The sequence below is a fragment of the Erinaceus europaeus genome, chromosome 8 (genome assembly GCF_950295315.1).
Source record: "Erinaceus europaeus chromosome 8, mEriEur2.1, whole genome shotgun sequence".
NCBI lineage: Eukaryota > Metazoa > Chordata > Mammalia > Eulipotyphla > Erinaceidae > Erinaceus > Erinaceus europaeus.
Genome location: NC_080169.1, coordinates 9,750,657 through 9,822,745, shown reverse-complemented (window position 1 = coordinate 9,822,745; position 72,089 = coordinate 9,750,657). Strand labels below are relative to the sequence as shown.

The following is a 72,089-nucleotide window of genomic DNA, read 5'->3' as shown; positions in this document are numbered from 1 at the left end:
ATCAAATTCTTAGAAGAAAACACAAGAGTAAGTCTTTGTGGTCATGGGTTAGATTTCAGTTCCTGAGGTATGATATCAGTGGCACAGATGTAAAAATAGAATCAATTTGACTTAATAACAACTAGAATATTTAGTTATGCAAGGAGAATTTCCAGCCCAAGGAAGCAAAATTCCCAGAATTAATTCTCAGCACCATCACAAGCTGGAGTTTAGCAGTGCTCTGTTTAAAAAAAAAAAAAATTAGGGAGTTGGCGGTAGCACAATGGGTTAAACACAGGTGGTGCAAAGTGCAAGGACCTGTGTAAGGATCCCAGTTTGAGTTCCCCACTCCCCCTGGCTCCCCATCTGTAGGGGAGTCGCTTCACAAGCGGTGAAGCAGGTCTGCAGGTGTCTCTCTTTCTCTCCCCCCTCTTTGTCTTCCCCTCCTCTCTCCATTTCTCTCTGTCCTATCCAACAACAACATCAATAACAACAATAGTAATAACTACAGCAATAAAACAACAAGGGCAACAAAAGGGGATAAATAAATAAAATAAATATTAAAAAAATAGAAAATGTAATACTTCAAGGGCACAAACAAAAGGATCCAAAAGCTTTGTGAAAGTAACACCATGGCTGAAGGAACTGAACTATCAGCATGTGTATCAGATGCCATTTTGAGATAAAAGACTCAGAAAAAAAAAGATTCTGATAGGGAAATGTAGAGAAAAAGACAAACGTCTCTCAGGTGACCAGCTGGGAAAGTGAGGAAGCTGTTTCTTTAGCAGAACTAGATATTTTGATGGCAAATGTCCAGAGAGGGATGGAGAAGACTCTCTGTATAGTTCAGCTTTAGTTTGAATACAAGACATTGCTGGGCTAGTGTGGGGGTGCTTCCTCTCAGGTGCATGCTCTCTGGGTTAGAGGAAATGCGATTGGAGGCAGCCGGGGCTAATACTCATTTAGTGATGCAAGAGAGATGACCCAGGAACTGAGCTGGTGGTGGCGAGGTGGTTCAAATACTTTATTCATCCCAGTTCTGAAGCTCTTCAAGGCCAGAAAAGGGAAGTGACAAGTCAAAAACGGAAGTGGCTTGACAATACCATACATGGTTAGGAAAGGGGTGGAGAAAGGTAAAAGGGGGCAGGGAAGGGAGGAACTTCCTTAGCAACTGTTGCGAGGGGCTTAATTGGTCGGATTAATAATACTCTGCAGGCAGGGAGGGTCTTGAGGGTAGAAAGAATCTATCAAATGAGCAGAATAGGGAGGAAACTTTAAGTCATTTGTTAGACAAAGCAGAATATTAATATGTAGATAATAAGAGAGCGGGCTGTTGTATCAAGGAATGCAGGGTGAAGCAGGGGAGCTGGTTTTAAGGAATGCTGAGCCCATGGAGGCAGAAACATGCAGGGTCTCTGGAGACAGGGAGTAAGCTGACATGCAGGGTCTCTGGAGACAGGGAGTAGGCAGAAAACTGAGGTCCGTTCTTCTCCCAAGCTCAACCTCAGAAAGAGAGTCTGACAGGGAGATTCGTTTCCTCAGTTCCACATTTTTCAATGGGAAAAACCTCACCATGCTCAACCTGGTTCTCATAGTATTCCCAGCAAGACATAGCTGAATATAACACTAGCAGTCAATCAAAGAAAACAGTGTACTGTATGTATCATAAGGTGAGGGCTAGGCAGTGACACACCAGGTTAAGTGCTCACATTACAATGCACAGGTTCAAGCCACTGCTCCCCACCTGCAGGAGAAAAGCTTCACGAATGATGAAGCAGGGTTGCAGGTGTCTATATTTCTTTTTCTTTCTCTATCTCCCCTCTCCTCTCAACTTCTCTCTGTCTCTGTCTGGTAATAAATAAATAAATAAATAAATAAATAAATATTAAAAAATCTACATGGGTTATAAGGCTTTCATTTTCCCCTAATACATTTATTTCAGGAAGTATTAGTCTTAGGTTAGTATTTAATTGATATGTTCTTTTTTTTTTTTTTTTTGCCTCCAGGGTTATTGCTGGGGCTAGCTGCCTCCACTATGAATCCACTGCTTCTGGAGGCTATTTTTTCCCTTTTTATTGCCCTTGTTTCTGTTATTATTATTGTTGTTATTGTTGCTGTTGGATAGGACAGAGAGAAATGGAGAGAGGAGGGGAAGACAGAGAGAGGGAGAGAAAGATATACAGCTGCAAACCTGCTTCACTGCTTGTGAAGTGACCCCCTTGCAGTTGGGGAGCCGGGGGATCAAACCAAGATCCCTACTCTGGTCCGTGTGCTTTGTGCCATGCGCGCTTAACCTGCTGCACTACTGCCCGCCCCCCTAATTGATATGTTCTTAAATATTATTTGTCTGCCACCAAAGGATTGTCACAGAGCTCAAAAACTGAGAGCTTATTTCCTTGACAGCCTGAGTGCCAGGATTATCTGAACAGTCATAAGGTCAGTCCAGGGAAAGGGATAGAAAAAGGAATAGAGGGAGTCGGGTGGTAGTGCAGCGGGTTAAGCGCAGGTGGCGCAAAGAGCAAGGACCAGCATTAAGGATCCTGGTTCAAGCCCCCGGCTCCCCACCTGCAGGGGAGTCGTTTCACAGGGAGTGAAGCAAGTCTTCAAGTGTCTTTCTCTCCCCCTCTCTGTCTTTCCCTCCTCTCTCAATTTCTCTCTGTCCTATCCAACAATGACAATAATAATAACTACAACAATAAAACAACAAGGGCAGCAAAAGGGAATAAATTAATAAATATTAAAAAAATAAAAGGGAATAGAGAAAGGAGAAGACCAGAAAGGAATATTTGATAATTAAAAGTCTTTACCAGACAATTGTGAAAGTTCGAAGTCATCCAGGACTTCCTGTGGACTTTAATCAGTGCATAATGATACATATGAGCTTTGCATTTGCTTTGTAAGATTTCTGGACTGGAATGAACCAGGTGATGTACAAGAAAGGAGGATGAGTCTGAGCATGTCCAAGTCACGGTCACTTGATGGTTGACTTCTTTCATGAGTGGGATTGGGCCCCAGCTCTTCACATCATTTTTTGTCACTATGAATTAAACATGGGGACCAGGAGCAGGGTATGTAGGAAGGACACAGAAGCCTGTGGAGATAAGGAGAGATACCGTTAGTTGTCTATGGAGATGGAGAGGAGGATCTACCAAATGAGTAGAGTGATTACTCTTACCACAGCGGCCATCTTGTCAAGCTTGAGAAGCCAACAGTTCTGAGCAGACTGTGTGTGCCTGTCTAATCCTTTGATCTATGCAAACCCGCCTGGCCTTTTTAAAAAAATTTTATTTATTTATTTATCTTTTGCCTCTAGGGTTATCACTGGGGCTCGGTGCCTGTACTATGCATCCATTGTTCCTGGAGGCCATTTTTCCCATTTTATTGCCCTTGTTATTATTGTCATTGCTTTTGTTGCTGCTGTTGTTGGATAGGACAGAGAGAAGTCGAGAGAGGAGGGGAAGACAGAGAGGGAGAGAGAAAGATAGACACCTAAAGACCTGCTTCACCGCCTGTGAAGCAATCCCCCTGCAGATGGAGAACCAGGGGGCTTGAACTGGGATCCTTACGCTACTCCTTGTGTTTCCTGCCAAGTGCACTTAATCTATACTACACCTCGCCCCTCACCCCACCTGGTCTTTATTTTACACAATATTCTCAGTGTCATCAAGGGATAAGTGTTGTACCTTTACTCTGAGCTAACCTATCAGGACACAGTTGGGGTGTTTAGTTCACAGCAGTTAACAACTGAGATTGTTGCCTGAGTCTCACAGCCCTGAAACTGTAATAACAATTTGAATAATTGCAGACTCCTGAAGAGCCCTTGTTAACTGCTAGACATCACTTGATGCCTTTTGAATGTATTTTTTCCTTCCTGAATCCTTCACCGATCTTAGGTAGGTGAAATGGATATTCCCGTTTCTAAAGTGGAAGAAACAGAGGTACGAAAGATTAAAAAACAAAATAGAAAACAAACAACAAGGTCACACAACACAGTTTATAAACTTACCTCGGTGTCTGAACACATGCACTGTAGTTCCAGACAGGATGGTCCAACCAAACTTATGATGTGGGTATATGCAGGTATTTAAAATTTTTTAATTATCTTTATTTATTTATTGGATAGAGTCAGCCAAAAATCGAGAGGGAAGGGGGTGATAGAGAGGAAGAGAGACAGAGTGTCACCTGCAACACTGCTTCACTACTCACAAAGATTTCCCCCTGCAGGTGGGGACTGGAGGCTTGAACTGGGGTCCTTGTGCACTGTCACAGGTGTGATCAACCAGGAGCATCATCACCCAGCCCTTGGAGTTTGCAGGTATTCTCCAACCCACTCAGCAGAACGGAATGTATTCCTGAAAACAGTGAACATTGCACCCCCCACCCCTGCCCCCCACCCCGCCCCATGAAGCTACTGTGCATTGCATGTTAGAGACCCAGAAGAGAGAGAATCGGTGAAACTCAAGGCAAGAATCTAGAAAATGTAGATTTTGACTTTTGCATTTCCAGAAAGCCATGTGAAATTCTGGATGCCATCTTAAATTCTTTGTGTCTCAAATTCCTCAGAGATAATGCCGTTTCTGCTACGTCATCTGACTCTGGATAACATCCGATGCAGCTAGCTTAGGAAACTTGGCGAATTGTGAAAGCATGGGAGATGAAAGTGGTTTTCTTGGCCTCATGGAAACCTCTTATCACAGCCCAATAAATGACCAGCCTGGAATAAAACCATAGTATCATCATGACTTATAAAAGGCAACATATTATTTTTTTTTTCCCTTTGTCACTGGGAAAGTAAAAACAGGAAACATTTCAGCCCCACATTGAAACCCGGAGCAATGGACTTAGGTCAGAGGACATACTTACCCTGACCCATTATGACAACTTATGATTTCTTTGGGAAAAGCCATAAAACCCTATCGTAGTCAGAGATACTGACGGCACTAAAGGTCACAGGTGAACGTCTATCATCTTCGGGTTCATTTCCCTATGTTCTTACAAGTCTTACTCCAGACGCAGACAGGAGTAAGACTGTCTGCAGACAGGCTGTAGAGAGGAACGTTTCTTCTTCAGAAAAGGAACATGAGTGACTCTGAAATCAAAGATGCAATTTTAAATTTAATTCACATCAGTATGACTAAATCTTCTATTAGTGACTGTTCAAAGGCTGGAGAGGAAGACATTGGTCAAATTGGGAAGCTCCCCGGAGACACATCAGTCTCAAGTCACAGCCACACCAGACAGCATCTAACTGGCTCGATGACTCTTTAGCAGACACACGGAAGACATAAGTCACAGAGAGTACATTTGAATGAGAAATAGGAGAAAACATATGTCCAGAAAAAGAAACATCCTGAGAAACATTCATTTAAAGATATGTCATTCAAAAGGTTGGATAGGATGTGTCATATTTTATCAGTAAGGCTACTATGTGTCTTAGACCCATTAATGGAATTGTTCAGAAATTCTCTTTACTTATTAAAAAAATTTTTTGTATGATCTTTATTGGATAGGGACAGCCAGAAATTGAGAGGGAAAGGGGAGATAGAGAGGGTGAGAGACAGAGAGACCCCTGCAGCCCTGCTTCACCACTTGCAAAGCTTTCCCTCTGTAGTCCGGGACTGGGGACTGGAACCCAGGTCCTTGAGCACTGTAACATGTGTGCTCAGCCAGGTGCAGCACTGCCCGCCCCCCAAATATTTCATTTATTTTAATTTTGAGAGAGATGCAGAGAGGTACACACACACACACACACACACACACACACACACACAGAGAGAGAGAGAGAGAGAGAGAGAGAAACACCAGAGCTCTGCTCAGCTGTGGCTAATGGTGGTAGGGGAGATTGAACCTGGGACTTTGGAGCCTCAGGCATGAGAGTCTCTCTCTCTCTCTTTTATTTTTCTTATTAATTTATTTTTTTCTTTTGTTGTCCTTGTTTTTTTATTGTAGTTGTAGTTATCATTGTCGTAATTATTATTGTTGTTGTTATTGATGTCATCAGTGTTAGGACAGAGAGAAATGGAGAGAGAAGGGGAAGACAGAGAGGGGGAGAGGAAGACACCTGCAGACCTGCTTCACTGTCTGTGAAGAGACTCCCCTGTAGATGGGGAGCTGGGGGCTCGAACCTACACCCTTACGCCAGTCCTTACCCTTTGTGCCACCTGCACTTAACCACCTGCGCTTAACCTGCTGCGCTACCGCCCGACTCCCTATTTGTTTCTTTTAAAGATTTATTCATTTAATTTATGAGAGAAGGGAGAGAGGGGGAGAGAGATCAAGAATAAGATTATCATTCTATCTTAAATGAGACCAGAAATCGGACTTGGGACCTCATGTTTGAGAGTCCAATACCTTATCCACTACACCGCATTGCGGGTCACATAAGTGTGTAAACTTTAGTACTACTCATTTATGTAAAATTATTTCAATATTGTTCTTATCCTATTCCTTATTTCATTCTTTTCAATCTATCTTTATCATTTTATTGAGGAAATATTTAGTTACAGCATTGGGGCTGGCACAGGGGTACAATACCATATTTCCCTAAGAAAGATGTTAACATACCTTACCACCCACCAAATCACCCTCTTTCTCCACTATAGAATTCTTCCCACATCTCTCCTCCCTCTGGGCCCCGGGATTTATAATAGTTGACAGTTCATTGAGGTTTCACTCAGAATTATCCCTTATCTAGTTTCTTCATTATTTTATGGGTACCTTTCTAGACATATGCGACAGACGTGTTTAAGTAATCTTTTCTGTGTCTGAACTGGATTTTCATTCTTTTTTTTTATTTTTAATTTCTGTCTGTTTATGTTATGTGCTTTATTTATTTATTTATTTTACCGTGGGGAGCCAGGGGCTTGAACCCAGATCCCTGCACGGGTCCTTACACTTACTACTCTGCACCACCACCTGGCCCTCCATAATTTCTCGTTAAGCAGGGGGGAGCTGGCGTAATGCCCAGCAGAATAGGGAGTTGCGCAGTAGTGCAGCGGGTTAAGTGCAAGTGGCGCAAAGCGCAAGGATGAGCGTAGGGATCTGGATTACAGCCCCCGGCTCCCCACCTGCAGGGGAGTCGCTTCACAAGTGGTAAAGCAGGTCTGCAGGTGTCTGTCTTTCTCTCCCACCCTCTGTCTTCTCCTCCTCTCTCCATTTCTCTCTGTCCTATCCAACAGTGACATCAATAACTACACCAATAAAACAAGGGCAACAAAAGGGAATAAATAAATAAATAAATACTAGATAATATCCTATTGTATTTATATACTGTGTTCCCCCCCTTCCTTTCTTCTTTCCTTCCTTCCCTGCCACCAGGGTTATTGCTTGGGTGCTACAAATCCATCACTTCCAGTGGCCGTTTTTTTTTTTTCCCTCCCTTTTTGTTATTTATTTTTCTTTCCATTTTATTTGACAGGAAAAAAGAGTTACCTGCAGACTTGCTGCGCCGCTCATGAAGTGCCATCCCTGAGGGGGGTGGGGCGGCCGGGACTTGAACCTGGTCCTTGCACATAGTAGTAGCATGTGCACTTAACTGTTTGTGCCCCTGCCTGGATCTGTCTCACGTTTTCTTTGCTCCTTCATTTGCTACTGAACATTTGAATTGTGAGAAATGTTGTTGTGAGCTTGTTGAGCAGATAGATATGTCTTTGTGATCTTGCTTTGAGTTCTTTTGGATATTGACACAGAAGTAGAATTGTTGTTTTATATGGTAATTTTACTTTTAACTTTTTGAGTAATTTCCATACTGCCTTCCATAGTGGTGGTGCCTTTTTACATTCCACCAGTAGTGTGCTATGAATTCCAATTTATCCACATCCATTACAATACCTGTTAATATCTTTTTTTTTTAAAATAGTCTGTTATCATAATGGTTATGGAGTGACATTTCACTGTCATTTTGACTTTATTTTTCTCTAATGATTATTAATGGTAAACATCTTTTCATACACTTCTTGGCTATTTGAATATTTTATTTTTCATCAGTATGTGTCCTAATTTTAATTCACTTGCATGCAAAGGGCAATAATATTATCTTCTAAAAAAGATATGACATCATTATCTTCAGATGGTGGTGTTTTTACAGGAAGATGAAACAAATGTCTCCATTAAACACCTAGAGCAATAAGCAAAACATTGGAACCTGTCAGCAAATATTGTGCTGCATTTGAGACTAAGCAACTCCTTAGCAGGCCATAGGAGAACGATACCCTCAACAGCTCTCACACAGTTTTCTTTTCCCAATATATGTATCCATCATATCTAAAGTCCCTTTATGACTTCAAGTCTTGGCATATCCTATTTCCTTTACCAGAGATGCCTGAACATTTTTTGAGACCCATTTCAAAATCAACCATTCTGTTGGCTCTTTCTTAGTTTTGTCAGAATCAGCACTTCATTCAGTTCACTCCTGTGAATTCTAGAAATTACATGTCTTATAAAGTTGTAAGTAATTGTCTGCTTAAGCTCTATTTCCTCAGGGACATGTTCAAAACTACTTGATGGCATGAAATTATTGTCTTTGTTTATCCAGAATTTAGGCCCTTGCCTGTCAGAAGTTGTTACAAGATGTGTTTGGGATGAATTTTCAATGACAGAAAGAATTCATTATGGTTTAAAATTAATCTCTCTTTTCTTCTAAAATTTTATTCTGGACTACAATCCCCTGACAGCTTGGAACTGCTTTTGATTTGGTATTATTCGCCTTCTTTCTTTCTTATTTCCTTCCTTCCTTCCTTTCATTCTTACTTTCTTCTTCATCTTTTTTTAATTTTAATTTGTTTTTTTTTTTGCCTCCAGGGTTATTGCTGGGGCTCAGTGCCTGCACCATGAATCCACTGCTCCTGGAGGCTATTTCCCCTCCTTTTGTTGTCCTTGCTGTTGTAGCCTTGTTGTGGTTATTATTGTTATTGTCATTCATTGTTGGATGGAACAGAAAGAAATGGAGAGAGGAGGGGAAGACAGGAGGAAAGAAAGACAGACACCTGCAGACCTGTTTCATCTGTGAAGTGACTCCCCTGCAGGTGGGGATCTGGGGGCTCAAACCGGGATCCTTATGCCTGTCCTTGCACTTTGCGCCACGTGCGCTTAACCAGTTGTGCTACCGCCGATGCCCCCCCCCTTCATCTTTTTTCCCCTTAAATTCTTCCAAGAGTTTTCAAAGAGGATCCCACTCAGCAAACCCAAGTCTATCCTTCAATTTCATAGACCCTGACTCTCTTGCAAATGGACTGGGTTAAGCAATTCCTCAGTCACACACTTACTTCCCTTGTTGCATTTTGAAGCCAATGTGGGAAAGACAATCTGTCTGGTTTTGATTGGTTTACATTTAACTCGTCAAAAAATGTGTTTTGTAACACTTAGTCCATGTCCAAGAGGTCTTGCAAGATTTCCAAAGCATTTCCCACACCCTCTTCTTTGCACACTCAAAAAACAGTGAGTGTGAGAGAGAGAACAAGCATTTTGCCAAAAGCAAATTATCCCAATTATTGAAATGATTTTTTTGTTGTTGTTGCATAGAAATCTTCAACCCACAGGAGTTCATTTTAAGTCTGATCTTTGCCAATATACTTTTTTTTTTTTTTAGTCTAGGGATATTTAATTTTCCTTGGGTTCAAGTGACCAAACAGATTCCAACACCTCTTTCTTATCCCTCCAGGCTTCAGGTCTTGAGTCAGAGTGGATTAGAGATAGGGCACTGAGCTGGAAAGTGAAGGCAGGAAATGCTTTAGGATTTGCATACTGCAAATGGCTCCCAAGGCTGGCTAAGCTACAAACCTCCACTTACCACAGGGATGGAAAATTTCTTTTTTAAGAAAAGTTGAGGGTTGGTTGGACTTCTTCAGTTTTATCTTGTCACTAAATTGAATTAACCTGGAGGAAAAGATAAAATTACAGAATAAAGAACTCCCTCCTTACTAGCCATTGGAGTAATATCTCGTAAGGTTTTTGATATGATTCTTTTGGTCAGTCAACAATAACTTTCAGAATGGTTTTGTAGGTGGAAAAAGTTAAGGCAAGATTGTGTCAAAGGAGAATGGAACTGTAAATGTCTATAGCTTGTCATAATCCAAAAAGTGATTTAGGAAATGTCTCAAATGTATTATGTATTTTTACTGCTATTTTTAGGATACTGAATGATTTTTTTTTTTTTTTTTTTTTTTTGTCCAGGAGGGTCAAGTGGAAGGAATTACACAGTGTTTTCCACACTAGTCTGGCCTCACCGTCACTGCCAGTCTTCCCTGGAAAATTACAAGAATCTCTTAGAATATGATTCCTGTTTTCTCAGTCACCATACTTACTATTCTCAGAGAACTTTAGATAACTACAGACGTAGACATACAAGTCTGCTGCCAAAACCTTTAATAGATACCAACTTAAAATACTTCACCTTGGGGGCTGGGCGGTAGCTCAGTGGGTTGAGTGCACATGGTGCAAGTCCAAGGACCCGACTGGTGTAAGGATCCGGGTTCCAGCCCCTTTCTCCCTACCTGTAGGGGACTCGCTTCACAAGCTGTGAAGCAGGTCTGCAGGTGTCTGTATTTCTCTCCCCCTCTCTGTCTTCCCCTTCTCTCTCCATTTCTCTCTGTCCTATCCAACAACAATGACAGCAATAACAATGGTAAACAACAAGGGCAACAAAAGGGAAAAAATAGCCTCCAGGAGCAGCCCCAGCGATAAACCTGGAGACCAAAAAAAAACAACTTCACCTTGACCTTTAGACTTCATATCATTGGAAGCTACATCTCACATAGTTCCCTGCATGAAATTAATATAGGGTAAGGGGAATAGTTTAGAATCTCATTTCTTTTTTTTTATATTTATTTATTTGTTCCCTTTTGTTGCCCTTGTTTTTTTATTGTTGTAGTAATTATTATTGAGGTCATTGTTGTTGGATAGGACAGAGAGAAATGGAGAGAGGAGGGGAAGACAGAGAGGGGGAGAGAAAGATAGACACCTGCAGATCTGCTTCACTGCTTGTGAAGCGACTCCCCTGCAGGTGGGGAGCTGGGGCTCAAACTGGGATCTTTATGCAGGTCCTTGCGCTTTGCACCACGTGCGCTTAACCCGCTCTGCTACCGCCCGACTCCCTTATGGTCTCATTTCTACTTAAGATTTCTAACAAGAGACCAAGTAGATCAGAAGCAACCAATAGCACAGCTATATACAAGATACTGGGTACTGTACAGCAAACCATAACAAAAGGACTTTTCAAAGTTAACCCAATTAACAAGTAATGTGATGGTAACATTAACTATGGATTGTCTTTTTGAACCCTAAGACAGCAGGAACCTCACATCTCCAATATAGAGCCCCTACTTCCCCCAGTCCTGGAACCCTTGGATAGGGCCCACTTTCCCGTATGCATCTCCCAATCCAAACCAAATAATATTGCATCCGCCGATCACAACCTAATCAATGCAACGATGGCCACCTCACCATGCTTCACTTCAGACTGTGTCCAGAGACTTCACGTGTGGAATGACAACCCTTCAACTTCATTACTCGGGTGAGACCTTTCCTTTCATAGTATACTCTAATTCCATCTCAGGTGGTTCACTTTCTAACAAAGTCCCAAAACCTAGATATACACCAGTTTCTGTGAGAGAGAGCATATGTTCACACGTATCCATAAACTACTGCAAAATATATACCTGAAAGCAGAAGTACACTAGAGTTTGCAGTGAGTATCCCCCTAACACTTCCTCTCCACTATTCCAGGCTTTGGGTCCATGACTGCTTAACAATTTGTTTGGCTTCGTATGTTAACTCTCTTTTCAGTCACCAGGTTCCAGATGTCATCAGGATGCTGGCCAGGCTTCCCTGGACTGAAGACCCCACCAATGTGTCCTGGAGCTCCGCTTCCCCAGAGACCCACCCTACTAGGGAAAGAGAGAGGCAGACTGGGAGTATGGACCCACCAGTCAATGCCCATGTTCAGCGGGGAAGCAATTACAGAAGCCAGACCTTCTACCTTCTGCAACTCACAGTGACCCTGGGTCCATGCTCCTAGAGAGATAGAGAATGGGAAAGCTATTGGGAAGGGGGTGGGATATGGAGATTGGGTGGTGGGAATTGTGTGGAGTTGTACCCCTCCTACCTTATGGTTTTGTTAATTTATCCTTTCTTAAATAAAAAAATAATAAAAAAAAGATTTCTAACAAGTCTAGTAAGTATGATCCATAAAGGGTTATTAATATGTTTTAAATGTATTCTAAAAATAGACAAGTGTGTTTATGATATCAGAAATGAATAGTTTCTGAGAGTAAACCCTTAGTAGACACTTTTGACGATTGAGAAAGTTAAGAAAATGAGTGAAATGAAATGACAGAGAAAAGGGAATCACCCAGACAGCATAGGGTTAGAAAAATGAGATGTGAGAAGACATGGGAGAGAAGAGATTCAGCATTTGTCTCATAGCAGTCCTTAAAAGAAATGGTGTGGTCAGATTGAGGCATATTTAAAAATATTTTAATTGATAACATTTCCAGAACTGTAGTAATGCTTGGATATAAAACAGAAGAACCACAGCTAGAATAATGTAAATCCAGATAACTGGGAAAAAAAATTCACTCCCCACACATTTCAGTAAAACTATGAAATGACTAGAGAGGGGGGAAAAATCCTAACAACAATCAGAACAAAGAAGATAGGGAAGGGTCAAAAAATAGACTAACATATCTTATTGAAATAATGAAACAGACTGATGGAAAAATGCCTTCAAAATGCACAGGGATTATAACTGTCATCTGGATATACTGTACTAAGAAGTGAAGTTTAGGGAGTTGGGCGGTAGTGCATCGGGTTAAGCGCACGTGGTGCAAAGTGCAAGGGACAGGCATAAGGATCCCGGTTCCAGCCCCTGGCTCCCCACCTGCAGGGGAGTCGCTTCACAGGCGGTGAAGCAGGTCTGCAGGTGTCTATCTTTCTCTCCCCCTCTCTGTCTTCCCCTCCTCTCTCTATTTCTCTCTGTCCTATCAATGACATCAACAACAACAATAATAACTACAACAACAATAAAAAATAACAAGGGCAACAAAAAGGAAAATAAATAAGTAAATAAATAAATAAAAGAAATGAAGTTTATTCAAAAACAAGGAATGAAGGCAAGGGTAGATAGCATAACGTTTATGCAAAGAGTCTCTTATGCCTGAGGCTCCAAAGTCCCAGGTTCAGTCCCCCACACCACCATAAACTAGAGCTGAGCAGTGCTCTGGTTAAAAAAAAACAACAACAACAAAGAATGAGTTGAAATAGTATTTTAGAAGATGAATGATCAATACTCTTTTTAGTCACTGGCCCCGTGGAATAAACCTAAAATAGACCTAGCTTTTTCCAAAATGGAGACCTCAAATCTCATCTGCTTTATTCTTGCCTTTAGGTTCCTGACAATTGAGCAATTTGTTCTGCTTTATATCTTAAGGCTTTTTCAGCCACCAAGTTGCAGATGCTACCTTGACGTCAAAACCTACTGATTTCCAGCAGCTATGTGCTTCCAATAGGCTTCTGAAATATATCTGATATATTTTTATTTCAAGGTAGGACATACTCTAGCTAATATAGCACCCACACCCCACCTGAGACACTGCTTTCTGGATGTCATGGAGGATCTCTGATTTACATCTCTGGAAATGCATTAGCAAGATCCATTTCTGGCAAAGATATTTGTTCTTCATTTTCATCTCTGCATTCTAACTGCATAATCTGTTTGTAAGTTTTACAGATGATTGGTTTTAAAGATTTTTTTTTTTTGCCTCCAGGGTTATCGCTGGGGCTTGGTGCCAGCACCAGGAATCCACTCCTGGAGACTGTTTTCCCCATTCTGTTGCCCTTGTTGTGGTTGTTATTGTTGTTATATCTATTGTTGTTGTTGGATAGGACAGAGAGAAATGGAGAGAGGAGGGGAAGACAGAGAGGGGGAGAGAAAGAGAAACACCTGCAGACCTGCTCCACCGCCTGTGAAGTGACTCCCCTGCAGGTGGGGAGCCGGGGGCTTGAACCGGGGTCCTTACGGCGGTCCTTGAACTTTGCGCCACATGCCCTTAACCCGCGGTGCCACCCGCCCAGCCCCATAAGGATCATTTTTTAATCATTAACAGGAAGTTGAAATAGTATGACATAAAATCACCGAGACTATTTCAAGTTCCCACACATTGGCATTATGAACTTGTGCAAGTTATTTAATTTCTATGAGTGATAATGTTCTCTATTATCTATTATCTGGAGATAATAGTCATTTCTTCTGAGTCATAACAATTAAGGGGCTATTGAGTACACACTCTTTCCAATTACTTATCCTATCAGAAAACCCAGCACAACTTCCTGAAGAATTGTTCACTAGAACACACAAGTATGGGGAAGTCTTCTTGACCTCCTGACTTGGATGCAGCTACTCACCCCTGTCATCTCTTATTACTCTGCTCATCTCAAACACCTCTTTCAGAACCTGGAGATTTCAGGTCCTGGGAATTGTGTCCCAGATCACTTTGCTTAATATTTCTGTAGACTTTATATCAGAAAACATAACTGTTGAGTGTGCCTGGAGGAAAACCTTATCTGGGATAAACATGGCTAGACAGTTTTTGGTCATGGACTTTATTCATCGTATCTGAGTCCCCCCCCCCCCCCCCGATGTATCATATAAATGTGGTTTTCTCACTCTTTTGGCTTAGTTTCCCCAGAGTGCCCGTGACTCATATACACTACATATATGGCCTTCCCTTGGGAACTAATGCTTATTCACAACTGTCAACTTTGCCTAATCCAACAGTGTAAGAGTTTTATTATTTCTATTAGTGACTTAATAATGGTTCATAAGATTACAGAGGTATAATTGCATATCACACTCACCAACAAAGTTCTGTCCCCTCATATGTCCTTGATAATCACCATAGTTCTCACAAACTCTTAGAGATAGTTTTTTTTCTTTGCAAGTTTATGTATTTCCACATATGAACAAAGATATCCAGGTGGTCCAGGAGGTGGCACAGTGGATAAAGCATTGGACTCTCAAGTATGAGGTCCTGAGTTCAATCCCTGGCAGCACATGTACCAGAGTGATGTCTGGTTCTTACTCTCTTTCTCATTAATAAATAAATAAAATAAAATAAACAAAATAACCAGTAATTGTCTTTCACCTCCTTGCTTACTTCACTAAGCACAATCCATTTGCCTCTCAGAGGATACAGTAACACCGCTTTGAACTACTGAGCACCATTTCACTGTATCTATGTCCCACAACATCTCCAGAATGAAAGTCTGTGACTAGATTCGTTTAGAAGAGTAGTGCGTGAGGGTTTAGCTTTATGGTAGAAGTAATGTATGTAACTATCTTAATTCAGGGAAATAAAGTACTTCTTGTACTATAATACCCTGTGCTATGGAAATACTGCTCAGAATCCTTTTTTTTTTTTTTTTTTAATCTCTGGGGCTCAGTGCCAGCACTACGAATCCACTGCTCCTGGTAGCCATTTTTTTCTGTTTTACTGGATAGAACAGACAGAAATTGAGAGGGGAGGGGAAGATAGAGAGAGAGAGAAAGAGAAAGCAAGACAGCTGCAGACCTACTTCACCACCTGTGCAGTGACCCTCCCTCTCCCCCCACAGGTGGGGAGCTGTGTGCTTGAACCAGGATCCTTGTGTGCGTGGGTCCTTGCTCCTCTTACTATGTGAGCTTAACCCAGTGCACCACCACCCTTCCCCCTAGAATCCATTGTTTGTATCCTGTAGTTAATATGCAATGAACCCTCATTGGTCTACTTACCTCTATACTCTAGCTTAGTGGTGAGAAGAGTTTATTTATATGATGTGAAAGAACGGAAACGAAAAAAATAAAAAAGAAGAAAGCCAAGGAACCCAGCATGTACCTTGCCATTTGTGTTAGGCACTGGGAAATATATGCACAAAAAAGTGATTTTATTATACCTCCATTTCACAGAAAGCGAATCCGTCACACTAAGTAGTAAAATCTTCCTTTATACAACCAATACTTTTCTCCTACTATACCATATAGGGTTATCAAAATTCACTCAGCTGTCGATTTCGACTACAGAGAATATCTGCACACCCACCTCTAGGATACTTCAATTATATAATCCTTGCCTTTTAGGGGCTTAAAGTTAGTAGAGGTCAAAGATTTGAAGTGCTAATTGATTGGAAAATGAACGCTGTAGGTGAGAGGTTCACAACTCCGGCATCTTTGTCTTCCTACAGGCTTGTTCGTGGATATGGGTGACTTGGCTAGTTCCTCTTACTGGCGGGTACTCCTGAGGTGAGTGAGTAGTGCTAAGGATACTAAATGTCCTTTTTCTTTTCTCTCTGGGTCTTGATGGAATGGGAGCTCTGATCTCTTACTTTCATTCTAATCTAGAGGTCAGTAAACACTGGCCAAATCCAGTCTACCTTTCTCAGAGATTCACTAGTACACATATAGATGACCAGCAGGAAATTAATTTTGAATAACTAACTTAAACAGTATGTGATATTGCCTTGGTGGTCAAGGGGAACAGAATGTGGAATGTCAGACAGAGGAGAATTTTCTTCCTTCCTTCCTTTCTTTCAAAACAAAAAAAAATTTTTTTTTTTTTCCTTTTAAATAGAGCGCTGCTCAGCTTTGACTTGTGGTGGTTCGGAGGATTGAACCTGGGACTTTGGAACCTCAGGCATGACAGTATCTTTACATAACCATTATGCTGTCTCCTTTTTTTCTTTCTTCCTTTTTCCTCTTTTACCTCACAGCATCAATGCCTTTCTTTCTTTTTTCCTTCTTTTTTCTTTTTTTCTTGCTCCCAGGGTTATTGATGGGGCTTGGTACCTGCACTATGAATCCACTGCTCTTGGAGGCCATTTTTTTCAGTTGTTGTTGCTGTTGTTGTTGGATAGGATAGACAGAAATTGAGAGAGGAGGGGAAGATAGATGAGGGAGAGAAAGTCAGACACCTGTAGACCTGCTTCACCACTTGTGAAGTGACACCTCCCCAAAGTTGGGGATGGGGGGCTCGAACCCAGTTCCCTGTGCTTCACACTATGTGCGCTTAACCCAGTGCATTACTACCTGACTCCCCCAGCAGTGCCTTTCACATATGTATTTCCACTGCTCAGAGCCACTTTTTGTTTTTTCCATTGTAGATAGAAATAGGAAGAAAAAGACGTAGAGGGAGGAAGCACCTGCTGCCTTACTGGAGATTGCCTGTGTGTGTGTGTGTGTGTGGGGGGTTATCTCTTGAGTGTTGGCTCCATGGCATTCCCATGAAGTTTTCTCTCTCTCTCTCTCTCTCTCTCTCTCTCTCTCTGTGTGTGTGTGTGTGTGTGTGTGTGGTGGGGGGGAAGGCTATCTCTTAAGTGTTGGCTCCATGATATTCGCATGAAGTTCTGGGGTTTGTGCCAGCATCCTTGTGCATGACAAGAGTTGGAAGTTGAAAAGAAAGGGAAAGAAAACTTTACAACTCCAAGAAGGTTGTTTTAGAAAAGAAAGGAAGAAAATCAAATGACCATAAAGGAGAAGGAAAAATGAACACAATGTAATGCCAAAGGCCATAGAGGAAAAATGCCCCATGTGCGCATAACCCGCTGCGCTACCACCCGACCCCCCTGAGCTCACGTTCTGTGGTGGAAACACTTTAGGCTGCAGTGATTTCATGACTAGTCTTCCTCAAGTGTCAGGGTATATTGACCCAGCCTCCCTTCAGAGAGCGAGGCAGTCCCTACCATTGTTGTTCCACAATGAAGGCAAGGTCCTGTAGAGGCCCACAAGAGGGTTTATGATGTTGTTCCTGATGGAGATGACCAGTGGTGGTGGAGAGAGGGACCTGTTAGAGGTCTAGGCCTATCATATCTATGTGGGAATCTAAAAATTCCCTTAATGATGGGGTGGCCTGGTAGTGACCAAAAGGGCCATCATTAAAATATGACAGTCTTGTGTATATTTTATCCAGCTTTTGTAGTCCTTACTTTATCTGACACAGTTAGACTTAGAGTGATTGAGGGAAATGAAATAGGAAATAGGAGAGGAGTATCATTTTCTAGAACGGTCCTGATGGAGCAAAAGTTGGGAAGAAGTTCCTGCTTGTTGAACAGCACTCATCATCCTTCAAGAAAGAGATGAAGAATAGTGTTACCTAGAAATCTGTTAAAACAGACAACAAGTGGGGGGTGGGTTACAGGGTCACCAAAGGCTACCACTTCCCCTGCTCCACTCTCATGGAATGACCTCTCTGCCCATCTGCTGACGTTTGGATGACTGACAACGATCACCCAGCACTGATGGATACTAATGTGCTGACTGGAGAGTTTACAAAGATCTGTTGTGTGAAGGAAGGGCTGGAAAATGACAACGGTAGTGGGATTATCGACTAACTTGGAGCTTGGTGAAAGAAAATGGAGAAGGCCTATATTAAGGTTCTGACCGAGTTCAGTCTGGGCTGAGAAAAGGAAACAGTGAATCAGAGCTTAAGAATTTAAATCTGGAAGAGATATGGAGTGTTACATAGCTCTGTGTTTTATAAAATGCTTCTCCAAACTCTCATCTCACAAAAAATCTTCAATGATAAAAAATTATTTGATAAATTATATTTGGGAAAAAGAGATAGCTGTATTCCTCTAGGAAAACATACAAGCTTAAAATCTTTGGTTCATTTTATGGTAAAGGCACCTGTTACCTGAAAAATTTCAAACATGATCGGACCACTAAACATTAGTCAGAGTGGTCCAGGAGGTGGCTGCAGTGGATAAAACATTGGACTCTCAAGCATGAGGTCCTGAGTTCAATCCCCGGCAGCACATATACCAGAGTGATGTCTGATTCTTTCTCTCTCTTCTCCTACCTTTCAAATAAATAAATAAATAAATAAATAAATAAATAAAAACACTAATCATTTGACAGAATGAGTGTTCTGACAAATTAATTCTGGGAATTAATTATCTAATCTTAGTTCTAGATTTCAAACAGAGTTAAGTGAGTTTCTAAAAGCTACATAACTTACCCAAGAAGAGAGACACTGCTAAAAGTATGATTTCTGACTACAGTAAACTTTATACAGTGACCCTTATGATTTTACTCATTTAAATAAGTATATTAATAATGAATATGCACATAACAGAATGAAAATTATCTAATACCATTCACTATAGCATTAAATTCATGGACTTTAACAGCATGCCCAAGTGCATCAACTTTTTTAAATCTGTATTTAGATGAGTGACCTAATAGTTTTTTTATGTGACTTTAAGATGACAGAGTTACTGTTCCACACCTCACCTGGAATCAAACTCCTCTATGCCTCCCCCACTCCCCCCACACGCATACTCCTAACAGTTCCCATAAAGTCTCAGAGAGTTTGACCACTTTCTTTTCTTGTGAGTTCATGTTTTTTTCTGTATTCTCTGTATTCTACAAATGAGCGAAACCATCTGGCCGCTGTCTTTCACCTCCTGGCCTAGTTCACTAAGCACAATCCTTTTTGTTCTGAAGGGCAATATCATCTTTTGTAATTGCCTGATTTTTTTTTTTTTAAAGTTAACTTTCAGTTTCACAACAGCTCCATTCCTACACATGTTTATTAGAGCTTGCTTGTCAAGGATGATTTTTTTCTTCTTTCTCAGTCTAGGATTTTACCATATGTAGTTCTTCAATTCACCATATGTATAGTCCTTGATTCACTTACTTGTAACATAACAAGTAACAGGATTAAAAATATGTGATGTTCCTGACACCGTGTGGAGATTTTTAGATACATTTTCTCCATTGAATCCAAATAGTAATTCTGTGAGATTGTTGAAACTGTCACCGATTAAAGCTGCTGAAAAAGATGAGTGGCTGGGAAAGTGGTTCCTTTGTGTGCGTGAGGGCGCAGGTTTGACCAAACACTGCAACACCGCGTGGGACTAGAGCCATACTCTTATCCCTCTCATACGTCTATAAATGTTTTTTTGTTTTTTAAATTTTTAAAAAATATTTATTTATTTATTCCCTTTTTTGTTGCCCTTTTTTATTGTTGTAGCTATTATTGTTATTGATGTTGTCATTGTTGGATAGAACAGAGAAATGGAGAGAGGAGAGGACGACAGAGAGGGGGAGAGAAAGACAGACACCTGCAGACCTGCTTCACCGCCTGTGAAGCGACTCCCCTGCAGGTGGAGAGGCGGGGGGCTCAAACCCAGATCCCTAGGCTGGTCCTTGTGCTTTGCGCCGCGTGCGCTTAACCTGCTGCACTACCACCCGACTCCCATAGGTTTTCTTTTTTTAAAAATATGCAACTAAGGAAATTGCTGAACTGGTAGAACACAGCATTTACATACCTGTAGTTCATGGTTCATTCCGGGTACTATATTACTAGAACTGTGCGCTGGATTCTCCTCTCTCTCTTTCTCTCACGTTAATTCTGTGTCTTTTATGTGTCTTATGAAATAAATGGAAAAAAAAACCCTTTTAATATGTGAATGGAAAGTTGAAGCTGAGACTTAAAGAAGTATAGAAGGGAAAACACAAAGCAGAACTTGAACTGGAGTTGGTGTATTGCACCAAAGTAAAAGACTCTGGTGTGTGTGTGTGTGTGTGTGTGTGTGTGTGTGTGTAAGATGAAGGGCCCAGATCCTGGAACATGATGGCAAAAGAGGACCTAGAAGGGGTTGAATTGTTATGTGGAAAACCAAGAAATGTTAGACATGTACTAACTACTGTATTTTACTGTAGAATACAAACTATTAATCTCCCCAATAAGGAAAAAAAAAGAATTAAGTGACAGTACCCATAAAGTCAGGAGCTGAGTTTAAACTATGATCTCTTTCATTAACTAGCTAATATTAACATAATGAAATTTAAAAGTTGTAGAAAATGAGAGTTAACGAAGTCAGTTGTAGCTCTCCTTTGTAAAGGAGCTGAGTTTCTGACCCAAGTCTGACAGACTTGAAAGCTATTAGACGTAACCACTAAGTTTTTATAATATTCAGGAAGCAGTATAGATGTAGAAGATTCCACACTGACAACTCAAAGTGTTCCAAACCTTCCATCCCCAGTAGGAAAAGCAAGTGATTCAATGGCTAAAGAATTCATACTAAGGCGATGACACGTTGAGCAAGGCTCCAGCCTGCTATTTATTCTGCAGTCTTCCATAAATCATGAAGAAAGCCTTCTTTAAGAAAGAGGTAGGATTTAGTATAGTCGGCTTTGAAAAAAGACCACAGAGGACAGAGCTGCATCATCAGGCTGGATCCGTGACTGATTATCAACTAGGCCATCACTTGACCAGTTGGGTAAGCCAGTCAGGTCATGAGAGAAAACAGCAAGAGGGCTACACACACACACACACACACACACACACACACACACACATACACACGCTCATTCCCCCTCTTTTTTCTCGGTGACCTCTTCTGGAATGCTGTGGGAAAACATGCAATTCCTGAAGTTCCATTGACGACTAAGACATTGGAACTATCTCCTGGCTAAGAAGCCATAGTGAAGAATGACACAGATCTTGCCATAAGTACGCTTGTGAATTTGATCTTCTTCTTCTATTTTTTTTTTCCTAAGTGAAGTTGCTTCAGAAAAATTGAAGACCTATGTTTCTTTCTTTCTACTTTACTAGATATTAAAAGAATGTGTCTGGTTATAAGTAGAAACACATGGTTAGCCTTTAAGGAAAATAAATAGATTAGTAAGGTCGTTTATTTGCAGAGTGCTCCATCAATCACCTAAATTGTGGTTGTGGGGTCTAGGCAGCAGTACTCCTGGTAGAGTTTAAGTGTTACAGTGCTCAAGAGCACAGGTTCAAGTCCCTGGTCCCCGCATCAGGAGGAAAGCTTCATGAGTTGTGAAACAGTACTGCAGGCGGCTCTTTTTCTCTGACTCTACTTTCTACTTCCCTTTTGATTTCTCTATCCAATAAACTAAAGCAAATGAAACCAAACTAAATTAAACTAAAACTGCAGTTACATTCATTTCATCTTTCTGATACACACAAGAACCTTTGAAAGATGACAGGGTGTTAGACTAGAAACAACCAACTGAACAGAATGAGGGTGGAATACTTCATGATGTTTGCTTTGAAAAAAAGTCTTTGAGGGGTGAGGGTAGATAGCATAATGGTTATGGAAAGAGACGCTCATGTCTGAGGCTCTGAAGTACTAGGTTCAATCCCCCACACCACTATAAATTAGACTAAGCAGTGCTCTGGGAAAAAAAAAGTCTTTGAAAACTCAAGTCTAGTTGCAAGGAAAACAAAACCAAAAATAAACCAGTGGGATTATATATTAAACCAAAAAGCTTCTGCATAGCAAAGGGAACTATCTCCAAAACAGATTTTCCATGTAATCAAAAAAATTTCACATCTGGGTTAATAATAATAATATAATAATAATAATAATAATAATAATAATAATAAACCACAATGGCACTAATCTGAAAATATATATACCGGGAGTCTGGCGGTGGGTGGCATACCTGTTTAAAGACACATACATAATAGTCAACAACTTGTTTGGCTTTATATGGTAACTCTCTTTTCAGCCATCAGGTTCCAGATGCTAGCAGGATGCCAACCAGACTTCCCTGGACAGACGACCCCACCAATGTGTCCTGGAGCTCCGATTCCCCAGAACACTGCCCCAGTAGGGAAAGAGAGAGGCAGGCTGGGAGTAGGGATTGACCTGTCAATGCCCATGTTCAGTGGGGAAGCAATAACAGAAGCCAGACCTTCTACCTTCTGTATCCCATAATGACCCTGGGGGCATACTCCCAGAGGGCTAAAGAATAGGAAAGCTATCAGGGGATGGGATGGGATACGGAGTTCTGTTGGTGAGAATTGTGTGGTTTATCCTATGGTTTTGTCAGTGTTTCTTTTTATAGATTAAACACACACACACACACACACACACACACACACACACACACACACACACACACACACACACACACACATTAAGCATAGGAATATGTACAATATCCTTTCCAGCTCTCACTCTGTACCTACAGAAGGGACCCTTCACAAGTGGGGAAGCAGGTCTGCAGGTGTCTTTTCTCTCCCTCCCCTTTCAATTTCTCTCTGTTCTATCAAATGACCCTCTCCCAAAAATCCCCACCAAGAGTAGTGGATTCGTAGTGCTGGCACAGAACCCCAGTGACAACCATGGGTGCAAACAAACAAACATATATTTGTACATATGGCCATGCTATTTGTCATAGCCAAGCTCTGGATATAAGCCAGGTTTCTGACAACAAGTGAGTGATTAATAAAATTGTGGTATATATACATAATAGAATGTGCTTTTTAGCTATATGGAAAGATGAAATCTTGCCTTTTCCTACAACGCTGGTGGAATCGGAAGGTATCATACTTAATGAAACAAAAATTCAAGACAAATATGGAATAATCACAGTCATGTAAACTATAAAGGAACAAAGCAAAGCAAAGGAACCAACAAAATCAAACACTTAGTCGATACGTAAAGATCTGAAGTTGCCAAGAAGTCAGATCTCTCAACACCACCCCAAAATTCATGGGGTTCCCTGTTGTCCTCCATGGTGCTTCCAGTACTGGCACCCTGGGTTCCTCAAAGGCTGTGTTTGCTACTCTACCAAGTGAACTGCCCCAGCGTGGTAAACAGGTTTTATTATTGGTCTAATACACCATGCCTATGTATGTGGGATAAGCCAGGTCATGTGAGCCAAGCCAGGTCAGTTTAAACTCACTGAGGTGCATTTACTCTGGTTAGAGTTAAAGATGCTTTTTCTTCTCTGCTGGAAAGTCTGTGAGTGTGTTACAACAAACTGCTTTGCTCATAGTTGCTGCAGGGCAAAAGGCCTTCAGCAATGTGACGGGAGAGAATGAAATTTACTGTCAAGATTCCTTTTCCAGTTGTCCTTATGTTTCCTTCTCTATTTTTTAAAAAATATTTTATTTATTTTCCCTTTTGTTGCCCTTTTTTTGTTGTTGTTGCTATAGTTATCATTGTTGGATAGGACAGAGAGAAATGAAGAGAGGAGGGGAAGACAGAGAGGGGGAGAGAAAGACAGACACCTGCAGACCTGCTTCACCACCTTGTGAAGAGACTCCCCTGCAGATGGGGAGCCCAGGGTTCGAACCAGGATCCTTACTCCAGTCCTTATGCTTCGAGCCACCTGTGCTTAACCTGCTGCGCTACCGCCCGACTCCCCCTTCTCTAATTTTTTTATTTATTCATTTATTTATGTAATAGGACAGAGAGAAAATGAGAGGAAAGTAGAAAATGGAAAATAGAAGGATGGAGAAAAGAGAGATGCCTTCAGTATTGCTTCACTACTGGTGAAGTTTCTCCCCATGTATGTGGGCTTGAATCCAGGTCTGTGCATATTGTCATGTATACATTCAACCAGGTGTGCCACTGACTGACCCCTCAATTTCCCTTCTTATCTGGGCAATCAGAGTCCTTCTTCTTATTTTTTTTTTTAGACTTGATTGACAAGGAATTAAAATTGCTTTACTTGAAATGTAATGCTTCCTAACCAGCACATATATAACCTATCACTCATTCTTACCAAGGTTTGCACAGAGAATTTGTAATAAATTAGGTAGTGGAAAGAAGTGTTAGGAAACCTAGTAACTGGGTCAAATTTGGGAGAATATGGACTGCTACATCTGTGTGTGTGAGAAAGAGACTTAGCAAGGCAAAGAGTCATTCAGGAGTAGGTGTGATGAACAATGCCAACCATGAATCACAACACCACATGAATCGGTGATGTGACAAGTGCAGTGCCCTTTGAGGTAAGGAAGAGATGACAGTCCGAGGTGCTCTGAGTCACAGACATTTGTCTCCCCCAGAAAGACTGGTAATCATTATGTCTGTTGCTTCCAGGTTTTGGCTATTACAAGTTGTGCTGCTATGAACATATGTGTACACACATCTTTTTGGATGGGTGTGTTGGGTTCTTTAGGATATATCCTCAGGAGAGGCATTGCAGGATCATAGGGTAGGTCCATTTCTGGCCTTATGAGAGTTCTCCAGACTGTTCTCCACAGAGGTTGAACCAATTGACATTCCCACCAGCAGTGCAGGAGGGATCCTTTGACCTCACACTGAAGACTTTAATATAACTGAAGGATCTGCTTCTGAACTTTCTCGGCTGACTCTTGTCAAGACATCTCAGTTACTCATGGGGAATTCTCCATAGATCTAAAGATCTGTCCTCCCAGTTAGGTGTCTCCCTTTCAACCAGAGAGTGGGCTAAGAAGAAGTGGATGTAAGAGAACATATACTTTATTATCTATCATCAGAATTCACATTCCTTTATTATTTGATTTTTTGCCTTGCTGTACTTGTCAGGATGCACCCACACTTAAGGAGATAGGATAATTAAGTTTCTCAACTTTTGAAGGCAAGAGTATCAAAAATGTGTGGAGAGGAACTATGTGGGGGCTTAACCAACAAAATACATGTATTACCATGCATAAGGACCTGGGTTCAAGCCCCCAGTACCCACCTGTGGTGGTGGGGCAGTCTCAGAAGTGGTGGCTCAGTGCCACAAGTGTCTTTACTTCTTTCTCTGTCTTCTTCTCTTTCTCTCCATCTCTTATCCCCTATCAAAAAGAAAAGAAAGTTGCTGGGAATGCTGGAAATATACAAGCAATGGTCTCCAGTGATGATCCTGGTGGACAAGTGTATTGAAATACGGGAAGAAATCTCTAATTACTTAAGCACAATAGGAAATGGCCTAAGAAATGGCCTAATCTACACAAACTGTTTTCACAGATTTGTTTCACAAAGAAATGTTTTATTGAGGTCATATCAGAAAGCGTTTAAAAGAATGAGAATAATGGGACACTCTTTAAAGTGTTTTTATTTTTTTCTTCTTATTCGCCACCCCCAAGTTGACTTTTTCATACAGAAAGGCAAAAACCAGAGCAAGTCAGAAAGGAAGACTCCACATCACTGAAGTGTCTTTCAAAGCAGTGGTGTCACACTTGAACCTGCGTCATGCCTATGACACTGTCAGACAAGATCACACATGTTCAGGGTGGTATGGCCGTAGACACTACTGCTCTATCTACATAAGTTACTTTGCTGCCCGTGTGCAAAGTCTAATCACAAAATAAATAACTCCATTCTCCAGTCCTCTTTACCACTTGAAACAAACACCCATTATACAACTGGACTCCATGTCTCTAAGTTACATGCCATTACAACGAATTTCTACTTGTTTATCAATTTGAGAGTTTCCTTCCTTCCTTCCTTCCTTCTTTTTATTTATTTCTTTATTATTATTTTTTTATTTTTACTAGAGCACTGCTCAGCTCTGGCTTATGGTGGTGTGGGGGATTGAACCTGGGACTTTGATCCTCAGGCACAAGGGTTTCTTTGCATACCCATTATGCTGTCTCCCCTGCCCAAGAGTTTCCTTCATACTACTTCCTTGGATGAGAACTTGCTTTCTTACATTTCACCCTTACTTGATTCCTCTTCTTATCAATATAACTAGTACTTTAATTAAGTGGGTCATTTTAGTTGGGTAAGTGGGTGAAAGCAGATAATCATAAAATGTTTAAGTATTTTAACTAAAAGCATATGACCTTTTGATGTAGGGCCAAGAACATCTTGAGTATGAGTCCTACAAACAAAACAAAACCCAAAAAACCCCAAGACACATCTTCTATGATTGATTTTCAATTTTTGTTTCTTTAAAGTGGTATAAAAAAATTAAAAACACTTGTAAGGCAACTTGAGTACAGAATGCCTAGAGTTTGTCCCCTCCCCCCATTGCTGTCACTAATAATTGCTTCTCTGGTTTTTAACAATATTTTTTAGTGATTTGTGATTATCAAATCTTTCAATTTTGCTTCATTAGAGACAAAGCACTCTTTGCCACACCCTTATTTCATTAGTTTTTTTGTAATATGAAATACAAACAAAGAACTATCATAACAAATAAAATTAGACTAAACAGATTTGGAAACAAAATCCACTGACTTTTTGAAAAGCATAGATGTCACTCACTATTGAGAGCCCCAGTACTGAGCACCAGACTTGGACTCTCTCTTGTCCGTATTCTCCTAGAACATCTACCGTACTGCTATGAACATAGATGTGCATAGATTTCTTCTGGTAATGGTAAGATGTTTTCCTTTGGGTAAATTCCCAGGACAGAAACTGCTGAGTTATAGGGTAAGGCTATTTCTAGTGTTCTGAGCAATCTCCAGACTGCTTTCCATGAGACTTGGATCAATTTTACATTCCTACTAGCAGTACAGAAAGGTTCCTTTACTCCTACAACCTCTCCAACATTTGTTGTTGCTGTCCTTTCGAATGTATGACATTCTCATGGGTGTAAAGTGGTGTCTCATTGTCTTTACTTGCATTTCTCTGATGATCGGTGGTTTTGAGCACTTTCTTTTAAGTCTTAGTCTTCTGGATCTCTTCCTCAGTGAAGTTTCTACCCATGTCCTTTCCTCTCCTCTCCTCTCCTCTCCTCTCCTCTCCTCTCCTCTCCTCTCCTCTCCTCTCCTCTCCTCTCCTCTCCCCTCCCCTCCCCTCCCATCTTCCCTCCCCTCCCATCTCGCCTTCCCTCCCATCTTCCCTCCCCTCCCCTCCCTTTCCTTCCTTCCTTCCTTCCTTTTTTTTATTGATTTAATATGATCAACAAGACCTTAGGATAAGAGGGGGTGCAATTCCACACAATCGCCACCACCAGAGTTCCATATCACATCCCCTCCATTGGAAGCTTTCTTATTCTTTATCCTTCTGGGAGCATGGACCCAGGATGCTCCATGATGGGGTGCAGAAGGTGGAAGGTCTGGGCGAGTCATACTTCCAGCCTAATTCTGTCTTTCCCTGGTGGGGCAGGGCTCTGGAGAGGTGGGGTTCTAGGGTACATTGGTGAGGTCATTTGCCTAGGGAATTCAGGTTGCCATCATGGTAGCATCTGTAATTTCCTTTTAAAATTATTTTATCGCTTTATTTTTAATGAGAGAGAGAGAGAGAGAGAGGGAGAGAGAGGGAGAGAGAATGATAAATTGGCAGCACAGCGTTATCACTTATGAAGCTCTCTTCTGTAGGTGAGGACCAGGGGTTTGAAACCAGGTTTTTAAAAAAATTTATTTTCCTTTTAGTTGCCCTTGTTGTTATTATTGTTGTTGTCATTGGTAGGACAGAGAGAAATGGAGAGAGGAGGGGAAGACAGAAGGGGGAGAGAGAAAGACAGACACTGCAGACCTGCTTCAGTGGCTGTGAAGCGACTCCCCTGCAGGTGGAGAGCCAGGGGATGGAACCCGCTACACTACCACGGGACTCCTTGAAGTCAGGTCCTTACACACTGTGATGTGTGTACTCAACCAGGCGCACCAGCACCTGGCCCCAATTATTAGTTCTGTATCTTAAGTATATTCCACACATGAGTGAAACCATACAGTATTTGTCTTTATCTTCTTGATTTAATTTCATTCAGTATAATTCCCTCAAGATCCACCCTTGGCACAAATGGCAAGGTTTCAAATGTTCTCTATCAATATAATACATATTTACCATTGTAAGATGTCACAAAACTGTTTTTCATGCAGCATTCTTAGCCATATTTTGATAGTGAACCTAAAGAATCCATTAAATGCTTGATTATTAAAGTGTGAGAAAGCAGTTAGACATGGGGAGTCAGGCGATAGATAGCGCAGCGGGTTAAGCACACATGTCGCAAACCCCAAGGACCAGCATAAGGATCCCGGTTCGAGCCCCTTGCTCCCCACCTGCAGGTGAGTCGCTTCACAGATGGTGAAGCAGGTCTGCAGGTGTCTATCTTTCTCTCCCCCTCTCTGTGTTCCCCTCCTCTCTCCATTTCTTTCTGTCCTATCCAACAACTATATCAACAACAACAGTAACTACAGCAACAAAACAAGGGCAACAAAAAGGGAAAATAAATAATAATAGTAAAAAAAAGAGGTTAGAGAGGACAACAAAATTGACCTACAGAGCCATAAAGATAATGTCACCTCTTAAAGTGAAGCAGGCTTTGGGATCATATTAATATTTAGATACTTTTCCCATATTTGGGAGTTACTCTCTTCCCTGATCCAGCTTTCCAGTCCTATTTCCAACTATGACACCATCTCCCCAGATAATACCTTGGGTCCACCAGCATGTTAGCTGTCAGGCTCAGGCAAAAACTAGTAAAGTTGGGGGTCGGGCGGTGTTAAGCGCAGGTGGCACAAAGTGCAAGGACAGGCATAAGGATCCTGGTTCGATCCCCCAGTTCCCCACCTCCAGAGGAGTCGCTTCACAGGCTGTGAAGCAGGTCTGCAGGTGTCTATCTTTCTCTACCCCTCTGCCTTCCCTTCCTCTCTCTATTTCTGTCCTATCCAACAACGGAGGACATCAACAATAACAGTAATAACCACAACAAGGGGAACAAAAGGGGAACAAATGAAGCAGTACTCCAGGAGCAGTAAATTTATGATGCAGGCACTGAGCCCCAGTGATAACACTAGAGGACAAAACAAACAAACAAACAAAACACTTAATAAAGTCATAGACCTCTTGGAATATACCTAAAATTGACCTACTAGCTTTTTCTAAAATGGATACCCCAAATTTCATCTGTTATATTCTTGCCTTTAGGTTCCTGACTATTTAACAGTTTGTTAAGTAACAATTATATCTTAATGATTTTTTCAGCTACCAGGTTCCACATGCTACCATGACACCAACCTGATTTCCTTGGGCAGAGGACCTCACCAATGTGTCCCCGAGCCCGGAGCCGGCCTCTCCAGAGCCCTGCCCCACTAGGGAAAGAGAGAGACAGGCTGCTAACACCCATGTTCAGTAGAGAAGCAATTACAGTAGCCAGACCTTCCACCTTCTGCACCCCATAATGACCCTGGATCCATACTCCCAGAGGGATAAAGAATAGGGAAGCTATCAGGGGTAGGGATGGGATGTGCAGTTCTGGTGGTGGGAATTGTGTGGAGTTGTACCCCTCTTATCCTATGGTCTTATCAATATTTCTTTTTTCTTTCTTTCTTTTTTTTTTTTTTTGCCTCTAGGATTATCTCTGTGGCTTGGTGCCAACACTACGACCCACTGCTCCTGAAGGCCATTTTTCCCATTTTGTTGCTCTTGTTGTTGCCCTTGTTGTGGTTGTTATTGTTGTTGCTGTTGTTGGATAGGACAGAGAGAAATTGAGAAAGGAGGGGAAGACAGAGAGGGGGAGAGACATCTGCAGACCTGCTTCACCGCTTGTGAAGCAACGCCTCTGAAGGTGGGGAGCCCGGGGGCTCAAGCCGGGATCCTTGCGCTGGTCCTTGCGCTTTGTGTCTTGTGTTCTTGACCCACTGCACTACTGTCTCTTTCTCTCTCTCTCTCTCTCTTCCTCCCTCTCTCACTCTCTCCCTCTCCTTAAAATAAAATAAAGAAAAGAAAATCTCTCAAGATGAGTGAGACAGAGATCCAGTCTGGAATCCCCAGGGAAAACCTATGTGAGACTCCTAACTTGATTTGAAAGGATGGAAATCTAGAGACTAAGAGTAAAAGGGGGACACGCTAGTCCTGTCCAAATTGCAGCACACTTTGTGTTGCTGTGAAACTTGAATAAATGATCCTCCTGGAACAAAAGGTAAATTCTCTCTAGAAGAAGAATTGTGTGCCTTGTGTTCCAAATTTATTTTGTGGAATGAAGTATCATCTGAGGAGATGGCTCAGCAGAAAGGCCACAAGACTTGAATGTATGAGGGCCGGGTTTCAATCTTTGGCACTGCATATAGTAGAGAGGTATGTTCTACTCTATTTATTTATTTTTACATCACAGAATTACATGTCGACAGAGGTTTGAATCCACACCATTCCCACCACCAGAGTTCTGAATCTTCACTCTCCTCACTACAATCCACCACAGTTCCCCTAAAGTTGTAGACATGGGCCAACCATCTTCTCTACAACTCTCTGTCCACATTTATACATAGTTGCCCCTTCTTTTTCTGATTCAATCCTCTCTTCCCCTCTAAGCCACTCATAACATCGTAGCTACCTCCATATGTCCCTCTCCTTTTCCTTCTCTGTCTCTGGGTGCTGATAGAGCTGGAGTGCAGAGTACTCTTATCTTCATCCTATCACTTCTCCCCGGCTGGGAGTGTGGATCAAGGTTGTTTATGGGGAACAGAAGGTAGGAGTCCTGGCTTCTGTAGCTGCTTCTCTGCTGAGCATGGGTGCTGACAGGCCGATCTGTACCCCTAGCCTTTCTCTATATTTCCCTAGTGGACCAGAGCACTGGAGTTGTGAGGGTCCAAGACACACTGGTGAGGTCGTCTGCCCAAAGAAGTCGGGGATGGAGTCATGGTGGCATCTGTAACTTGGTGTCTGGAAGGTGGCATGACCTAAGTTGAGACTAGATGGTTAATGAACAGGAGCCAAAAAGTAGGATCAGAGCAGATGAGATTAAGGATTTAGGGTAGAAGAAAGCTAGGAGTAAGTCATCTACATAGATCTACATACATTCCTCCCAGTTGCTTCCTGTAGTATAAACTAATATTTTAAATCCAAATTATATGTTACAATGCAGTTTGTCCATTTAACATGATTTGTGATAGTGTCATTTCTCTTTTACCAAAATTTCCTTGTTTTTTCCTTGAAAGTTAGTAAATATACTTGTTTATTAACTTTTTCTCCTTTTGGTTAGTTACTTTAAAGAGAGAGAGATACAGGGAAAGGAAATAGAGAGAAAAAAAGAAAACCAGGAGAATCATTTTAGGCAAGTTCTTTCTAGTCTCTTTTCCTCTCTCTGATAGGAAATAGTCAAATACATTTTAAAGAAGAAATGATTTTAAATACAATTTCTGACATAGTAATGAAATAATCAAGAGTAAGAAGAAATAAGATAAGATCATTCAAACATAACAGGAACAGCAAGCGGTAGAAAAAAAGATAAACAATGAAGAACCACACCTCAGCAGTTGAAAAACTCAGCTTCTGCTAAAATGTCACTGCAATTAAAAAAATAAAATTAATTTATTTATTTTGGATATAGACAGAGAGAAATTGAGACAGAGGGGCCACATGATGGCGCACCTGGTCAAGCGCACACATTACAGTGCGCGAGGTCTCAGGTTCAAGCCCCTGATCCCCACCTGCATGGGGGAATCTTCGAATCTTCACAAGTGGTGAAGTAGGACTGCAGGTGTCACTCTCTGTCTCCCTCTCTATCTCCCCTCCCTTTTCAGTTTCTCTCTGTCTATATCTAATAAAGAAAGAAAGAAAAAAAATGGAGAGGGGAGGGGTAGAGAGGAAGAAAGAGAGAAGGGGAGAGAGAGAGACAGCGAGCCCTACAGTATAGTTTCACTGCTTATGAAGCTTCCCCACTGCAAGCGGGCTTAAACACAGGTCCTTGTGCACTGTAATGCATGTGCTGTACCAAATGCACCACCACCTGTCCCCGCCTGAAATTTTTAACAAATGCCTAGAAAGAATAAAGGTCAGTAAATAGAAAATCCAAAAGCAGAAACTTATACTAACTGAAAATTAGGATTGGGGTGGATTGCAAAGCATTTTAGACACACACACACACACACACACACACACACACACACACACACACACACTAGAGTTATTGTGAATTAGAAAATAGGACGGGGCCAGGTGGTGGTGCACCTGGTTGAGCGACATGTTACAGTGCAAAAGGACCCAGGTTCAAGCCCCTGGCCCCCACCTGCAGGGGGAAAGCTTTGCTAGTGGTGAAGCAGGGCTGCAGGTGTCTCTCTCTGTCTCCTCCTTCCCTATCAATTTCTGGCTGTTTATATCCAATAAATAAAGATAATAAAAAAATTTTAAAAAAAAGAAAATAGGACAAAAATAAACTGAAGGAAATATTGAGAAAAAGACAGAAAGTATAAGATCAATACTAAGGGGAATTCAGTGAAAAGTCTTACATATATGCAGTGACTACAGAAAGGAAAGAAAACCATGGTGCAGAAGAAATATTCATATAAAAGTGAGGAATGCTTATAAACTAATGAAGAACGGGAGTCGGGCAGTAGCGCAGCGGGTTAAGCACACTAGGTGCAAAGTTCAAGGGCCGGCATAAGGATCCCGGTTCGAGCCCCCGGCTCCCCACCTGCAGGGGAGTCGCTTCACAAGCAGTGAAGCAGGTCTACTGGTGTCTATCTTTCTCTCCCCGCTCTCTGTCTTCCCCTCCTCTCTCCATTTCTATTTTATCAAACAACATCAATAACAACAACAATAAAAAACAACAACAAGGGCAACAAAAGGGAAAATAAATATATATATAAATTAAAAAAAAAAACTAGTGAAGGACAAGTAGTGCAAGTGCATAATCATATGGCCTTGGATTCTGGTTCTTTTCATTCAGCACATTTCTTTGCTTTTTTTATTATTAGAGATTTAATTATGATTTTCAAGATTGTAAGATACAGGGATATAATTCCACATACTCCCTATCACCAGAGCTCCATGTCCCATCCCCTCCATGGGAAGCTTCCCTGTTCCCTATCCCTCTCTGGGAATATGGACCAAAGATCTTTATGGGGTGCAGAAGGTGGCAGTTCTGGCTTCGGTAATTACTTCTCTGCTGGACATGGATGTTTGGCAGGTGTATCCATACCCCCAGCCTGTTTCTATCTTTCCCTCGTGAGATAGGATTCTGGGGAAGGGAGGTTCCAGGACACACTGGTGAGGTTGTCTGCTCAGGGAAGTCAGGATGGAATCATAGAAGCATCTGCAACTTGGTGGCTGAAAGGTGGTAAGATATAAAGCAGGAAAATTTGTTTAGTAGATAGAAACCCAAAGGTAGGAACACAACAGATGAAATTAAGTGTCTTTGAGTAGGAAAAAGCTGGTAAGTCTATTTTAGGTACGTTCCAAGGGGCCCATGACTTTAGTAATTTTTGTCTGAGCCTGATAGCGGACATGCAGGTGGGCTAAGGGGAGATGTCTGGGAAGATGGTCTCAGAGTTGAGAATAAGGCGAGAAAGCTGGATCTGGGCAGAGAGTAGCTCCCAAATATGAAGTAAGTATATAAATACCATTAACTGTTTACCCCATTGATCTGGCCTTGGACCCATATAATGTTTTTGAGATCATCCATGTTTTTTTTTAATATTTATTTATCCACTTTTGTTGCCCTTGTTGTCTTATTGTTGTAGTTATTGTTGTTGCTGTTGATGTCATTGTTGTTGGATAGGACAGAGAAATGGAGAGAGGAGGGGAAGACATAGAGGGGGAAGAGGAAGATAGACACCTGCAGATCAGCTTCACCGCCTGTGAAGCGACTCCCCTGCAGGTGGGGAGCCAGGGGCTCGAACTGGGATCCTTATGCCTGTCCTTGCGCTTTGTGCCACCTGCCCTTAACCCGCTGCGCTATGCCCGACTCCCCGATCATCCATGTTTTCTATGTATCAGTAGTTTATTCTTTTTAAAAGTCTAAACATTGTCCCATCTATGAATATATTTCAAATTTGCTGTCACTAGAATTTCACAGCTCCAAACTGATGTTTTCAGACAGACAGAAAGAGACAAGGAGAACATTATCACAACAAGGAAGTTTCCCCAGTGCAAGTAGGGGCAGGGTTTGTATATCACAAAGCAGGCACAGTTTACAGATGAGATATCTTACTTACTTACTTACTTACTTACTTGCTTTATCTATGTATTTGCACATTTGTCAGTTGATGGACTTTTGAGTTATTTCCAGACTATAAAGTTTTTTTTTTTTTTAAAGCTTTTTGTAGGCTTTTGTATAACATTAATTTTTCAATGCCTAGAAATGAGATTACTGGATCATTCACTTCATGCCTACTTCGTGTTATAAGCAATTGTCAGACAGTTTCCAAAGTGGTGCAGAATTTTGTGTTTTCTAAATTGCATGGAAAATCGAGGTACTCTGTAATGTTTCCAACAGCACTGTCAAATGGACTGCCTGATTTTCATTGCATTCACTTTTCTGCCCCTTTAAGTAGCTTAAATTTGCATTTACTTCAGATAGTGAATATATTTTTCAATGCTTTTTGTTGTTGTTGCCACAGGGACTTCACTGCCCCTGCTTGACTTTCTTTTAGATAGAGAGAGACATAGAGAAGCAGAGAAAGAAGAGATAAGGATATTAGAACTCTAAAGCTACTTCCAAATGCAGAGGGGGCAGGCAGTGTCACATCTGGTTAAGCCAACACATTACAAATGCAGTGGGGACCAAGTCTGAACCCAAGTTGTGTGCATGACAGAGCAGTCACACTTTCTGAGTGAGCTCAAGTACACGGCCTGCGAACATTCCTGTTGTGCCATGGACTTAAGCTGCCCTCTGAAGTGAGCATCAGCAACTTACTCATTTTGCAGAATTGGATAGTATAATAACCCTGCATCAGTAGTCAGAGTTGTTTTGCTTAACATATTTACTGTGAAATATAGAAAATACATAATTAAGGAATAGAGTAATGGTCTCTGAATGGAATACATTTAACTAAAAAAAAAATCTAATTGTGCAATTTTATCTTTTGTTGCACTGCAGTCAACTGCAACTTTTTCTTATGAGTCATTACCAATCCCCAGAGAGGTATTAGAAAAACGTTTGGAATCAGTTATTTTCTTGGATCAAAAATATCATAGGGTTTTCATGAAGTCAAAAGCTTGCTTCTTCCTTGCCTATCCATTTGAGGCTTTGAAAATGAAGCCATCTTTTCCTTTTCCTCTAGCATCGCAATCTTGCAAACATCTGGGAGTGATAGTGAAGCACATGTTGATTCTCAGATACAATATAATCTCGTAAGATGTCAATGATTAATTATGTCATTCATGGAACTCCTCTTTGAAGGCATAGATGTGTATGTGTGTATAATTTAAATGTGAATTTTATAAAAATAAATCTGTGTGGATACTTTTAAAAGAAGCTAGAGAGTGAGGATGAGCAACCTTTCTTTCTATCTTTTTTCTTTCTCTTCTTGCCTTTCTTGGTTCTCAGTTTTCTGGAGTTTCATCCTGTGGTTAATGTTATGATGATAATCAGGATACAGTAACTACTTTCTCAGATACTAACTGAGAAAACAATTCCTCTATGGGAATGCAAATTGGGAAATGTCAGTTGGGAAAATAGTATGGTATTTCTTTAAAAAGTAAAAGATATCTTAAGACACTAAAGACATTCAACTTTTGGAATGGTATATAAAGGAAATAAAATTATTACCCTGAAGAGTTATTTGTGGACCCTTGTAGTCCTTACATTATTTTCAATAGCTCAAACCTTGAAACAACCAAAGTACCCAATAGATAAATAAAGAAAGTGTGATATATGTAATAATGGAATACATTAGTGAGTAGACATTTTCATCACAAGAAGAAAGTGTACATTTGTAAGGTGGCAGATGTTAACTGGACTACTGTGATTATCATTTCAACAATTATGCATATGTCAAGCCATCATGCTGTTCCTTAGTCTAATATGACACTGTGTGTCAACTAATCTCAGTAAAACCGAGAACAATTCTGATAGCCTCTTTGTACTGTCTTAGACCGTCTGTGCCAGTGGACCGTGTATTTCATTAAGTGAAAAAAAAAAAAAAACTTAAAAAGCAAATTTCTCAGGGAGGCATAAAAGAGAAACAAATGTGGTTTGTTTGATCTTTAGTTTTCTGTCAAAGCTGACATCTGAAATTTCATACATTTCTTTGCTTCTTTCTCAATTCACTTGCCAGCTAGTGTTCTTTGGTGACTGTTTCTAGTTTTTACAGAAGCCTGGCTAAGCTCTCTTGTTCTGATCTGTGTTAGAATCAGAGGGAAGAGGATTTTTCTTGTATAATGGAAAAGCATTAAGAGTGTCTGAAAAATGTAACCTCAATGGACTTTTAAATTCAGATGTGAAAATGTCAAAGTATTTTGTTTCCTACACATGTCAGGCACACAAAGACACCTCCTACAAACTTGAAATTTCAGTGTACACAAAGGAAAAAAAAATGTTATTATTTTCAGCCAAGTCCTTGAGTATAAAGATGTGATAAAAACCTCAGGCTCGCCTGAGAAAAGAGGTAGCAATCTCCTAATTCTTGTTGTGACTTGAACAGGTTTCCTGGCCTTGTACTTGTTTTGCTTTGATGGGAAGAGATGTGATAACAAAAACTTGGCTACTGAGGGTCAGTTAACTATCATTAGAGAGAATAGCTATACTTGTGTTTGTGCATGCATGTGTGTGTTTGTATATGTTGCTAAAGAGATTTGCACATGTGTAGCACCACTGAGTAGCCTCTCAGGCTCAATTATTAGCTTGTGATTTTTTTTTTCCTCCAGGGTTATTGCTGGGTCTCGCTGCTTGCACTATGAATCCACTGCTTCTGGAGGCCATTTTTCCCTTTTTGTTGTCCTTGTTGTTCATCGTTGTTGTCATAATTATTATTGTTGTTATTGCTGTTGTCGTTGTTGGATAGGGCAGAGAGAAATGGAGAGAGGAGGGGGAGACAGAGAGAGGGAGAGAAAGACAGACACCTGTAGACCTGCTTCTACACCTGTAGACTATCTGTGAAACAACTCCCCTGCAGGTGGGGAGCTGGGGGCTTGAACTGGCATCTCGAACCAGCATCCTTATGCTGGTCCTTGTGTTTCATGCCATGAGAGCTTAACCTGCTGCCCAACAGCCCAGCCCAGCCCTGTTTTTTTTTTTTTTTTTTTTTTTTTTTTTTTATAGAGAGAAAGAGAAACAAAAGCACCTTTTGAACATCTGTTAATGCGATTTATCTGATACCGTGCTTGGTGCTTTGCTATGGTGCCGAGGATCAAACCTAGGAACTTACAAGTGGCAAGTCTGGACTCCACTCACTGAGTTAGCTCCTGGAGGCCAAGAATAGCAGTTTTCTTTACGGATAAAGGGTATTAAGCTCTAGGGCCAAACAATCTGAGGGAAAGCAGTAACTCAGAATCTTGAATATCAAGTCAAATTCTGGTAGGTGTCTCAGTCACATTCCTGGGGGAGTCCAATGGAGTTTTTTGTCTTTAATTTCTTTCTTGGGGAATTCATGTTTTACATTTGACAGTAAATACAATAGTTTCTACATGCATAACATTTCCCAGTTTTCCATATAACAATACAACCCCCACTAGTTTCTCTGTCATCCTTTGTGGATCTGTACCAATGGAGTTTTGAGGAGGACAGAAGCAGCTGTTCAAGCTTCTGTCACATCAATACGAAATCAAGAACTATAGTCTTCCAGAAATAGAAATAGAAAATTTTCCAAGAACTATAGTGATTATCTGTGGGGGTGGGGACACAGACTTGTGGTGAGGAGAGTTGTAGAAAAAAAATAATAAACAATTACAAAATAAAAAAAGAAAGAAAATAAAATTTCCCAGTATAAGATAAGACTCCACACAAAACATGCACCATTGTATAATTCAGACTAGAGAAGGACACAAGATACTCTCTTATCTTTAATTTTTTTATTATTTAAAAATTATTTATAAAATGGAAACACTGAGAAGACCATAGGATAAGAGGGGTACAATTCCACACAGTTTCCCACCACCAGAGCTCCATATCTCATTCCCTCCCTTGATAGCTTTCCAATTCATGTTTAATTTTTTTTATTATCTTTATTTACCTGATAGAGACAGTCAGAAATTGAGAGGAAGGGGGAGACAGAGAGGGAGAGAGACAGAGAGACAACTGCAGCCCTGCTTCACCACTTGTACGGCTTTCTCCCTGCAGATGGGGACCAGGGGCTTGAACCTGGGTCCTTGAGCATTGTTACACGTGGGTTCAACTAGGTGCGCCGCTATCTGGCCCCCAATACTTTCTCAAGAAAAGGAAGGAAAAGAAGTGACACTGCTTTCTCATTCTCACTCATCCAACCAAAATGGGTAGACTCTGATCATGAATTTTTTTTTTAACTCTGTAAGTTACTTGCATTGGATCTTTAAGAATTATTATTTTTGTTAGTGATTTAATAATGATTCGTAAGACTAAAAAGTAAAATAGATGCATAGTAGCGTATCAAATCCATCACCAAAATTTAATGTCTCCCTTCTCCCCTTGATAACCAACCACTGTAGTTTCCACCAAGTCTTAGAGATAGGCTGGCTACTCCTTATTTTTCTTTTTCTTTGCAAATTCTTATTTTTCGGTTCACTATATCCCATCTAGGAGTAAATTCATCTGACAGTTTCCGTTTTCTCCAGTTTTATTTTTTAGCCCTGAAGAAGCTTGATTCACCCATGGTAAGAATTATTACCCATGTTTCCTGTTAAATCTATTTGCAATATTGTTTTGCTGATTCCATATATTCAATGAGACCAGGTAGGATCCACTAATAGTTGTAGTTGAATTATCAGGTTAAGAGTGAAGAGAGGAAAAATAATAATATTCACTATGCCCTAGGAAAGAGCTGAATGTATTTCTGTCTGCAATATAGGCTGTAAGTGCTTTAGGGAAGTGGTAGTATTCAAAGCTTGAGTTTTAAATTACTGTGTGTGTTTTTTAAGAGAAACTTAAAAAGAAATCACAGTTGTTATTTTAATATATTAGGAGAAATCTCTGGGGATTGGGTGGTGGCCACTTTGTTGAGAGCACATGTTACAAAATTCAAGGATTTGGTTTCCAGCCCCTGGTCCCCACATGCAGGGGGAAAGCTTTGCGAGTGGTGAAGCAGGTCTGCAGGTATCTTTTTCTTTCTTTCTTTCTTTCTTTCTTTCTTTCTTTCTTTCTTTCTTTCTTTCTTTCTTTCTTTTTAAAGCTTTTAAAAAATATCTATTTATTATTTATTCCCTTTTGTTGCCCTTGTTGTTTTACTGTTGTAGTTATGATTGGTGTCGTTGTTGTTGGATAGAACAGAGGGAAATGGAGAGAGGAGGGGAAGATAGAGAGGAGAGAAAGATAGACACCTGCAGACCTGTTTCACTGCTTGTGAAGCGACTCCCCTGCAGGTGGGGAGCTGGGGGCTCGAATCGGGATCCTTTCTTTTTTAACTTTTTTTTTAGATTTTATTTTTTTTAAATATGTATTTATTGGACAGAGACAGAAATCAAGAGGGAGGGGGTGATAGAAAGGGAGAGAGACAGAGAGACACCTGCAGCCCTGCTTCACCACTTGTGAAGCTTTCCCCCTGCAGGTGGGAACCGGGGGGCTCGAACCAGGTCCTTATGCATTGTAATACATGTGCTCAACCAGGTGCGCCACCACCTGGCCTCCTTATGCCCATCCTTGAGCCACTTGCGCTTAACCCACTGCGCTACAGCCCGACTCCCCGTCTTTTTGTCTTTCTTCCTGTCACCCCCTTCCCTCTCAATTTGTGGCTGTCTCTATTCAATATTCTTTTTTTAAAAGTTAAAAAATTCAAAAAAGAGAAATCTCTGTACTAATTTTAGTGTGATATTCCCACCAGTAATGTAGCAACTTTCATTTTCTTCAGCTCATCAGCAATTGTTCTAGTCTGTCCTCCCAATAATAATCCTTTGAATGGGTGTGAGATGCTATCTCCTGAACTTGGTTTGTAATTTTCTGATGATTAGTGAGAGTTAGAATTCTTTTTATACAGCATTTAGTCATTTTGTATATGATCTTTAGATATATGCCTATTCAAGTCACTTTTATTTGACTTGTTTGTAGCTTTTTAAATTGGGTACTTCTGAGCTTTATTCATTCTGTTTGTATTTTAGTTATGCGTCCTGTCAGGTAGAAGACTTACAGGTATTTCTCCCTTTCATATCATGGTCTATAAGACACTTTTAACCTACAGTAGATTGACAAAATATAAAGAGAAAAGAATTAAGACATACCGCTCTGTACTTTGTCAACCCAATGTAAGTTTTTGGTTTGTGGTTACCATAAGGCTTACTAAAAGTGTCTTATAGACACAATTGCCTATTTCATGCTGATAAGATTTTAAAATATATATTTTATTTATATTAATAATTTAATAATGATTAACAAGATTGTGGAGTAAGAGGGGTACAATTCCATACAATTCTCACCACCAGAATTCTGTATCCTATCCCCTCCATTGGAAGCTCCCCTATTCTTTATCTCTGTGGGAGTATGGATAAAAATTCCTTATGGGGGTACAGAAAGTGGAATGTTTGACTTCTGTAATTTCTTCTCTGCTCATTATGGGTGTTGACAGGTGGATCCATACCCCCAGCCTGTTTTTATCTTTTCTTAGTGAAGTAGGGCTCTGGGGAGGTGAAGTCCCAGGACACATTGGTGAGGTTGTCTGCCCAGGCAAGTCAGGATGTCATCATGGTAGCATCTGCAACTTGGTGGCTGAAAAGCATTAAGATATAAAGCAGAACAAATGGTTTAATAACCAGGAACCTAACTACTGCTTCTATAACAGTGATCTTTAGTTCATTAAGAGCTGACAATGGAAAACTTCTTTTGTCTCTTCCATGCGTTCAGTCTTCCCATTAGTGCTTGGAAGAAACTTGCTATCCATGAGAATTTTCAGTGCTGGGTGGACCATTAAGGGCTTGGCAGCATATGTTCTATTTTGTGTGTAAAATATATGGCAAACTAGGGGGCAGAAAAAACAGCATAATGGTTTTTCCTTTTTCTTTTTTTTCTCTTTTATTCTTCTTTCTTTCTTTTTTTTTTTTTTTAACAGCATAATGGTTTTTCAAAAGACTTTCATGTCTGAGACTCTAAGATGTCCTGTTCAACCCAACAACAAAGAGGAAATACGTGGCAGACTGTGTTTGTCACTGTTTATTTTATTTTTTTTGTTTAAAAACCTTTTTTATTATCTTTATTTATTTATTTATTAGATAGAGACAGCCAGAAATCAAGAGGGAAGGGTGAGATAGATCGTGAAAGAGACAGAGAGACACCTACAACATTGCTTTTCCACTTGCAAAGCTTTTCCCCTGCAAGTGGGGGTATTTGACTAACAAGAAAGAATTTTCCTTAAAATTTCTATCTACTACTTCTCTGAGTTGTTCCAGAAAATTCCAAGAGAATGTGTGTGCAAAAGACTTTGTAAAAATTGAAGTCCTCCAAAAGGCCAAGAAACACATGAAAAATGCCCAAGTCCTTGATTGTCAGAGCAATGCAAATAAAGACAACAATGAGATACCACTTCACTCCTGTGAGAATGTCATACATCAGAAAAGGTAGCAGTAGTAAATGCTGGAGAGGTTGTGGGGTCAAAGGAACCCTCCTGCACTGCTGGTGGGAATGTCAATTGGTCCAGCCTCTGTGGGGAGCATTCTGGAGAACTCTCAGAAGGCTAGAAATGGACCTACTCTATGATCCTGCAATTCCTCTCCTGGGGATATATCTTAAGGAACCCAAGACACCCATCCAAAAAGATGTGTGTACACATATGTTCTTAGCAGCACAATTTGTAATAGCCAAAACCTGGAAGCAAACCAGGTGTCCATCAACAGATGAGTAGCTGAGCAAGTTGTGGTATATATACACAATGAAATACTACTCGGCTATCAAAAATCGTGACTTCACCGTTTTCAGCTGATCTTGGATGGACCTTGAAAAACTCATGTTAATTGAAATAAGAAACATGGGATGATCTCATTCTCAGGCAGAAGTTGAAAAACATGATCAGAAGAGTCAACATAAGTAGAACCTGAACTGGAGTTGGTGTATTGCACCAAAGTAAAAGATTCTGGGGTGGGTGGGGTGGCTGGGGGGAGAATACAGGTCCAAGAAGGATGACAGAGGACCTAGTGGGAGTTGTATTTTGATGTGGAAAACTGAGACATGTTATGCATGTACAAACTATTGTATTTACTGTTGAATGTAAAACATTAATCCTCCAATAAAGAAATTTAAAAAAAATTGAAGTTTTATGTGGGAAGAGTAACTTCTTCTTGACTAAAGATGGCTTCACTAAGGATGGATGGTAGGTAAACCTAGGATTGGAATACACAGGAGGAAGGTGGCTAAGAGTAAGAAGTGATCATCTGGTGAGGAGATCTAGTGTCATGGGCAGACAGGGTGAGTATGGTCAGGAGAAACGAGTTAGGGTTCCTCATATCTGTTGGGAAATTGTGCAGATGTGGTTGAACATTGGCAGGGCCCACAAACCATTTTGTTTACATATATCCAACACATTATCCCCTCAGGGTATTGGTAGCTTAGTTAAAACCGTTGCAACAGTTGCCAGGATGCTGGGAAGGTGGAAGCGTCCTAGTGACTATTTTCCCAGTGTGCCTTTTGCCTCTCCACCCCCTTTTCCTGGCCATCCCATCCCAACTCGCCACTTCTGGTTTTTGCCCTATAAAGCCCTCCTGCTTCCGCCTCTCTCTCTTTCCCTTGTCACCTTGGTGACCTGATGCAGGGAAGGGTTGCTGCCTGCAAGAGGCGGCCATTTTGCTAGCTCCACGTGGCTGGAACGACTGCGCTCTCACCCAACTCAGAGGTGTCTGCATGAATAAAGATTTGTGTTCCCTCTCTGCTCTGATCCCTTCTCTCTCCCCTGAGATGCAGCCCGACACATATCTGATTCCTTCAATCCATTTCACAGATGAGGACACTGAGGATTCCTTTTTTTTTTGTCTCTGGCATTATAAATGCACTACTCCTGGCAGTCTTTTTTTTTTTTTTTTTCCCCAGTTTATTGGTAGGTCAGAGAGAAACTTAGAGAGGACCAGGAGATAGAGGAGGGAAAAAGAGAGACCTGTAGACTTGTTTCACCGCTTGTAAAGCACTGCCCACCCCCTGCTACAAGTTGGGAGCTGGGGCTTAAACACGGATCCTTGCATGGATTTTGTGCTTAGTACTGTCTGTGCTACCACCTGGGCCCTGACATTGAGGATTCTAAGGTTGGGCAAAAGCATGGTGACCTATCCAGCCTACACTTTCTGCTTAACCTATGAGAATCCAGACGGTAATTTCAAGGTAAGTTACAAGCCACGCCAGCCAGCAAGGCTTGCTTGTCTTCTGGGACTGGCAAAACGTTCTCCTGTGGTGTGTGAAAAGAGATTAGAGCTTGATATCCACTGGGCTAGGGAAAATCTTGGTGTTGGGGTTTCCTTTCCTCCCTTCCGCTCTGTTCTGTCTGTCTGATACTGTTAGCTCAGAGCAGTGAAGGCCTGCTGATGACAAAATAAATACATAAATACAGTAGATTAAACAGGGGCTGGGTGGTGGCACACTTGGTTTAGTGCACATATTACCATGCATGAGGACCTAAGTGTGAGTCCCCGGTCCCCACCTGTAGGGGGTAAGCTTCACAAGTGATGAAACAGGGCTGCGGGTGTCTCTCTGTCTCTCCTCCTCTCTCTCCTTTCCTTCTCAATTTCTCTCTGATCTATCAAATAAAATAAATAAAGTTTAAAAAATGGAATAAAGAAAATAAACTTTGGGTATATTTATAAACTTGGTTAAGCTCACACACTACGGTGTGCAAGGACCCATGTTCAAGCCCCCGGTTCCCACCTGCATGGGGAAAGCTTCACAAGTGGTGAAGCAGAGCTGCAGGTGTCTCTCTGTCTCTCTCCCTCTCTATCACCTCTTCCCCTTCTCAATTTCTCTCTATCTCTATACAATAATAAATAAAGATCAAAATAAAAAAAATTAACTTTGCCTTCTGTAAAGAAATTAGGGTGGGAGACATCTACCCTGCAGTGCTCTACAGAGGACTTTGGAAGTGGAGGTAAGAGAAGCCTTGAGGTCTACAAGCCAGGCTGCTGATTGACTGCTAAAAAGGATTTCAGGAATTTATAAAAAAAAAAAAAAAAGACACAAAGCAGACAAGATGAAATCGAATTAAACAAGTGAAGAAATTAGGCAAAAGGACGATGAGGAGCGAAAAATAAATCTGCAGTGAGGCTGTCTGCCCACAGCACATGTTGTAATTTCCTGTGCATTTGCTAGACTGGGTTATACACCCTGTGAGCGGGAAACAAAAACAGTCCTATGATCCACCGGGGAAAACCTCTCTGAGAGTCAGCAGGGTGAGGTAGGGCTCGGAGTAGAATAAGAGGGTTTCTGTTCCCTGCCGCCAAAGACTTCCAGACAAAGACCTCTATCATATATCTCTAGCCTCTTAGTCCTTCTCGGTTGGCCTGGCGCTAGGGAAAACAGAGAAAGGAAGGAGCCTGGTCTCCAGCCAGATAGGTATCTTGCTGGTCTACTCAGGGGTCAGGATGGCCGAGGTGGCTGGATCATAATACTCTGTCTCAAAGTAGTCATGAGGCATCCGACTGCCCACCTGGTTGTTCTGAGTCACAGACAACTGGTGGGGCTGCCAGGGAGTCACAGAGTAGCTTCTGGGGAAGAGGTTCCCAACCAGCTCTTATAGGAGGCCTTTCCTGCCTGCTGTGGTGAGAGTTTTCCTGGCTCTGCTCCTGGAATATGTCCTATCCTGAAGGGCCAAATGCCAGCTGAGGTTGTGAGGGGGGGTGGGTGGCGGAGGGGGGGGTAGTGGCTTGCACTGCAATACCCTTTTTTTTTCTTTCCACAAAACTGTTTTGCATGAGAGAATGAGAAATAGGCTGTGCTGAGAAGATGGAGCCAGGGAAAAGTGAGGACCCCACCCAGAAGCTTAGGCAAACAAATCAGGAAAAATTTAGCCTCTGCACCTGTAAAATGAATGAACTGTTCTGTTTAAAACATTTTCTGATTAGAAAAAGGTGACCTGTTGCCTGCCTTTCATTCCCTCTTGGAAACTCTCTCCGTGTGCATGCTGAGATTTGAAAAGTAAAGGTGGGGAAAGTGGAGGAAATCATTCTTCTTCTCTCTGTTTTTTTTCTTCCTTTCTACTCATTCCCTCCATCCTTTGATGGGCTAAGTAGAACTCGAGGTAGAAGGTTTGTAGGAAGTTTCGCCAAGAAAAGTTCAAATGCTGTGCTGTGGGGTCTCCAGGGAAGTAAATCACACATTTCCTGAAGAAAGTAACTTTGCCTGCAGAGGTGGCCTCCACCAGGTCACTGCCAAAAACATTTTGACAAAACCCAGCCTGAATTTCTTCCTTCAGGAGGATGATCCCAGGGTTTTTTTTTTTTGGTCTGAGGGAGATTCTGGAAGTTAATGCAGATTCCAGGTAAACCCAGACTGACAAGGAGGCAGAGAGCCAGAAAGGGCTAGCTCAACAATATTTTATTTTCTCCTGAGCTTGGAACTTGCAGGGCTATTAACTCATCACTACTGCAGGGGATGGGACCTGGGTGTCCTTAGTGTCTGCTGAAGGGCCACTTTTGGTCAGATGGAGACATGGAGATCTTCTGTGTGGAAGAAGACATGGAGATCTTCAATGTGCACTTCTGTGCAGGCTGCATGTTCAAATCAAAAGCAACAGGTGGAAATGTGGGAGAAATCTTCACATCCATTTACCGGGCGGCATTTTTTTTTTTTTTTTCTAATTTCAGTGTTACCGCTAGGGCTTGGTGCTGGCACTATGAATTCACTGCTCCTGTGGCCATTTTTCTTTCTTTCTTTCTTTCTTTCTTTCTTTCTTTCTTTCTTTCTTTCTTTCTTTTTTTTTTTGGCTAGGACAGAGAGAAATTGAGATGGAGGGGGGAGACAGTGAAGGGGAGAGAAAGATAGACACTTGCAGACCTGCTTCACAAGTAGTGAAGCAGGTCCCCTGTAGGTGGGGGATGGGGGAGGTCGAAGCAGGGGACAATTTAGCAGATCTTGGTATGCAGTCATAGCCTGGCTTGTGTTCTGGTCGAGGAGAAGTCTGCCTCCTGCCCCCTTCTCCCTCCAGATGCCCCAGGACCTTTGCTGTCAAACAATGTCCATTGAATAGTTCTAGGAAGGATGAGGAGGTAGACAGAAATAGAAATGAAAGGCTATCTGGATCTATTTTTTCTGATATCACAAATAAATCTTTAGATTAACAAACTAAAAATTCATTTAGTGTATTCTCCAAACTGTTTCTCCTTTCCTATGAATTTCAACTCCTTGTTCCTAAGCCTATAGTAAAATCATCATCTCTGGCTGAGTCTGCCCACCCACCCCCTTTTTTTTTTTTTTGCTTTTGCATTTTATGGTAAGTTTTTTTGATAGTTTTTTTTAAAAAAATCATTTTACTTGATAAAACAGAGAGAAATTTTGAGAGAGGGAGAGGGAGAAAGAGAGAGACACCTGCAAGAAGTGTTTCACTGCTTGTGAAGCTTTCTTCTGCTGGTGGGGACCAGGGGCTCAAACCAGGTGCACTACCATCCGTCTCCTTTACCATTGTTTTATACGTCCACAAAACCAAGAAAGGATTAGGATTTTTTTTTGGTCAAATTTATTTATTTATTTATTATATTTATTTATTTTCCCTTTTTGTTGCCCTTGTTTTTCATTGCTGTTGTAGTTGTTGTTGTTGATGTCTTCATTGTTAGATAGGGCAGAGAGAAATGGAGAGAGGAGGGGAAGACAGAGAGGGGGAGAGAGAAAGATAGACACCTGCAGACCTGCTTCACAGCCTGTGAAGTGACTCCCCTGCAGGTGGGGAGCCGGGGGCTCGAACCAGGATCCTTATGCCAGTCCTTATGCTTTGGGCCACGTGCGCTTAACCCACTGCGCCACTGCCCGACTCCCTCATATTTATTTTTAATGCTTATTTGTGAAAATAATGATTTACAAGTTTATAAAAATTACAAGGGTATGGTTCTACACCACAAACACCACCACAATTCTACGCCCCACCTCCACCCCGTGAATAACCACTGTAATTTGCACAGAGTCTTAGAGTTTGGCTATTTTAAAAAAAATAAAACAAAAAACCAAAACCAACCAGCCAATAAACAAAAAACCCAAGTTGATGGGTTTTAATTCTTTACATTATGCATCCAAGCAAAATCACTCATGTTCAAAAATCATAGGTCATTGAGTAAGAGATATAAACAAACAATAAGAGTCCTTGAACACAACATGTTAAGGTGCTAAGGATAAAAGACTCTTCTGGAAGGAGGATGACAGCAACACCTCCCTCTACACCCTGCAGTTAACTGACAAGAGAGGACCACGAATGTCTTGCTCTCTACATGACTGCTCATGCCATAAAATGCGGGTGAATGCAGATGTGGGCATCTGGAGACAATGATTGAAGTTAATGCACTCAGGGTCCCCCTTCAGCATGTCATGAACCCTCTATAAAAGTTGGAAGACCAGGAAACTCACCCCATTCCTTTTGAGTCTACATGCCTCTAAGTGGTTTTTTTCTCCTCTCTTCTCCCACCTTCTGCAGCCCATGATGATCCTGGGTCCATATTCTCAAAGGGATTAAAGAATAGGAAAGCTTTTAAGGGAGGGAATTGGACATGGAATTCTGGTAGTGGGAATTGTGTGTAATTGTACCATTTCTTATCCTACGGTCTTGTCAATATTTCCATTTTATAAATAAAAAATAAATAAATACAAAAGAAAGGGAAAGTATAAAGCAAACAAACAAAAAAAAGCCCCACAAAAACTCATCTCTCTGAAACATGGGTGGCTCTCTTGTGATTCCTCCATGTAGATGTAAATCTAGAACCCTACCAGTGAGTTCCCTCTGGCTCTGAAAGATAAAACTCTTGATTTGACCTGCCTGTCGGCCCCCGACTCCCACCACACACTTTTTTTTTTTTTTTTTAATTTTGGAGCTAGGGTATGGAATGTAACAAAACCTAATGCAAAAGATTTTCAAGCATTAGGCATTTCAGGTTCAGTCCAAGACACCACCAAAAGCCAGAGCTGTACAGAGTTCCATTGGGGAAAATAAGAAATAAGAAACAAAGAAAGAAAAATAAAAACAAAATCAGGGATGGACTCAAGACTTTTTGCATACAAGATACCACTGAGCTGTCTTATAGACTCAATTACCTCCACTCCCTCTCCTCTTTCCTCTCTCTCTCTCTCTCTCTCTTTCTCCCTGCCCCCCTTTCCCTTCTCGTTGCTTTTTCCATTTTTTTTTACTGTTAAATCTTTTGGTTTATTACTATAACAAGCATCACAACCCCAGCCTACCCCCCCCCCGCCTCGAATAATCCATTCAAAATAGCTAATCCTTGAGGTAAAGAACTTTAAAGTATAAAATATCATGATTTTTAAAAGAAAAAAAATTCAAAAAATTTCTTTAGCTTGATAAATAGAAATAATCTCTCCTAGTCCTACTCTGATAAACAAAACTGTACTTTATGCAGCAAAGTATGCAGTCACTGGTTGGCAAACTGAAGGTGAGAAGTATGCACTTGCTCATTCTACTGAAATACAGTGCAGTACTGCCACGTTTCATATAGACATTTCTTTTTATAGTTACCAATACTCTTCTGGCAAAGACAGGGTTTGGAATGGCAAAAGCAACAGAAGGTTTAACTCTTGACGCTCTGGGAGGAAATTAGTCTGAGTCTTCATCATCAAGATAGTCCTCGGCATTGCTTAATGTTCGAACTGCATCTGTTCCTTGTTTCTTTTTCAGAAGAGATGCACAGGCTGCATTCGTTGCCATTTCAAGGGCCAGCTTCTTCTCATTGTTTCTTAAGTCAGTTCTAGCACCTTTTGCCAGAAGCAGCTGGACAATATCTGCATAGCCCTTCCATGCGGCAGCGTGCAAAGCTGTGTCTCCCAACTTGTTCTGTTGGTTCAGTTCAATGTTTGGTTGAGTAAATAGCATTCCCACGATATCTTTGTGGCCCCCGTGACAAGCCCAGTACAAGGCAGTGCTTCCTGCTTTGTCCAAACCGTTCACACCAACCCGGTTGTCCAGACACTCCCTCAGCCAGCTCAAGTTGCCTCTCTTTGCAGCCTCATGCAACGGATTGTCGATGGATTCTGCTTGCTCAGCCATATAGTTGCTTGGGATTAATTCCGTCCTTCCCTTGGAGGTGCCTTTCCACCAAGTGGTGTCACTCATGTCAGTAATGTAAATAATATCGCCTTCTTCAAAGTACAATTCATCTGGAGTTGTGGGTTCAAATGTACACAGAGCTCTAAATGCTTTAACTTGTCCTGGCTTGGCTGGTTTGGGGGGCGGCTTGGACATGTCGCTTCCTGGAGCCACCGATCAGAGAGGCTGCACACGAAAGCTGCAAAGCGCCCACCACCGGACACCTGGCCCGAAAGCGCCTTCGCCTCTCCATTTTTTTTTTTTTAAAGTAAGAGACTGGGAGAGATGCAACAGTACTGCTCTACCATCCATGGGGTTTCCAGTGCCTTCCATGGTCTTCCCTTATTGTCCAGGGCTCAAACCTGGACAATCACACATGGTACAGCAAATGTTTTATTGGAAAAACTGACCCCCCCCCACCACACACTTCAGGTCATTCTGAAAGTAGTTTGTCCCAGAAAAGCCATCTCATTCAAATGTAATTAACACAGAGTTGAATGCACAGCACTCAGACAAGATGCTATGTATTATAAGAAAAGTAATACTGTTCTCTGAAGTGTGGAGGAAAAAAAAACTACAAAACAGTTGCAAAAAGTAGATGAAATGTAACACACTATAGAGCAAAATGCTCTTTAATTAACAGAAGAAGGACTGTGGCAAATAAAAAAATATGTAATACTTCCTTTTTACTTCAATTTGGTGTTTCTCAAATTATTTTGTCTTTTTTTTTTTTTTTGTATTCCTCTACACAGTTCTACTGGTACTGTTTCTTATTTACCTCTTTCTTTTGACTAACAACTACCCCAGATACTACTCTTTTAAAAAAGTTATTTATTTATTTATTTGTGAGAAAGAGAAAGAGAGAGAGAGAGAGAACAGCAGAGCCTCATTCTGGGACACTAGGTACTATGTATGCTTTACAAGATGCATTACCACCTGGCCCACTACTTTTCTTTCTTCCATCCTTCCTTCCTTTGTTTTTTTTAATTTAAAAAACTATTTATTTATTAGATAGAGACAGCCAGAAATGAAGAGAGAAGGGGGTGACAGAGGGAGAGAGACACTTGCAGCCCTGCTTCACCACTCGTGAAGCTTTCCCACTGCAGGTGGGGATTGGGGGCTTGAACCTGGGCCCTTGCACACTGTAACATATGTGCTCAACCAGGTGTACCACCACCCAGCTCTCACTTCTTTTTTTTATCAGAGCAAGGTGTTACAGGGGATTAAACCTGGGACTTTAGAGCCTCAGGCAGGAGAGTCTCTTTGCATAATCATTATGCTATCTATTTCTGCTCTTTTCCTCTCTATCTCCCCCTTTCTTCTCAATTTCTCTCTCTGTTTTGTCCAAAATAAATAAAACTATCTATCTATCTATCTATCTATCTATCTATCTATCTATCTATCTACTATTATCTATCTATTCTATATCTATCTAATCTATCTATTCTATTATCTATCTAATCTATCATCTATCTATTCTATTATCTAATCTATCATCTATCATCTATCTATTCTATTATCTATCTATCTATCTATCTATTTTTTTTAAATCCTATGTAAAAATGTATCTTCATAGCACATCCACCTTGGGGCTTGACCAAATCTCTAGGCGCCCAGACATACTGATGGAGAAAATCAGCCACCACACAAAGTGATCTCAGTGAGCTTCTTATTGTCTTCTAACCTACATTGTTTCAAAGAGAGATGGGTATGTGACAGCGCAGGTTCTAAGCGCTGGGTATTTCTTGCTCTTTCCACTCCTGCCTCAGTAGAGGTGATGCTTCTGAGAAGGAGAGCACTCCCTTTCCCCTATTTCTGGCTGCCTGTGTGCGGTTTTCTGGTCTTGAAGGGATGTAAATGGCTAAATCAACGTTTCCTATGAACCCCTTGTGTGGAGGAGTGGTGGAATCTGTACTGGAATCACAGCTCTGTGCACCTAGATTGGGTCAGCCCAGCCGAGGTTCCAGTTACACACAAGGTCTGGTATCATAGATCATAGATTTTATTTCTCCCAAGTCCTGCCAAGTGATTTCTCTTTGTCCACACAGATGACTGATGTATGTGCACATATGCTGCTGTGCGTTTGGCCTTTGTTCATAATTCCCTTTAAACAGAGATAATTTTTTTTGTGATAAAACTGCTTACATAAAAGATCCATAGACCTTCTATTTTAAGCAAAATTAAATTTCTTCAAAAAAAAAAAAAGGAAGAAATATTGCCTATCGTGTGTGGCCTGAACACAACCCTCAAGGTTAAGAACCTTGAGGTTTGAAAACCAGAAAACCATCAAGGTTTTTTAAAAAGAAGTACATTATTCATAATTATTCTTATCTTGTTATTATTTAATACTTTGAGGACTTATTTTTAACCTTTGATCTCATGCTAGAAGAGGCCATTTAGGTTTATTTTATTTATAGACTGAAAGGAACACAAAAGATACATGACTATACTGACTTATATTTTGTCCTCTTTCGTGTTCCCATTCAACTTGGAAAGGAATTTTGTACTGTTCCCATTCAACTTGGAAAGGAATTTTGTACTGTAGATTAATGTTTGGCCAAGGGTCAGTTGGTGGCTCTCACTTTAGGCCGGGGGGTGGGGGGGTGGGGGGGGGTGGGTGGCAGGGAGAGGCCTGAGAGAATCCAGTCAGCAAGTCAGCAGGCAGCTGTATATATTTCTTCCTTAATCCAGTGTGCGTGGGTGAAATATCAAGCAGAGGTATAAATAAAATATTCCAACTCCACACATGGAATTTGGGTTTAAAAATTCTTCATAAACTTTTTCCATTCCTATCAGCAGTTTTCTTCATTATGGAGGCAGCCAGCAACTTTCCTTTTGGGATTATTTGAGAAGCAGCGATGTCTTCTATTGAAAATTGCAAGTTTTCTGTAAGGCTTTTGCAAAAACTGAGTGACTGTAGAAGAATCATTTTCAAGGGCCAAGGACTTGGGGTCAAATACTTATGCATGAAACTGTCAATAGAGTGCTCATAGCGACTGAAACATGCTTTGCTATTTTCATCTGTCATACCAGGATCGAACTCATGGGTTACTGACAGGTTTTTTTCTTTCTGTTTCCATTTGGTTTTTATTATTTTTTTAAATTATTTTTATTTATAAAAAGGAAACTGACAAAACCATAGAATAATTCCCACCACCAAAACTCTGCATCCTATCCCCTCCCCTGATAGCTTTCCTATTCTGTAACCCTCTGGGAGTATGCATCCAAGGTCATTGTGGGATGCAGAAAGTGGAAGGTCTGGCTTCTGTAATTGCTCCCCTGCTGAACATGGGAGATGACAAGTCCATCCATACTCCCAGCCTGCCTCTCTCTTTCCCTAGTGGTGAAGGGCTCTGGGGAAGCGGAGTTCCAGGACACACTGGTGGGGCTGTCTGTCCAGGAAAGTCTGGTCAGCATCCTGCTAGCGTCTGGAACCTGGTGGTTGACAAGAGAGTTAACATAGAAAGCCAAACAAATTGTTGACCAATCCTGGACCTAAGGGTGGCAATAGTGCAGATGAAGTTAGAGGGGCCCTCCATTTTGTAGACAGCTAGTAGGCATATTTTAGTCAAATTCCAAAGGGTCTGTGGCTATACTATTTTTTTTTCCTTTTTTTTTCCCTAAGTTTGAAATCTGATATGCAGGTGGATCCAAGTTATTGTCTGGAGGAGATGATGTCATGACTGGAAAAGGACCAGAAAGCTGAATCAGGGAAGAGAGTAGCTCCCTAATATGGGAAAGAGGTATAAATATTGTTGACTATAAACCCCATCGATTTGATGTGGTCTGGGGCCCATATTCAGCTTAGAAGCCTATGTTACCTCTGCATCCCTCTAGATCTGAGCTCACATTCTGTGGTCATGAGTAGGAACATTCCAAGCCACCCCAATATCAGGACCCATCTTTCTCAGGGGTAGCATAGAGTATGTTGTCCAGCCTCCATTTGAAGGATGGAACATTCTCTGCCATTGTTGATCCAAGTTGAGGGCAAGGTCCTATGGGGACCCACAAAAGGATCTATTGTGTTGTTGCTGATAGAGTTGACAGGTAACAATGGAGAGAGGGATTTATTTGTGGTCTAGGCCCATCAAGTCTGTTTGGGAATCTCAGGACTCCCTGAATAGGGCCCCAGCTGATGGAATGGCCTGATAGTGACTAAAGAGTCACTGTTAAAATATGCCGGTCTCTTGCCCTTATTCAGCTTTATAGTCCTTGCTTTGCTAAGGTTAGCTTTGGAGTGAGTGAGAGAACTGTAATAGGAAGTAGGTGAGGAGGGTATCTAAGTCTAAGTAGACACTATTTAATTATGACTTGATACTGGCTCACTACAGAATGTTGTGTATGTTTGCTTTCAGGTATATATTTTGCCCTAATTTATGGATACATGTGAACGAACATATGCTGTATCTTATGGGACCTGGTCTATATCTAGGTTTTGTGACTTTGTTAGGAAGTGAACCTCCTGGAATGGAATTAGAGAATACCATGAAAGAAAGGTCTCACCTGAGTAATGAGGGTGAAGGGTTGACATTCCATGCTGACGTCTCTGGACACAGTCTAAAGTGAAGCACGCTGAGGTGGTACTCCTTGGGTTGATTATGTTGGGATCAGTGATGCAATATCATTTGGTATGAATTGAGAGAAGCATGCAGCAAAGTGAACCCCACCCTAGAGTTTCCAGGACTTGGGGGAACTATAGGCTCTATAGAGGAAGCGGGAGATTCCCGTCGTCTTAGGGTTTAAGAAGACAACAGTTATTGCAATAATCACATTGTTTGGCGATTGGGTTAACTTTGAAAAATCCCTTTGTTAGGATTTGCTGTATCATACACACCATCACCATATTTTATGTCCTTTGACATTATTTGCATATAGCTGTGCCATTGGTTGCTTTTGTTCTCTCTGAATTAAGCTTTTAAGAGAGTCAACATATCAAAGACTCAGCCTACGTATTAAAAAGACTCAGTCTGTGCTTTAAAAAGTTTGAGACATTCAATCAGTTTTTCCACTCTCATATAACTTAAACAGTGATTTATATGACTACAAATTAATAGGAGTGTACATAAACACCATTCCCACCACCAAAAGACTGTGTCCCATCCTATCCCCTGGCCCATGAAGCTGAACATCCACCCTCACCCTCTACCCAGGGATTTTACTTTGGTGCCCTACTCCAAATTTAGTCAGATCCTGCTTTGGGTTTCCCTTTCTGTTCTTCTTTATCAGCTTCTGTTTATAAGTGGGATCATCCCATACTTGTCTTTATCTTTCTGACTTAGCTCACATAACATAATTCCTTCCAGCTCCATCAGATGTCCTCAAGGAAGGGCCCACCTTGTGGTTTGTAAACTAACAAGCCTTAGTTTTAGGACCTTTTTTTCTCAACTACCTTTGGGGCAGTAACATAATCATGAACATTCTGGAGCTCCAATCAAAGAAAATCTGAGTACATTTGCCTTGGGTTTGGTAGGAGACTCTTTGGAGTAATTTCTACATGTGATCAAGGGACTAACTGCAATTTTTCTGCAGGATGTGCTAACATTACAGTCCTGTAACACTAACTTTTCTGGCACCTTACACCAGAGCTTTGTGTGGAGTCAAGAAAAGAGTTTATAAATGTATGTGCAGACCTGGGGAGATAATATAATGGTTCTGCAAAGGCTTTTATGCCTCTGAGGTTCTGCATTACCACATTCGATCCCCAGCACCACCATAAGACAGAGCTGAGCAGTGATCTTCTCTCCCTTTCTCTTCTTATCTCTCCCTCTCCTTACCTCCCTCCCTCCTCTTTCCCCCTCCCTCTCTATACATATATATGTATGTATATATTCACATACATATTTAATTTATAAACTACTTAAAAATGTATGTAAAAAGGAAAAAACAAGTCTGCGGGAGAGTCCTCCACACATGAAATATGTAAAGTCTCAAGTAGAGAAGTTTGTTTGTAGTAACCACCAGTCAGAATAGAAATTCCCCCCTTTTGAAAATATAGTCCATCATGCTGCATTGACACATTTATTTATCATCATATTTATTTTGCCCATGCCAGGATATTGCTACTACAGATCAACTTTTAAAAAATATTTTATTTATTTATTAATGAAAGGGATAGAAGGATATATATGGAGAGAGAGAGAGAGAGAGAGAGAGAGAACCAGAGATCACTGTGGTACATGTGCTGCTGACTGGGACTGAACTCGGGACCTCATGTTTGAGAGTTTGACACTTACTTAGCCACTGAGCCATCTCCTGGACCACTCAATTTTTTTCCCCAGGAAGAAAGAGACAAAGAGTCAGTGAGAGAGAGGGAAATAACAACACTGGAACTTCTTCCAGTTCAGTGGGGTCTGGGATTGAACCTGGGTCTTGAGCATGACAGATCAGGTACAGTATTCAGGTAAGCTATTTTGCTAGTTGTACAATCTATTCTTTAAAAGGTTTTATCTATTGGGCAAGGGGGTAGATAGCATAATGGTTATGCAAAGAGATTCTTATGCCTGAGGCTCTGAAGTCCCAGGTTCAATCCCCTGCACCATCAAAAGCCAGAGCTGAGCAGTGCTCTGTTAAAAAAAAAAAAAAAAGATTTCATCTATCTGCCTATCTATCATCTATCTATTTCAGTATCATTTTATTAAGGGATTGTTGATTTCCATGACTGTTGTCACAAGAGTATATTCTACATTTCCCAAAGATGGGTATCAACATAGATGCCGCTCTCCACCAACCCATCATCCCATTCCACCATAGGAATTTACATTCCCAACCTTGCTTAGCGCTCCTCCCTTCTCACTTATGAGTTCTCAGATGTGCTGCAAGGACCCACTGCCCACTGAGGATTCACCTAAATTGTTCTTTGCTTTGTTTCTGATCCCATCTGTGAGTGATATCATTGAACATTCATTCTTATCCTTCTAACTTCTTCTGCTAAACATGATTCCCTCTAGTTCAACACACACTCTAGCAAAGGTGAAGATTTAACCATTTATTACTGCTCTGTAGTAGTATAGTACTCCATACTATATTTATGCGACAACTTACATACTTTTTAAATGTTTTGGGTAGAGACACAGAAGAAAGGAGGGTATAGATAGACCCGCAACACTGCTTCACAGTTCATGAAGCTCCCCTCCCTGCAGGTGAGGAGCAGAGTCTTCAGTCTGGGTCCTTGTTCATAGCAGCATGTGAACTCTACCCTAAGTGCCACCATCTGGCTATGCACCACCACAACTTTTCAAATATTTATTTATATGAGAAAGAGAGAAACCAGAGCACTACTAAGTTCTGGCATAAATAGTGCTGGGAATTGACCATGGGGGTCTAGGGTATATGTACATTGTATAAAATAACCATGCTTTTCCTTTTCTCTGAGAACTATGCAGAAGAGACTTATCTGAATTATTGTTTTTACATGTTTTGTGGTTAAGCCATTGGCTGCTCTCAAGTTGCACTCAGATTGCTCTTCTGAAAGGTGAATATTTATTTATTTAATTATTTATTTATACACATCTGAGGTCTTAGGTATGCATGGCTTCACTGTCCCAGGATACTTTTTCATTCAGATAGACAGAGAAACAGAATGGAAGGGAGAGACACCATAGTACTGAAATATTCCTTGGTGCCATGATACCTCTCATGGGGTGCCAGTGTTCTAACCTGGACCAGGCACATGAGCCATTCTCTGGCTAAAATTTTAGTTCTCTCACTCTCCCCCTTCTTCTCCTTTATTCAACAGAGACAGCCAGAAATCAAGGGGGAAGGGGGAGACAGAGAAGGAGAGAGACAGAGAGAAACCTGCAGCCCTGATTCAACACTTATGAAGCTTTCCTCCTACAGGTGGGGACCAGGGGCTTGAACCCGGGTCCTTGTACACTGTAATGTGTGTGCCTAACAGCTTAACTGTGTGCCACCACCTGACCCCTCCTTTTCTTTTTTCCTTTTAATTTTTTTGTATTTATTTACTTTCCCTTTTGTTGCCCTTGTTGTTTTATAGTTGTTGTAGTTATTATCGTTGTTGTTATTGATGTCATTGTTGTTGGATAGAACAGAGAGAAATGGAGAGAGGAGAGAAGACAGAGAGGGGGAGAGAAAGACAGACACCTGCAGACCTGCTTCACCACCTGTGAAGCGACTCCCCTGCAGGTGGGGAGCCGGGGGCTGGAGCCGGGATCCTTGCACTTTGTGACACATGCGCTTAACCCGCTGTGCTACAGCCCAACTCCTCCTCCTCTCTTTTTCTAACTCCTCTACCGTCTCAATTTCTCTCTGTCTTGTCAAATATGAAAGAAAAACAAAAGAGGAAAAAATGGCCCTGTGAGTTGAGTGGTGGATTCATCCAGTAGGCACTGAGCCCCAGTGTTAACCCTGGTAGCAATAAGGGGGAAATAAAAACTTCTATGCATTCATCTTACTGTCACTGGGGCCGGTGATTTTGACACCTGTCAAAAGTAAAGGTGGGTTGGTTGACTGGAGGGTTCTCTCTGTTCCCAATTAATTTTTGTGAGCTGTCCTTGGCGAGCTCAATGGTGAAGAACACTGAGGGTTGGGAATCTGCTTCAGTAGGCAAAGCACAGAATTTAGCATATGAGCAACGTAAAATGGCTAAGAGCATAATGGTCATGGGGAAGTAGGCCACAGTTTCTGGCTGGTGCTGTCTCCTTGTTTTGGTGAAGACTGACATTGTTAGAAAAACAAAACAAAACAACCCAGGAAGCATTTTTCTGTCAACACATCAACTAATAGACTTCAGATGGGAGGATGGATTCTATATCGTCCCACTCCTTCCTTTCCTGTTCTTCTGGTCCTTAGACTATCCCCCTGGCATCCTCTTCCTGTGATGGTGGTCTGGTCTGGATGTGGGCATGCAGTCCCCTCTGCCACCCTCATCACCACACCCACACTTGCTAACATTCCTCCTTTGCTCTCTTTTTCAAGGCCAGAGCTGTGGAAATATCCCGGAGAGAATCATTTGTTTCTCCTTTATTCTTCATTTATCAAATTTGTCTTACTATTTTCCCCGCTCTTAATTAACTTGCCAGGAAAATGATATCTATAAATGGACTTCAACTTATATTTGTGAGTAAGTGGTTCGAACCACAAGTGACAAAACAGAGCTCTAAGTGCAGTTGTAGATATTCTTTGATTTCATGTGATCGCACTGTTAACAGCAACGTTTATGATAATGAAGCAGAGGCCAATTACTGTTGACCACATTACTAAGAGCCTTTTCAGGCAAATGCTTCTTCATTAGAGAATACTTTGATTAGTTACAGAAACTGTTATACTAAATTAAAGCAAGGTTTTATTAATATTTACCGACTGTTTTTTTTTGAATTTTCTTTCTCTTCATCTTTTTGTGCAAGCGTATTGTCCAATTTTCCCTTTAGTTTGGGAATTTACATGCAAGGAAGATTGTGCCAAGTTAAAATCTCACCTCCCACTCCCAAAGGCCCTTAGAAAGTATGATATGTGTCACTCAAAGATTTAAGGAGAGATTCAGGAATGGTTCCATGCTAGAGTCAGTGAGAACTCAATCATTCTTATTTTTAAAATATGTTTAATAAACATTTTATTTATTTATTTATTTACTTTGGTCAGAGATAGAAAGAAGTTCTGAAAGGGGAGGGAGAAGTAGAAATGGAGAGAAAGAGAGACACCTGCAGCCCTGTTCACCACTCCTGAAACTTCCCACCTTCACATGGGAAATAGAGGCTTGAGCACTGATGAGGGCATTACTGCCTGACACCTCTGGAAAGCTGTCCTGTGATTAGCTTTGGGGAGGAAATGAAAACTTCCCTTGGCTACCCCAAATCAATGTACTTTGTTTATTTTTATGTATGACTGACTGGTCAGTATGTCCCTACCACTCCTGTTAGTCTCTGTCTCCGGAAAGCAAAAGCGATGTCAACCCCAAATCCCCATAATTGCTATTATATGTAGATGAATCTGCTGTTTAATGTTGCTTTCTCATATTTTACTGAATTTAGGGCTGGAGAGATAGCTCACTGGGTGAGCGATGACATGACTCCTGATTCTATGGGGTCTTTCACTCTTTCCCTCTGTCTCTCTACTTCAATGAAAAGGTCAGTCTGGGAATGATTAAACAGTACATGGACTTTCAGCTCTTCAAATATACACATGTCCTTATAATTATATTTGTATATAGTATGTACTTATATTTGTATATAGTCTACTTAAGTTAGCTAAAAGTTGGGAGGAGTCCCAAGGACAGAGCTTGTTTTGTCTCTGTTCACCATTGTTCTGTCAGCTTAGTTTTGAGGGATGAATGAAGTAGAAAACATTGTCTACTTGTCCTTTATTCTCTAGTTTAGAGTTTTAGGGAGGTCAGGTAAAAGCTGAAGAACCAACAGTGTACTATGCTCAGTCAGGTTGAGAAGTCGTGGCTTCACAAAACCATGTAATGGGGGTTCAGGTGCTATTATTAGTTGACACAAGATAGACCACAATTTCCCAAATATAATTTTCCCAGTTGGACTTTATTACATTTGTCAGATACTGGAGAATTATATAGTGAGCAAGAATGAAATGCTTTCAAGGACACTTACTATTATTCCAACAAATCTGCAGTCCCATGTCAGCTCTGCAAGATTCAGATCTTGCTTTCATCTCTTACAAGTAATAAGGGTTACAGTGGCATCAAGAATGCAAGCTAAGAATATAAGATAAATATAACACACTATGCCTTTGAGAAAATATAGAAATGAGACTATTTTATACAAAAATAGTTATAACTCTTATCTATGTTCAGAAGGTCTATTATCCCCCAAAAGATAAGTAGCTTTTTTCCCCCTTCTGGCAGATAATTAATAGTTTCATGTCTCTATTTACCTTGTCCAAACCTAACTGCTAGGGAGTAAAAGAAAAGCATGAGCACACTCAATATGTTAATTATAAGTTTGTGACACTTTAAAATGTACCCTGAATACAGTGGTCTCAAAGATTCTAAAATCCATGTCAAAAATTAATCACAACAGAACAGAGTCACAGAAACATGTTCTAGAAGTGACCGTTTCTATTTGCTTCTTATTTAGCTATCATGTCTTTGAATAGAACTGGTGTTCCTTTTTATTTCCTCCCTTGTTAAATTTATATATAAGGTTTATTCTCTGTGTAATGAAGGTAGTGGGAATTTAACCATAGCCTAGATGTTGTGAGACTAAGTTGTGTATGATGCTTTAAAATTTTTAATAAATTTGAATTAAAGACAAAGGTTTATAATAAAAATTTTATGTTTAATCTCTTTCCTGGAGATTACCAGTCATATGAACATATTAAATGTTCTTGGAAGAAAAAAGTCAACAAAGATGCTTTAACATACATATTTTTTTAAAAAAAAAATGTTTATAAAAGGAAACATTGACTAAGCCATAGGATAAGAGGGAGTACAGCTTCACACAATTCCCACCACCGGAACTCTGCATCCCATCCCCTGATAGCTTTCTTAGTCTTTAACTCTCTGAGAGTATGGACCCAAAGTCATTGTGGGATGCAGAAAGTGGGAGGTCTGGCTTCTGTAATTGTTTCCCCGATGAACATGGGCGTTGACAGGTCAATCCAGCCTCTCTCTCTCTCTTTCTTTAGTGGGGTGGGGCTCTGGGGAAGCGGAGCTCCAGGACACGCTGGTGGGGTTGTCTGTCCAGGAAAGTCTGGTTGGCATCCTGCTAGCATCTGGAACCTGGTGGTTGACAAGAGAGTTAACATAGAAAGCCAAACAAATTGTTGACCAATCCTGGACCTAAGGGCTGGAATAGTGCAGATGAAGAGTTGGGGGGGTCCCCTCCATTTTGTAGATAGCTAGTAGGCATATTTTAGTTATACTTTAAAGGGTCTGTGGCTATACTAGTTTTTTTTCTTTTTCTTTTTTTTTTTCCCTGAGCCTGAAATCTGATATGCAGGTGGATCCAAGTTATTGTCTGGGGAGATGATGTCATGGCTGGAAAAAGGACCAGAAAGCTGGATCAGGGAAGAGAGTAGCTCCCAAATATGGGAAAGGTGTATAAATATTGTTGACTGTAAACCCCATCGATTTGATGTGATCTGGAGTTTTTTCTATTTACATTAATTTTTTTTAATTGTGTGATTAATGGTTTACATCTGACAGCAAAACATGATAGTTTGTACATGCTTAACATTTCCCAGTTTTCCACATAACAATTCAACCCCCACTGGGTCCTCTTCTGCCATCACGTTCCATGACCTGATTCCCCCCCACCCCAAGTCCCCTAGTCCTTTACTTTGGTGCAACACACCAACTCCAGTCCAAGTTCTGCTTCGTTTTCACCAGTAATTTCCCTTCTGATCTTATTTTTCAACTTCCGTCTATGAGTGAGTGAGATCATCCCATATTCATCCTTTTGTTTCTGACTTATCTCACTTAACATGATTTCTTCAAGCTCCATCCAAAATGAGATGATGAAGGTGAATTCACCACAGTATATAGTTTTACTGGGTCTTCAGAAGCCTCCATTATTTATTTACTTAGTCAATGCTCAGAGGGACTGAGCACCAATAACATATCTTTGTATTAGGAGGTTGCCAACGAGAGCAGGCAGACTGGTCTTTCTTGCCATGTCATCTATGAGAAGAAGGAGACCCTGAGAATCAGGCAAAGAAAATGTCTTTTTACATTTATCCTAGGAACTTGGCTTGGCTTTTAGTCACTTCCTCAAATAGCATGAGGTCTTCCTGGCTTCTCTTGAACTAATTCCCTTTAATGCTAGTTTCTTCAGTGGAATGGATGGTAACTTCCCTGTAAATCTCATTGCTTCTAACAATTTGTTTTTAGCTTGAGAGAAAGAAGTTTTAAGTCTTTATTTGTTTTCTCGGCCATGTTTATTTCTGGGGCTTGATGCCAGCACTATGAATCCACCTCTCACAGAATCTGCTTTTCCTCCCCCCCATTTCTTTTCTTTTTAAAAAATATATTTATGTTTTATTATCTTTATTTATTGGATAGAGACAAACAGAAATCAAGAGGGGAGTGAGAAGTAGAGAAGGAGGGAGACAGAGACACCTGCAGTCCTGCCTCACCACTTGTGAAGCTTTCCCCTGCAGGTGGGGACCAGGGACATGAACCTGGGTCCTTGTGCACTGTAATGTATGCGCTTAACCAGGTGCACCACTGTCTGCCCCTCTTCCGTTTCTGTTTCATTAGTAGATCAGAGACAATTGTGTGGAGGGGCAGGACAGAGTGGGAGAGAGAGAAAGAGAGACCCCTGGAGCCCAGCTTCACTACTCATGAAGCAGGTGGGGACTGGTGGCTTGAATGCAAATCCTTGCAGAGTAACACATGCTCTGAACTGGGTACATGTGCCATGAAGAAAACTATTCTTTTTTTTTTTTTTTTAATTTTTTATTTAAGAAAGGATTAACGAACAAAACCATAAGGTAGGAGGGGTACAACTCCACACAATTCCCACCACCCAATCTCCATAACCCACCCCCTCCCCTGATAGCTTTCCCATTCTCTAGCCCTCTGGGAGCATGGACCCAGGGTCACTGAGGGTTGCAGAAGGTAGAAGGTCTGGCTTCTGTAATTGCTTCCCCGCTGAACATGGGCGTTGACTTGTCGGTCCATACTCCCAGTCTGCCTCTCTCTTTCCCTAGTAAGGTGTGTCTCTGGGGAAGCTGAACTCCAGGACATATTGGTGGGGTCTTCAATCCAGGGAAGCCTGGCCAGCATCCTGGTGGCATCTGGAACCTGGTGATTGAAAAGAGAGTTAACATACGGAGCCAAACAAATTGTTGAGCAAGGAAAACTATTCTTATATCCACTTTTTTTTTTTTTTTGTTGTTGTTGATGAGTCTCTTCATTGTAAATCTGACCACTTCATGTAGATGTGGTGAGGCAATATGCTGGTGACCGTGGAGGGGAGCCCCGACAGAGTGGTGATGTCAGCCTTGGCGACGGAAGGTGGACTGTTGGTGGATCCAGACTGTGCTGGTGTGCAAAGCATTGTGGGTAGGCTGAAGACACTTAAAAGGACGACAGTGGGAACCCTCGCTCCTTTTGGCTGCTGCTTCTTCTCCTGGTCAGACACATCTCGGAGAAGGTGCTCCAGGCATCCATCTGCCACGGCTACTTATCCTGGAAACTGAACATGTGTGACTCTGCTAACTGGTAAACTTTTAGACCCCTCTACAGCCATGAGCAACCATTACCAGAGCTTATAATTATTTTATGGGACTAAACTTTTGATAACTATATTCAGACCTTATGGACCTAGCGTACTCTTCACCTTTGATGATAAGTGCTTATTTTCCTTTTACCTGTTTCACCTAATAAACCGTGTAGCATTTAAACCAGCTACCGCTGTGAATCCTTTTCCACACAGCACCAAACACCAAACCCTTTTTAAGTTAATTAACAACACACAGACAGCATCTATGTGCTCAGCCTAGCATCTAGAGCTATCTAGAGCAACATGTTCAAAGAACAAGTTGACTGACACCTGGTATGTGCGTTGGAGGTTGGGGGGGCAGCTGAGGTGCTGGGGACTGGGGAGGTGGGACATTTTCTCCAGATGCATCTGCCGAGTCAGTTGCCTCTGTTCCATTTGTATATTTCCTCCCTCAGTTCTCCTCTCAAGCCATTTCCTGCTCTGCTCCAGCCTCATCACCCCTTTGCTTTCCGGTTTCCTTCATGGTATATAGTTGTGGTTCCAAATCTCTCCAGCAGTGGTCCCCGTCCCTTCCAGCTCCTCACCCCACACTGGACTTCCACACAGCATCCTCTGGCTGACCTGCTGGAGCTTGGGGTGGAGGCCTTTGGCAAGTCCCACAATATGTTTTGTCAATCAGATTTTTTTTTCCTCTCAGATTTTAATCCCTTGTGTATTTTTAAGAGGAAATTTAATCTGCCTGTTTCAGTTCATGTCTGATGACAGTAACTCTTCACAGGCTTGTGTTGTAAGACTTATTTGATGTTCAAGAACTCTTATGAAGTTTTCCATAGTATTTAAAAAACTGTCTTGCTAGAACCTGTAAGTAGCCCTTGGCTAGCTATAAACTAACTCCAATATGACACAGTATGAGTTTAGTTCAAGCCCTGGCTAGAGGTGTTTTCTCAACCCCATTAAGCAGTTGGCCTCACTGGACTTGGCTGTGGACCTCCACCCTCCAGAATATATTGAATTAGGTCTACTTATGCCAAGATAGCATAGTCTCACAGTGTGCCAGTGACTACAAGGGAGGGAGGGACGCCTGGAAAAGGTGGCTTTAAACCTTTTAGCATAAAAGTTTGTACCTTGTATGCTCCTCCTTGAACATTCCCATTGCCATGAGTATGAGGAATCCCAGTTCCAGGAGACCAGGTGGTGTGCACTTGGTTGATACCAAGCAGAAGGACCCGTGCAAGGATCCAGGTTTGAGCTCTTGACTCCCCGGCTGCAGGGAGGATGCTTCACAAGTGGTGAAGCAGGTTTGCAGATGTATGTTTCTTTCTCTCTCTCTCTTTTCTTCTTTTTTTTTTGCCTTCAGGGTTATCTCTGGGGCTCAGTGCCAACACTATGAATCCACTGCTCCTGGAGGCTATTTTTCCCATTTTGTTGCCCTTGTGGTTGTTATAGTTGTTGTTGCTGGATAAGACAGAGATAAATCGAGAGAGGAGGGAAGGCAGAGGGGAGGAAAGATAGACACCTGCAGACCTGCTTCACCACTTGTGAAACGACCCCCTTGCAGGTGGGATCTGGGGCCTCAAACCCATATCCTTATGCTGGTCCTTTCGAGGGTCCTTGAGCTTTGTGTCATATGCGCTTAACCCGCTGTGCTACCACCCAGCCCCCAGGTGTATATCTTTCTCCCTCTATCTTCTCATTCCCTCTCAATTTCTCTCTGTCTTATTCAATAAAATGGGGAGGGGGAGGCTGCCAGGAGCAGTGGATTTGTAGTTCCAGCTCTGAGCCCCAGAAATAACCCTGGAGGAAAAGACAAAAAAAAAAAAAAATCCAAGTTCCCAAAGTCATGCCAATTTTTGCTAGGAAGCTTGATTATTTCAGGAAAGTTCTTAGACATTCAACCTCCACACCACACATAAAGGCAAAAATAACCCAAACTGGATGGTAGTAAAATCCGGGAATGTGTAAGAAGTAAAGTAACTGTTCGGGGATGGAAGTCACTATAATTGAAGCCACCTATGAAAATGCTACCTCTTCAGCGTCTTCACTGAAGCAAGGGTTCTTTCCATCCCAGGCCACTGTCAGAAGAGAAGGAGCAACTAATGGAAACAGCTCTTGATGTACTAGAGAGAGGAAGCTGCTCACTACATTGAATGTAAAATGGCCTCTGCGAAGTCTAGACTAACTGGAAGGTGATAGACAAATGTTTAACTTGGGGAAAAGAACAGGGTCAAAAACCAAACTTGTCTCCTGGATGTTCTCTGGGGATAGCTGCCTTTATGTGCCGAGCCAGTGTACCACTGCATTGCAAACAGCATGGTCCTAGTGCTTTGCCTTTGCAGAATTCGGTTTGAACTCTGGGCTTGGCTGCATTGTCCTGGCAGGTCTAATATGCAGCCTATTTGTCTCTGCACAGCTTTGTTTTCCTCACAGAGCCTCTCATAGAACCGTCATTAATGTCAGCATGGGAGGCTGAGAGACTCCCTTGCCCTGAGCCCTAAAATACAACCAGGAGGAGATTTTTAAAATTATTTTTCTTTCTTTTTCTTTCTTTCTTTTCTTTTCTTTTCTTTTTTTTTTTTTTTTTAGCAAAAGGAGAAAACAGATTCCTGGACACTGGAGGAAGAAGGCAGGAAAAAGAGATTGACAGAACTATAGTCAAAAAGAACTTGAGAGGAGTCTGAGGGGAAAATGGTCACATATAATGGCAGTTTCATTGGAGAACAGGCTACATTTCACTCAAGTGTCGACAAGCAACATGGTGGGCACAGCACCATATTGCCTCATTTCCTTTATCTCTTCTTTTTAAAAAATATTTATTTATGTATTCCCTTTTGTTGCCTTTTTTATTGCTGTTGTAGTTATTGTTGTTATTGGTGTCATCATTGTTGTATAGGACAGAGAGAAATGGAGAGAGGAAGGGAAGACACAGAGGGGGAGAGAAAAATAGACACCTGCAGACCTGCTTCACCGCCTGTGAAGCGACTCTCCTGTAGGTGGAGAGCCGGGGGCTCAAACCAGGATCCTTACTCAGGTCCTTGAGTTTTGTGCCACGTGCACTTAACCCACTGTGCTACCACCCAGACTCCCCCTTTCTGTCTTGTATGTAGATCAGAACACAAATCACCCAATATTATAATAGCAGCACCATTATTTGCCTCAAACACTGTAAAGCACAGATTTTCATGAAATGGACTTTATCCATGATCAAATCTTGGATCATTCATGACCACTCTCAGAAATCTACTGTCTATCTATACCAAATTATTTTTAATTTCATTTTTTTCCAAGATTCTTTTTTTTTTTTTTAACTGTACTATGACTCTACATACTTCTCATATCTGGACTTACCTACAGCCAGCAAAGTGTCTGAGAAGGAGCTGTGAAGCAGCAGGAAGGCCAGGGCAGCAGAACAAGAAGTGTTTGTAAGATACTGTGAATAGCCAGATACACTTTTAGTCATCCTGAATGCTACAGGGACATCCAATCGAAATGATTAAAAATTAACGGGGGGCCAATTGGTGGCACATCTTGTTAAGCACTCACATTACAGTGTGCAAGGACCCAGGTTCAAGCCCCTGGTCCCCACCTGCATGAGGGAAGCTTCACAAGTGGTTCTATTTGTTTCTGTCCAATAGTAAACAAATAAAACAAATAAAAATATTTTTTAAAATTAGCATTTACACCAAACAACTGATACCAAACACCTATACAGAACTGGTGCAGATCTACTACAAAAGAAGAAGCAAAAATAACCCAATAAAGTGGGCCAAAGAACTATAGTTTTCTAAAGAAGAGATACACATGGCCCACAGACAGACACATGAAAAAATGTTCCATTTTCACTTATTACAGAAAGGCAAATGTAAACTACACAGAGGCACCATCTCACACCCGAGAGAATGACCTACATCAACAAACCAGCAAATGGCAAGTACTGGGGAGGTTGTGGAGAAAAGGGAACTCTGGCACATTGCTGGTGGGAATGCGGATTGGTGCTGCCCCTTTGGAAGACTGGATGGAGAGTCCTTAAACAATAAAAAGGGAAGTACCATATAATTCAGTACTACCATTCTAGCATTTATCCAGTGGACACTCAAACAATAATTACAAGAGACACATGTGCCCCTGTGTTTATAGTTGTGTTATTCACAATAGCTAAAGAGTGGAAGTAGCCTAGATGCCCATCAACTGATGACTGGCTAAAGAGTTATGGGATATAGACTCCATTGAATATTACTCTGATCAAACAAGATAATAGTGTGTGCTTTGGGACAAAATGTATGGAACTGGAGGTGATTATGCTTCATGAAATAAAGAAATGAAAGATAATTACCAGATGGTTTCACTCATGTATGGAATCTTGAGACCTGATTCACATGAATTTTCAAAAAAAAAAAAATCCAAACAAAACAGAAGCAAGCAAACTGTAAGACTTGTGAGTACTAGGGTGTTTATTTCTGGGAGGCTGGAAGCTAGGGATACGGTGAAGGTAAGGATTGGGTGATGGCTGTGGTGTGGAAGTATAGATTGTAATGTTAGCATCTTGTAAGAAAATATTAATAACAAGTAAAATTATTTTTAAAATAGTGTTTGGTTTGGAGCTATGCATATAGATGTTAACCTGGACAAGGGAGGATCAGAGATGTCTTTGAGAAGAAAGCTAGGCAGTATGAGGCAGCTCGGAATTGCCATCTTCTCTCTCTTCCCACCGTTTTTATAATCATTGTCAGATTTCACTATTAACTCGGGCAGATTATTTGAGAGTCATCCCATCCTTTTATGTACATTGTTGTCATTCTAATGGGCTGGAAATAATCTGTTCCTTGAAACCTCCTGGCAGTGCTTGCCAACTTTAAAATATACTCCACAATCTTTGGTTGATTTAGGTTTTCTTCTTTCAGAAGCGAGTTTAGTAACTGTAGTCTTAGGAAATTATTCAGTGAAGATCTTCAAAACTATTTGTGTAAAACATAGCAAAATTATGTTACGTGTACAAGGTGAGGAATTGACTGGGAAAAGATAGTTTGTCATCTAAAGGAAATGTTTTTCATATCTTTTTTTTTATTTGGGGAATTAATATTTTGCATTCAATAGTAAATACAATAGTTTGTACATGCATAACATTTCTCAATTTTGCTTATAACAATACAATCCCCACTAGGTCCTCTGTCATCCTTCTTGGACCTGTATTCTCCCCCCCACCCACCCAACCACCCCAGAATCTTTTACTTTGGTGCAATATGCCAATTCCAGTTCAGGTTCTACTTGTGTTTTCTCTTTTGATTCATATCTTGTTTCTTATGATGCTTTACAAGGTATATGATTGTCCAAACTCACTGAAATGTGCAATTAAAATTTAAAAAATTATTATTAAAAATTTATATATATATATAGGTTTGAGACAGAGAGGTAAAGTGACAGAGTTAGAGAGTGAAAGTAATCACAACACCAAAACTTCAGTGAACTGTGGATTGAGGGGAGAGCAAGGCAAGGTGATTAGCGGTAAGAAATATATGATTGCCTTGATCTCATTCTGTAGCTTGTTGTCTGATACTAACAGTGAGTGAAAACTTTCTTTCAGCTCCGTGTTGACAGGAATATGAATTAGCTTCATAAAATGTGCACAAAGAAATCATACTCAGTCTCTGGAGACAGATCTTTAGGAGACTTAGTGTACCACCATAAGCTTGCCGCAAATTATAGTTTGCAGTGTAATGTGTAATAAGCAGATCAGCTATGTTGGCTCGCCAGGGATTGAGACTTTCCCAGGATGTGAGGCCTTCAGCTCTAAAACCAAGAAAGTCTTAGGTAAACCAGGAAAATCCCAGACAAATTGAGATGGGTTGGTTACCTGAAGTATATTGTCAAACATGTGCAACAGTAAATAGCGTGTCAATGAAGGAAAAACAAGAGCCAACACTGAGCTGAAATTTGAGAGACCCAGGTTGTAAGTCTTCACAATGGGTAGCGTTTATCCATTAAGCAACTTTTAAAATGGTTCGGAGTGTTTTGATAGATGGTCTAATTCTACATCGCTGGGGATATTTATTAACTCCAAGGATGAGGAGACCCCCACTGTTCAGTTTGCCGTAATGATCACCCATCATCACTCAGGTTTATGAGACAGTATTGGAACCTACAGGCCCTTCCTAACTGTGGTCTGCTGTCATCAGAAAAGCCAAATGGTCACCAACAGTGCCAAGTCACTGGACCCAGAGGGTTAGCTTATTTCAGAAATGGAACTGGACTTTCTACTGAGAATGAGAGAGAGAAGAAAAAAAAAAAACATTGAATACATAAAACAACAAAAATCTGTGGTGTGTTTGTAAAAACCAAGACTCTTACTCTGATCTAAACCAGACTGTTTTCCTCTTGGCTTTCTCCTGTTTTTCCTTAATTAAGCTAACTGGAAAAGAAAGGCTTTCATCAGACCAAAACGACAATCTTCCTACCCTAGTCTCTAGGACAAAACAGAGAATCTGGTCTGGAATTGAATTTGAAATATTAAAGAAAAATTACTACCAGCTTAATGCCGTCACTGTCCCATGTTTACTTTTCTTTCTTTTATGTCTGATGTCAAGGAGAAAATAATGTCATCTGCTGGAAATTTGAGCATGTTTGCATTTTGAGATAATTAGAATTAATGTTGGAGGACCAAACTAACACCAAACAATCTCTGTGCTTCCCATGTGTGTAAAACATTTTGTAATGACTTTCACTTAATCTGGGAGCTTGGCAGGCTGCCTCAAACCACCTAAGTCCAAGAAGCAGAGTTTTCTTTTACAAAAAGAAAAATTTATATGCTAAATGTGAAAAATTAGGGCATCGGGAAAACTGTTCAAGTTCTGGAAATTACTTTATCCGTTTGAGTTTTTCCTCCATATCTGTTTCCTTCTTTTCCAGTTTGGATGCCAGTGCTTCTAGCACTTGTAGTGATGATACTTCACCTCACAGCTCTCATAAAGACAATTTTTCCAGAAGGAGCAGAAATGAATTTTCCTTAAGGAGTCATAAACTTGGGGAACTCTCTGCTAAGCCAGTCTGTGAGATTCATTCAGCTTCAGCGAGGAGGGCCAGACACAATGGTCATTTGTTGTTGGGCAGACAGTAGTTGACAAGATGTTTGACTTTTCAGTAGATAGTTTTGCTAACTGTATACACAGTTAACATGATTTGTGCATAAGAATCTTGCATGAAATATTTCAGTAGTCTCTTAATTTCCACAGAGTAAATTCTAGCCCTCCAAGCTTCAGGGCATGGCCAAGGCTTTTTTTTTTTTTTTTTTTTTGCAATGGTTAATCCTTAGCTCTTAGGCTTCAGTGTCCATCCATCCATTATGCTATTCCACTGCAGAATACTGTGCCCCAGTATGGTTCCGTAGCCCCCCATGTCCACTTGGTTGATTCCAAATTATATTCCTCCATGAGGATCATTTCTGGAACCATCCGTTCCACCCCGGTTCCATGGCTGCCAGTTCTCAGCAACATCGCCCCGCCAGATATTCGTTGGGATGCGGCATCATCTAAGTTCATTTCCCACGTCTACGCTCGACCGGACCTGCCAATATACGCGGATATCTTCGCCCACCCTGTCCAACGCTTGACGTCTCATCACCCAATCTGGTCCCCTACGCATACACTGAACTTCTCTGTTCCAGACTCTTGGAAACAGAGTTGGCAGTCAGCTGAGGTCAAGAACAAACACCTCATCACAGACCCCTGCAAGCGTCAACCCGGCTTTGACCTAGCACGTTATGATTGGGCCCTCAGTCACTATCGAACAGGCCATGGCTGGTGCGCCACTATGTTCCATCTCTGGGGAGCCAGAGACGGCCCGAACTGCCCCTGCGGCTACAGACAGACTATGACCCACATAGTCAACGACTGCCACCTCTCCAGATTCAAAGGAGGTCTCGAAACTTTACATCAGGCTCAACCTGACGCTGTTGACTGGCTACGGAAGAAGGGCAAAAGCTAGAAGAAGAAGTGTCCATCCCACATCCCACAGACTCCAGATCACAGAGACTGAGTACCTTACAGTTCTCTGGACACATGTGCTGACCTATGTCAAGACATTTTCCCTTCACTTAGGAAATTCTTATTTATAACCTGCCGGCTTGGTACTTAGCATCTAATAGGTTAGCTGGTCAACACATTTCTTGAATGAATGAACTCCAAATCTCACAGCTAACATTCCTTCCTCTGACTATACAAGTTGGAATAAAGACTACAGCCTCTATAGTTGTTTGTGTATATTTTGGGTGCAGTGCTTAACAACAAAGTGTGAT

General features: G+C 41.2%; 1 protein-coding gene and 1 long non-coding RNA gene across 2 annotated transcripts; one reads left to right on the top strand and one right to left on the bottom strand.

The window, feature by feature from the left end:
* The first annotated feature begins 12,895 nt into the window (after window positions 1-12,895).
* Window positions 12,896-42,387, top strand: LOC132539754 (uncharacterized). Its single transcript, XR_009551054.1, has 3 exons — window positions 12,896-13,689; window positions 16,192-16,249; window positions 41,848-42,387. It is a non-coding gene; the product is annotated as an uncharacterized LOC132539754 (long non-coding RNA).
* A 6,530-nt stretch (window positions 42,388-48,917) lies between these two features.
* LOC103124391 (osteoclast-stimulating factor 1) lies at window positions 48,918-49,841 on the bottom strand. The gene has a single exon (XM_007535117.3). The coding sequence runs from the start codon at window positions 49,818-49,820 to the stop codon at window positions 49,176-49,178; it is 645 nt and encodes a 214-aa protein (XP_007535179.1). The 5' UTR covers window positions 49,821-49,841; the 3' UTR covers window positions 48,918-49,175.
* Between the last annotated feature and the right edge of the window lie 22,248 nt (window positions 49,842-72,089).

Coding starts and splice junctions, on each gene's coding strand:
- LOC103124391 (XM_007535117.3), bottom strand. CDS start 49,820: ATGTCCAAGCCGCCCCCCAAACCAGCCAAGCCAGGACAAGTTAAAGCA.